Raw genomic sequence first — 72,089 nt, forward strand, 5'->3', positions numbered from 1 at the left:
GCAGAGCTCCTGGGTCGCAGGTGTCTCCGGGGGACACAGAGGTCGAAGGAATCAGCTTAGAGCAGTGGAGACGCCTCCAAGAGCAGAAGCGGCCGAAGCCGACCTTCGACCTCCGGAAGACCCAGTCAGCCCTGCCTGCCGGCGCAGTCGTGATTCACCAGTCCAACCACGGAGGAGGGAGACACGGCAAGCTGCCTGAACAGGAGCACGGCCGGCTCGGCCGTCCCAGCACGGACAGCCCGCCTCTGGGCCTCAGGAGCGTTGGCAACGGCCCTTGTGCCAGCGGGAGGGCCCGAGCGACCAAGAGGAAGAACAAGAAGCCGCGGCCATCTCTGAGGCTGTGGCGGTAGGTAGGCTCTGAGGCACATGCGTGAAGACGCCCAGGCACACTCTGAGGGCGGCACGCCCTGTGTGACCCACCAAGTGTTCCGGCGAGGAGCGAGTTCCTCTCGGCGGTGTGGCTGGTGCAGCCCCCTGGCAAAAGGCGGGGCCTGCAGTGTGCCCGGGGCCACGGTGTCCACCTGGATCGCGCTGAGCAGCCGAGCTCTCGAGGGCTGGCTCTGCTGGGAAGTTCCTGGAGAGGATGGGGTGCGTGACCGGGTCTGAGCACGATCCGAGGGCCTCACTCTTCTGCGGGGGTGGGAGAGTCCTCTCTGGACGGGACTTTGGGTGTGGGTTTGCCTTTCTTTCCCAGGCTGCATTCTCTGGCCGCACCGCTGGCCTCTGGTGAGTGATGCGGCAGGGAGACGCCTCCCAGTACGCCCACAGCCAGCGGAGCAAGGAGACGATCTCCTGAGCCCTCCGAGGGGCAGGGAGGAGCGGGTGCAGGTCCGTGAATCATCTCTTTCTGGCCGGTCAGGCTCTCGAAAAAGCCCCACACGTCGAGCAGGGTCTGGGGAGAAGATGGGCGACCAGGCTCTATGGGTGGAATGTCCTTGGGAGGCGTAGTGCTACTTGGGAAAGGGACCTCCGGCAGGAATGATGCAGGGATGTGTTCGTCACCGGCAGGACGCTCGTGCGCAGAGTTGCCTGGGCTCCATTTCCAGTGCAAGCAGTCTGCTGCAGAACCTCCAAGTGCCAAACGGGACAAGTGATTCACCGTGCCACGAGCACCAGCACCAGCACCACCGGCACCAACACGAAGGCCAAGGGGAGAAAGGCGACCCATGGAGTCCCAAAGAAACTTCTCCACCAGCATGGCACAGGGGCCCAAGTGGAGATGGGTCATGCAACCATTGCTTTCTGAAAGCAAAGGTCCTCCCCGCACTGAGGAAAGACCCAAGCCCGCCCTAGATTGTGAGAGCAAGACAACTGGACATCCGACTCTGCCCATCCTACCTGTCAGTCAGTTGTCTCGTCCAGCTTGGCCCCGGACAAAAGCGGGTGGACGCCATGAGACGCGGCCGGCCTCTGAAGTGTCTGGGGCGGTGGGGAAACTGTCCTGTCCTAGCTGCTTTCCCGCCTGCCTCGTGATCCCTTGACCTGGTGGAGGGGCGCCCGAGGACCCTTATCAATCCCCTCTTGCGGTTTCTTTCTTTCTCTTGGTTGCCGGCTTCAAACCCAAAACCCTCCATCAAACGGTGGACCTGGAATTAGCGATTTAGCATCTCGGGACTTGAGGGACACCTGTGGCTCCTGACCGCGCTAGTCGGCTTGGCAAGGAACAGAGAATGTTCCGCTGCCTTCTCCCCCCCCCCCCCCCCCCCCCCGCACGGTTACCTGCAAAGCACCGTGCTCACCACTCGCAGAGAGGAGAAAGAAAGATGAGCAGTATCTTCGCCGAAGAACATGAACAAGCGTGCCCTGGACGAGGAAGTCGAGCCACCCACAGGCCGCCCTCAGTATCACCACCAGTCTTCCTCTGCCCCATCGCCTCAAATGAACTTACTGCTTGCCCCATCTACACCCAAAGAAGGAGGAGGATGAGGAAGAGGAGCAGGAGGAGGAGGATAAAAAGAAAAGAGAAAGAAAATGACAACTAAGTTTGAAAAGGAGCTGAATTAAATGAATCTAAAGTTGAAGCGAGCTTATGCCTTTCTGAAGGAGCTCGCTTTGGCCCGTGACCGACGGCCCTGAGGGCAGAAAAGCATATGTGCCACACTCGCGGCATGTTTTGGTGCTAGGACCTTGAAGGCTTGAAAAGTGGCTAGTGAGAAACCATAGAAATTCGAGTGGAACTCAGTTGAAGAGCTACATTGACTGAAGTGTTTATGTATGATGTAATCAAATCCCTTTGGTTATACAGTATAGGAAATAAGTAAGTTCAACGCATTTAGGTGTGATAGATTGTGTGAAGTACTATAGATGAATGTTCTTAAAATTTTACAGGAGACAGTGACCAAAACTCTCCCCCCAAGAAAGTATTGATTGTCAGAGGAGGTCCTACAAAGAACTGAGAAAAGACCAGAAGTGAAAGGCAATGGAGAAAAGGAAAGATATACCCATCTGAATGCAGAGTTCCAAGAATATGAAGGAGAGATAAGAGAATCTTAACTGAACAATGTAAAGAAATAGAAGAAAGCAATAAAATGGGAAAGAGTAGTGATCTCGATGAACAAATTGGAGATATGCACAGTGTGATAGTTGCCAAGCTAAATTTTATTTTGGGCAAAATGAGGACTTCAGCCCAGCAGAGAGTACCTCAGATACCTCTGAGAGACTGCTCCAAAGAGGCAGTGGGGGAAGGTCACTATAAAAGCCTTTGGTGAAGGGGAGTAAAGTGCAATCAAGCACTTATTTTACAAAAGGTTTTCTGCTGGTCATGAGGAGTTGATGTCACCATGAAGGGATTTACTGATTTTCTAGATATGAAGAAATGTAAGAATTAAATCAAGAAATCAGTTCCTGAAAATATCTGACTCTCTAAAAGACCTGTTCCACCAGTTCCCCCGGAGCTCAGAGTGCTTTGTTCTCCACCCCGAATTTCCCTCAGCGGATGTTGAAGGCCGTCCACTTCAGCAACACAGTGTTCAATCTGCGCCGAAGCAGCTGGCAAATTCCCTGTTGTAGTCCTGCTGCTGCTGCTAAGTCGCTTCAGTCCTGTCCAACTCTGTGCGACCCCAGAGACGGCAGCCCACCAGGTTCCTCTGTCCCTGTGATTCTCCAGACAAGAATACTGAAGTCGGTTGCCATTTCTTTCTCCAATGCATGCAGGCATGCTAAGTCGCTTCAGTCGTGTCGGACTCTGTGAGATCCCAGAGACGGCAGCCCACCAGGCTCCTCTGTCCCTGTTATTCTCCGGACTAGAATACTGGAGTCGCTTGCCATTTCTTTCCCCAATGCTTGCAGGCATGCTGAGTCGCTTCAGTCTAGTCCACCTCTGTGCAACCCCATGGACAGCAGCCAGCCAGGCTCCTCTGTCCAAGGACTTCTTTAGGCAAGAATACTGGAGTGGGTTGCCATTTCCTTCTCCCCTGTTGTAGTTCAGCCTCTGGCAAATGCTCTTCACAAGTGCCAATTTGTAGTTGGCATAGATATCACGTGGAAGTAGTAGAGAAAATATTGAAAAAGTAAAGCAGAGATGCATTAAAATGCACTGTTAGGTTTGTCAACCACAAATTGGCACTTGCAATGGTCACTTGCCATCTACATCTACAAGGGTTAAATAATGTGCTGCTGCAGCTGCTGATTTTCAATATCCCCTGAAAGGAGCTCCGGGTGGAGAGCAGAAATGAAGCCCTCTGTGTTGTGGGAAAAACTGGTGGAACAAGTCTTCAGAGAGATATTTTCAGGAATCCAGTTTATAAGGCCAACTCTAGTGTCTCCTCATCTCTACAAAAGTGCTAAAATCCTTCATTTCCTAGAAGGGGAAATAAGATCCTACTTCAAGACTAAGACTGTGCCCCCAGTGCAGGGGGCCCAGGTTCCATCTCTGGTTAGGGAATTAGATCCCACTTGCCACAACTAAAATATCCCATGTGCCACAGATACGTCCTGGCACAACCAAGTCAATAAATAAATAAAAAAGGCTGCTATTCCTTCCAGAACATAAACACAGAATCCTGGCCCCAAGCAGCTGAGATGCATATCAAAGGAATGATTTCAGTGAGCCCAGATTCTTGTATCTTCCCATACATAGAAAAATGCTAAATTCATTCACCTGAGATATCTGGTTTTCTTTTAATTAACAAGAATCTTTGATGTTCTGACTACTTGCCCTTTGTTGCAAAACTTCTATATAACCTGGCTTCTCTCTCACCTCACAGCAGTTCCCTTAGGTTTTCTTGAGGTGCTGCCTCCCTGTCTTGAAGTCCTAAAAATTCCTGCTAAATAAAACATGACTCTAAACTTTTAGGTTGTGCATAATTTTTAAGCAATGACTTCACTGTCTTTAAAGGAATAAAATTATTTGTAATATATACTTCTTAGGGGGCTTCTGTGGTGGCTCAGATAGTAAAAAATCCACCTGCCAATGCAAGAGATTCAGGTTTGATCCCTGGGTCTGTTCGGGGAAGCACACTGTCTGAAACCACCCACCCTGGCCAGGCACCATAGTAACCATTTGCATGAGTTGTTTTACGACAGGAGGTCCTGGTAAGGAACACAGAACTAATAAGCCACCACCAACCGGAAGAGTTCAGGAAAGGTCAAAAGGAGACACCACGTGTCCGACCACCTCCCAGAATCCTCCTCTCTGACATCCATCTTGGCTGAGCAATGTGTGCACCACCAGGAAGGACTCTGAGTCAGATGATTGGCTAAAGACAACCCGGAAACGAATCCCATCACCATAAAACCAAGACTGAGAGCCACGAAGCAGATCAGTTCTCCTGGGTTCCCTTACCACCTGCTCTACACCCGGGCGCCCTTTCCCAATATAATCTCTTCCTTTGTCATCACATGTGTCTCCTCGGACAATTCAGTTCCGAGTGTTAGACAAGAGCCCACTTTCGGGCCCTGGAAGTGGTCCCCCTTCCTGCAACAGGTCAGGAAGATCCGCTGGAGAAGGAAATGACAACCCACTACAGGATTCTTGCCTGGGAAATCTCATGGACAGTGGATCCTGGTGGGCTACAGTCCACGGGGTCGCAAAGAGTCAGACACAACTAAGTGACTTACAACAACAACATCTGCAACAACGACATCTGCTTAGACTTGCTTATGTCTTATCTATCACATCTATCCATGGAGGATGTTTTATGTAGACCTGAGAAAATGTGTATTCTGGTTTCGTTGGATGGACTGTTCTATATATGTCTCTTAATTCAATTTGGTCTAAAGTTTGGTTTAATTCCAACATGTCATTCTTGATTTTTGTTTGGATGATCTATCCATTGCTAAGAGTGAGATGTTGAAATCATTTTTGTAATGTTGTCTATTTTTTTTTTCCATATAGATCTGTTATTATTTGCTTACAATACTTAGGTGGTCCAATGTTGTTTTATATATTTGCATATGTATACGTGTGTGTGTGTGTGTGTGCACGTGTGCATGTATGTATACTTTTTGATGTATTAATTCCTTTGTCATATAATGGCCTCCTTTGATGTTTGTTATTGTTTTTTCTTAAAGTCTATTTTGTCTGATACAAGAATTACTATACTGCCTTTCTTTCTGTTTTTATTCCTGTGAAATACCTTTATCTATTCCCTCACTTTGAACCTTTGTATCCCTAAAGCTGAAGTGAGTTTCTTGTAGATAGCATATAGTTTTTTTTTTGTTTTTTTTTTTAATCATCTATGTCTTTTTATTGGTGAACCCACTCTATTTGCATTTAGACTGGATATTGATATGTAAGAACTGACTCCTGCCATCTGAGTGATTGCTTTCTGGGTTTTTTTTTTTTTTTTTGTCTCCATTGATTCCTTTCCCCTTCGTTTCTGCCTACTTTTGTAAATTGGTGGCTTTTCAGCATTGTATTATTTCCCCTTTCTATATTTCTTGCATCTACTCTAGACTTTTACTGTGGTTACCATGAAGCTTACATTAAAATTTTATACCTAAAACAGTTTGTCTTGTGCTGATTGCAGCCTCTCTTTATTAGCCAATAAAGTTGCTCCACCATTTAACTCTTCCTCTGAATGTTATGATATCACAGTTCTCTCTTTTATGCTGTGTGCTTGTCAATAAGGTATATTAGCTGTAGTTACTTTTAATCATCTTTTCCTTGAACCTTTATACTTGAAGTTGTTAATATACCATTGTTCTAAGTAATTGGAATTAACTACATCTGACTATGTATTTTTACCTCACCTAGTGTGTTATATACTCTTGTGTGTGTTCATGTGTTACTTTGCATCTTTTTCATTCTGCTTGAACTTCTCCAGCATTCTTTGCAAGGCAGGTCTGGTGGTAATGAACTTCCTCAGCTTTTGTTTAAGAAAGCCTTTATTTTCCCATCATATTTGAAGGATAAGTTTGGTGAATAGAGTTTTCCTGGTTGGCAATTTTTATTGCTCTGCCTCCTGAATATTTCATTTTACTGTCTCCTGGCATGTAGTTTTCTTCTGAGAAATCCACTAATATCGTCTTGGGGTTTCCTGTGTCAGTTACAGTCATCCCTTTAAGTAATTCAGACATTCCTATTTTAGATAGGAAAATTTAATCAGTATTTTGTAAGAACAGTAAGGAAAATTTTCATGGTGTGGGTGCCAGTTGGAAAAGAATTTCCTGACATGAGACAGAGTGAGAGGGAAATGACATTTATTAGAGTGGGAGACACCATTGGAACTGCGGGCCAGCTCAAGGGAGAACCGTCGTTGAACGGGGGTCCTTAGTCCAATTTTATGCCCAGGGTACAGGGAGCAGGACCATTTGCTGATTGGATGAGGCACATCTCCTGGGGGGAAGGGGGAGGGTGGAGAGTAAGGCAAAGACCTTCTCCCTATGGGGTAGGAGGGGAGACAGGTTATATTGCTCAGGAGGACCTTAACTTCTCAGCAATTCCATATATCGGCACAAACTTATTTGAATGATTTTGAGGAGGTTTTTCAGTAGATAAAGCAACCCTAACCCGATTTTTCGCCTTCCACTTTATTCTCCCATTTATCATCGCAGCACTTGCTATAGTCCACTTACTCTTCCTCCACGAGACAGGGTCCAATAACCCAACAGGAATTCGATCAGATGCAGACAAAATCCCATTCCATCCTTACTATACTATCAAAGATATTCTAGGTGTCCTACTTCTAATTCTCTTCTTAATACTATTAGTATTATTCACACCAGACTTGCTCAGAGATCCAGAAAACTATACTCCAACAAACCCACTCAATATAACCCCTCATATTAAGCCCGAATGATATTTCCTGTTTGCATATGCAATTCTATGATCAATTCCCAATAAACTAGGAGGAGTCCTAGCCCTAGTCTCATCTATCTTAGTCCTAATTCTTATACCACTCCTCCATACATCCAAACAATGTAGCATGATATTCCGACCATTTAGTCAATGACTGTTCTGAATTTTAATAGCAGACCTACTAACACATGAATCGGAGGACAACCAGTTGAATACCCTTTCGTTATCATTGGACAACTAGCATCTATTTTATATTTTCTCATTATTCTAGTACTTATACCAGTTACCAGCACAATCAAAAATAATCTCCTAAAGTGAAGACAAGTCTATGTAGTATACTTAATACACTGGTCTTGTAAACCAGAAAAGGAGAATAACCAACCTCCCTAAGACTCAAGGAAGAAGCCATAGCCCCACTACCAACACCCAAAGCTGAATTTCGATTTAAACTATTCCCTGATACCATTATTAATATAGCTCCACAAAAATTAAGAACTTTATCAGTATTAAATTCCTAAAAACCTTTAATAATTTAATACAGCTTCGCACTCAACAGCCATATTTATACTTTATATGCCATTAACTACACAAACTACATAGCAATACATATAATATGACTTCATGCGCTTATAGTACATAGAATTAATGTATTAGGACATATTATGTATAATAGTACATTATATTCTATGCCCCATGCTTATAAGCATGTACATATTATTATTAATAGTACATAGTACATGTACTTATTGATCGTACATAGTACATTAAGTCAAATCTGTCCTTGTCAACATGCATATCCCATCCCCTAGATCACGAGCTTGATCACCATGCCGCGTGAAACCAACAACCCACTTAGCATTGATCCCTCTTCTCACTCTGGGCCCATATACTGTGGGGGTAGCTATTTAATGAACTTTATCAGACATCTGGTTCTTTCTTCAGGGCCATCTCACCTAAAACCGTTCACTCTTTCCTCTTAAATAAGACATCTCGATGGACTAATGACTAATCAGCCCATGCTCACACATAACTGTGATGTCATACATTTGATATTTTTAATTTTTGGGGGGATGCTTGGACTCAGCTATGGCCGTCTAAGGCCCTGACCCAGAGCATGAATTGTAGTGGGACTTAACTGCATCTTGAGCATCCCCATAATGGTAGGCACAGGCATCACAGTCAATGGTCACAGGACATAATTATTATTTCACGACTCAACTTTATAATTCTCTTTCCCCCCCATTCTTTTCCCCCCTTATATAGTTATCACTGTTTCTAACACTCTTCTCCCTAGATAATATTTTAAATTTATCACATTTCCAATATTCAAATTAGCACTCCAGGATGAGGTAAGTATTTAAGCGCATGTCTTCCCTCAATTATGCATAGTTAATGTAGCTTAAACAACAAAGCAAGGCACTGAAAATGCCTAGATGAGTGTATCAACTCCATAAACACACAGGTTTGGTCCCAGCCTTCCTATTAACTCTTAATAGGCTTACACATGCAAGCATCTGCACCCCAGGGAAAAGGCCCTTAAAGTTAATAAGACTAAGAGGAGCTGGTATCAAGCACACGCCCGTAGCTCACAACACCTTGCTTAGCCACACCCCCACGGGAGACAGCAGTGATAAAAATTAAGCCATAAACAAAAGTTTGACTAAGTCATGTTAATTAGGGTTGGTAAATTTCGTGCCAGCCACCGCGGTCATACGATTAACCCAAGTTAATAGGCACATGGCGTAAAGTGTGTCAAAGCACCACATCAAATAAAGTTAAATTCCAATTAAGCTGTAAAAAGCCATAATTGCAACAAAAATAAATAACGAAAGTAACTCTACAGCTGCTGAAACACGATAGCTAAGACCCAAACTGGGATTAGATACCCCACTATGCTTAGCCCTAAACACAAATAGTTGCATAAACAAAACTATTTGCCAGAGTACTACCCGCAATAGCTTAAAACTCAAAGGACTTGGCGGTGCTTTATACCTTTCTAGAGGAGCCTGTTCTATAATCGATAAACCCAGATAGACCTCACCATTCCTTGCTAATACAGCCTATATACCGCCGTCTTCAGCAAACCCTAAAAAGGAACAAAAGTAAGCACAATTATAATACATAAAAATGTTAGGTCAAGGTGTAACCTATGGAATGGGACGAAATGGGCTACATTTTCTAACTTAAGAAAATCCAATATGAAAGTTATTATGAAATTAATAACCAAAGGAGGATTTAGCAGTAAACTAAGAATAGAGTGCTTAGTTGAACTAGGCCATGAAGCACGCACACACCACCCGTCACCCTCCTCAAATAGGCACAATACACTTAAACTTATTTATATGTATTAATCATATGAGAGGAGACAAGTCGTAACAAGGTAAGCATACTGGAAAGTGTGCTTGGATAAATCAAGATATAGCTTAAACAAAGCACCTAGTTTACACCTAGAAGATTTCACATGTCATGAATATCTTGAACCAATTCTAGCCCACAAATTCATTTACACTAAATTACCAAAATACTATAAATAAAACATTTACCTATTATTAAAAGTATAAGAGATAGAAATTTTAAATATGGCACTATAGAGAAAGTACTGCAAGTGAACGATGAAAGAAAAAAATTAAAGTACAAAAAAGCAAAGATTATCACTTGTACCTTTTGCATAATGAGTTAACTGGTAAAAACTTAACAAAACAAATTTCAGCTAAGTACCCCGAAACCAGACGAGCTACTTATGAACAATTTACCAAGAACCAACTCATCTATGTGGCAAAATAGTGAGAAGATTTATAAGTAGAGGTGATACGCCTAACGAGCCTGATGATAGCTGGTTGTCCAGAAAATGAATATTAGTTCAGTTTTAAAAATACCAAAAATATGAGCAAATTATACTGTATTTTTAAAAGTTAGTCTAAAAAGGTACAGCCTTTTAGAAATGGATACAACCTTAACTAGAGAGTAAAACTTGACAACACCATAGTGGGCCTAAAAGCAGCCACCAATTAAGAAAGCATTAAAGCTCAACAATAAAATTACATTAATTTCAATAATAAATAATCAACTCCTAGCCTAATACTGGACTAATCTATTAAAAATAGAAGCAATAATGTTAATATGAGTAACAAGAAGTACCTTCTCCCTGCATGAGTTTAAGTCAGTGCCTGATAATATTCTGACTATTAACAGCAAAATAAGAATAGCCTAACTATAAATAGCTTATTAATCACACTGTTAATCCAACACAGGAATGCACTTAAGGAAAGATTAAAAGAAGTAAAAGGAACTCGGCAAACACTAAACCCCACCTGTTTACCAAAGACATCACCTCCAGCATAACTAGTATTGGAGGCACTGCCAGCCCAGTGACAACTGTTAAACGGCCGCGGTGTCCTGACCGTGCAAAGGTAGCATAATCACTTGTTCTCTAAATAAGGACTTGTATGAATGGCCACACGAGGGTTTTACTGTGTCTTACTTCCAATCAGTGAAATTGACCTTGCCGTGAAGAGGCGGGAATATGCGAATAAGACGAGAAGACCCTATGGAGCTTTAACTACTTAGCCCAAAGAAGCAAACTTAATTACTAAGGAAACAACAACACTCTTTATGGGCTAACAGCTTTGGTTGGGGTGACCTCGGAGAACAAAAAATCCTCTGAGGGATTTTAAAGACTAGACCCACAGGTCAAATCACACAATCGCTTATTGATCCAAAAAAATTGATCAACGGAACAAGTTACCCTAGGGATAACAGCGCAATCCTATTCAAGAGTCCATATTGACAATAGTGTTTACAACCTCGATGTTGGATCAGGACATCCTGATGGCGCAACCGCTATCAAAGTTTCCTTTGTTCAACGATTAAAGTCCCACGTGATCTGAGTTCAGACCGGAGTAATCCAGGTCGGTTTCTATCTATTATGTATTTCTCCCAGTACGAAAGGGCCAGAGAAATAAGGCCAACTTCAAACAAGCGCCTTAAATCAATTAATGACCTTATCTTAATTAATCTCACAAACAAACTTCACCCTAGAAAAGGGTTTTGTTAAGGTGGCAGAGCCCGGTAATTGCGTAAAACTTAAACCTTTATAATCAGAGATTCAAATCTTCTCCTAAACAAAATGTTTATAATTAATGTTTTAATACTAATTATTCCTATTCTCCTAGCCGTAGCATTCCTCACACTAGTAGAACAGAAAGTCCTAGGATATATGCAATTTTGGAAAGGCCCGAAAGTTGTAGGCCCCTACGGCCTACTCCAACCTATTGCAGATGCTATTCAACTTTTTATTAAAGAACCACTACGACCCACCACATCCTCAATTTCAATATTTATTTTAGCCCTAAGCCTAGCCCTAACTATATGAATCCCCCTACCCATGCCATATCCTCTCATCAACATAAACCTAGGAGTTCTATTTATACTAGCAATATCAAGCCTAGCTGTATATTCTGTCCGTTGATCAGGCTGGGCCTCCAATTCTAAATATGCACTAATTGGAGCCTGACAAGCAGTAGCACAAGCAATTTCATATGAAGTAACACTAGCAATTATCCTATTATCTGTTCTCCTAATAAATGGGTCCTTCACACTTTCCACTCTAATTATTACACAAGAACAAGTGTGACTAATTTTTCCAGCATGACCCTTAGCAATAATATGATTCATCTCAACACTAGCAGAAACAAACCGAGCCCCATTTGACCTCACCAAAAGTGAATCAGAACTAGTCTCAGGCTTTAATGTAGAATATGCAGCGGGACCATTCACCCTATTTTTCATGGCAGAATATGCCAACATTATTATAATAAATATCTTCACAACAATTCTATTCCTAGGAGCATTTCATAATCCAATTCTACCAGAACTTTACACAATCAATTTTACTATTAAATCTCTACTGCTAACAATCTCTTTCCTATGAATCCGAGCATCTTATCCTCGATTTCGCTATGACCAACTAATGCATCTATTATGAAAAAATTTTCTTACCTCTAACACTAGCCCTATGGATATGACACGTATCACTACCCATTTTCCTATCAAGCATCCCCCCACAAACATAAGAAATATGTCTGACAAAAGATTTACTTTGATAGAGTAAATAATAGAGGTTTAAGCCCTCTTATTTTTAGAACTATAGGAATTGAACCTACTCCTAAGAATCCAAAACTCTTCATGCTCCCAATTACACCAAATTCTAATAGTAAGGTCAGCTAATTAAGCTATTGGGTCCATACCCCGAAGATGTTGGTTTATATCCTTCCCGTACTAATAAGCCCAATCATCTTTATTCTTATCTTATCAACGATAATACTAGGAACTATCATTGTTATAATCAGCTCCCATTGACTACTGGTTTGAATTGGATTTGAAATAAATATACTCGCTATCATTCCTATTACAATAAAAAAAGCATAACCCATGAGCTACAGAAGCATCAACCAAATATTTTTTAACCCAATCAACAGCCTCAATACTACTAATAATAGCTGTTATTATCAACCTAATATTTTCAGGTCAATGAACTGTAATAAAACTATTTAATCCAATAGCATCAATACTCATAACAATAGCCCTCACCATAAAATTAGGAATAGCCCCATTCCACTTCTGAGTCCCAGAAGTAACACAAGGCATTCCCTTGTCATCAGGCCTAATTCTCCTAACATGACAAAAAATTGCACCCATATCTGTACTCTACCAAATCTTTCCATCCATTAATCTAAACATAATCTTAACCATTTCCATCCTGTCAATTATGATCGGAGGCTGAGGAGGACTAAACCAAACCCAACTATGAAAAATCATAGCTTACTCATCAATCGCCCACATAGGCTGAATAACAGCAGTCTTATCATAATATCCCACTATAACATTACTAAATCTGATCATTTACATGATTATAACTTCCACCATGTTTACACTATTTATAGCCAATTCAACTACCACTACTCTATCATTATCACACACACAAAATAAAATACCCATAATAACAGTCCTAATCCTCGTCACCCTCTTATCAATAGGAGGACTTCCCCCACTATCAGGATTTATGCCAAAATGAATAATTATCCAAGAAATAACAAAGAATAATAGCCTCATCTTACCCACCCTCATAGCAATTACAGCACTACTAAACCTATATTTTTATATACGACTTACATATTCCACCGCACTAACAATATTCCCCTCCACAAATAACATAAAAATAAAATGACAATTTTCTACTACAAAACAAATAACCCTCCTACCTACAATAGTTGTGCTATCTACCATACTGCTACCACTTACACCAATTCTATCAGTACTAGAATAGGAGTTTAGGTTAACCTAGACCAAGAGCCTTCAACGCCCTAAGCAAGTATAATATACTTAACTCCTGATAAGGATTGCAAGACCATATCTTACATCAATTGAATGCAAATCAACCACTTTAATTAAGCTAAATCCTCACTAGATTGGTGGGCTCCACCCACAGGAAACTTTAGTTAACAGCTAAACACCCTAGTCAACTGGCTTCAATCTACTTCTCCCGCCGTGAGGAAAAAAAGGCGGGAGAAGCCCCGGCAGAATTGAAGCCGCTTTTTTGAATTTGCAATTCAACATGTAGTTTCACCACAGGGCTTGGTAAACAGAGGAGTATAAACCTGTCTTTAGATTTACAGTCTAATGCTTCGCTCAGCCATTTTACCTACGTTCATCAACTGCTGATTATTTTCAACTAATCATAAAGACATTGGCACCCTGTATTTAATATTTGGTGCCTGAGCAGGCATCGTAGGAACAGCCCTAAGCCTATTGATTGGTGCTGACCTGGGTCAGCCTGGAACCCTGCTTGGAGACGACCAAATTTATAACATAGTTGTAACCGAACATGCATTCGTAATAATTTTCTTTATAGGAATGCCAATTATAATTGGAGGATTTGGCAATTGACTAGTTCCCCTAATAATTGGTGCCCCAGATATAGCATTTTCTCGGATAAATAATATAAGTTTCTGACTCCTCCCTCCCTCTTTTTTACTACTTCTAGCATCATCTATAGTTGAAGCCGGAGCAGGAACAGGCTGAACTGTATATCCCCCTCTAGCTGGTAATCTAGCACATGCAGGGGCTTCAGTGGATCTAACTATTTTTTCTCTACACCTGGCAGGTGTCTCTTCAATTCTAGGGGCCATTAATTTTATTACAACAATCATTAATATAAAATCCCCTGCTATATCACAATATCAAACCCCTCTGCTCGTGTGATGTGTATTAATTACTGCCATATTACTGCTTCTCTCACTCCTTGTACTAGCAGCCGGAATTACAATACTACTAACAGACCGAAATTTAAATACAACTTTCTTTGACCCAGCAGGAGACGGAGACCCTATTCTGTATCAACACTTATTCTGATTCTTTGGACACCCTGAAGTATATATTCTTATTTTACCCAGGTTTGCTATAATCTCTCACATCGTAACCTATTATTCAGGAAAAAAAGAACCATTTGGGTACATGGGAATAGTCTGGGCTATAATATCAATTGGATTTCTAGGGTTTATTGTATGAGCCCACCACATGCTCACAGTTGGAATAGACGTTGACACACGAGCCTATTTCACATCAGCTACCATAATTATTGCCATCCCAACTGGAGTGAAAGTCTTTAGTTGATTAGCAACACTTCACGGAGGTAACATTAAATGATCACCTGCTATAATATGAGCTCTAGGCTCTGTTTTCCTTTTTACAGTTGGAGGCTTAACTGGAATTGTTCTTGCCAATTGTTCTCTCAATATTGTTCTCCACGACACATACTATGTAGTTGCACATTTCCACTATGTATTATCAATAGGGGTTGTATTTGCTATTAAAGGGGGATTTGTTCACTGATTTCCACTATTCTCAGGATATACCCTTAATAATACATGAGCCAAAATCCATTTTGTAATTATATTTGTAGGTGTAAATATAACCTTTTTCCCACAGCATTTCCTAGGATTGTCTGGTATACCACGATGCTATCCTGACTACCCAGATGTATATACAATGTGAAATACCATCTCATCTATAGGCTCATTTATCTCTTTAACAGCAGTCATACTAATAATCTTTATTATCTGAGAAGCGTTCGCATCTAAACGAGAAGTCCTAACCGTAGAACTGACAACAACAAATTTAGAGTGACTAAATGGGTGCCCTCCACCATATCATACATTTGAAGAACCTACATACATCAACTTAAAATAAGAAAGGAAGGAATCGAACCCCCCATAGCTGGTTTCAAGCCAACATCATAGCCACTATGTCTTTCTCAATTGATGAGGTGTTAGTAAAACATGATATAACTTTGTCAAAGTTAAAATACAGGTGAAAACCCCGTATACCTCATATGGCTTACCCCATACAACTAGGCTTCCAAGATGCAACATCACCTATCATAGAAGAATTATTACATTTTCATGATCATACACTAATAATTGTCTTTCTAATCAGCTCGCTAGTACTCTGCATCATCTCATTAATGCTAACGACAAAACTAACTCACACCAGTACAATAGACGCCCAAGAGGTAGAGACTGTCTGAACTATCTTACCAGCCATTATCCTAATTTTAATTGCCCTCCCATCTTTGCGAATCTTATATATGATAGATGAAATTAACAACCCATCTCTCACAGTAAAAACTATAGGACATCAATGATATTGAAGCTATGAATATACTGACTATGAAGACTTAAGCTTCGATTCCTATATGATTCCAACATCACAATTAAAACCAGGAGAACTATGACTACTAGAAGTAGATAACCGAGTTGTTCTACCAACAGAAATAACAATTCGAATATTAGTTTCTTCTGAAGATGTACTACACTCTTGACCCTTACCTTCTTTAGGGCTAAAAACAGACACAATCCCAGGCCACCTAAACCAACCAACTCTTATGTCAACTCCACCAGGTCTGTACTATGGAAAATGTTCTGAAATCTGTGCATCAAATCACAGCTTCATGCCCATTGTTCTTGAACTAGTCCCACTAAAATATTTTGAAAAATGATCTGCATCAATACTATAAAATCATTAAGATGCTAAAATAGCACTAGCCTTTTAAGCTAGAGACTGAGAGCACAATACTCTCCTTAATGATATGCCACAACTAGATACATCAACATGACTTATGATAATTACATCAACATTTCTAGAACTCTTTATTATTTTTCAATTAAAAATTTCAAAACACAGTTTCCATTTTAACCCAGAACCCACATCAACCAAAATACAAAAACAAAACACCCCATGAGAAACAAAATGAATGAAAATTTATTTGCCTCTTTTATTACCCCATTAATCCTAGGCCTTGCGCTTGCTACCCTCATCGTTATGTTCCCTAGCCTACTGTTTCCAACATCAAATTGTCTAGTAAATAATCGTCTTAGTTCTCTCCAACAGTGAATACTTCAACTTGTATCAAAACAAATAATAGGAATCCATAATGCCAAAGGGCAAACATGAACATTAATACTTATGTCTTTAATTTTTTTTATTGGGTCAACAAATCTCCCAGGTCTATTACCCCACTCATTTCCACCAACCACACAACTATCAATAAACCTGGGTATGGCTCTTCCCCTATGAGCAGGAGCTGTAGTTACGGGCTTCCGCAACAAAACTAAAGCATCACTCGCCCACTTCCTTCCACAAGGAACACCAGCCCCATTGACTCCTATACTGGTCATTATTGAGACTATTAGCCTTTTTATTCAACCAATTGCCTTAGCCGTATGACTAACAGCCACTGTTACTGCAGGACATTTGCTAATTCACCTGATTGGAGGAGCCACACTTGCACTAATAAATATCAGTACCACAATAGCCCTCATTGCATTTATTATTCTAGTACTACTTAAAATTCTTGAGTTTGCAGTAGCTATAATTCAAGCCTACGTATTTACCCTCCCAGTCAGCCTTTACCTACACGACAATACATAATGACACACCAAACCCATGCCTACCATATAGTAAATCCAAGTCCCTGACCCCTAACAGGAGCTCTATCAGCCCTCCTAATAACCTCTGGTTTAATTATATGATTTCACTTCAACTCAACAATCCTACTAACACGCAGCCTAACAACAAATATACTTACAATATATCAATGATGACGAGATATTATCTGAGAAAGTACCTTCCAAGGACACCACACTCCAACTGTCCAAAAAGGTCTCCGCTGTGGAATAATCCTTTTCATTATCTCCGAGGTCTTATTTTTCACTGGATTTTTCTGGGCATTCTATCACTCAAGCCTTGCCCCAACACCCGAATTAGGCGGTTGCTGGCCCCCAACAGGCATTCACCCACATAACCCCTTAGAAGTCCCACTACTTAATACCTCCGTCTTACTAGACTCAGGAGTCTCTATTACTTGACCCCATCATGGCCTTATAGAGAGAAACCGTAACCACATATTACAAGCCCTATTTATTACCATTGCACTAGATGTCTATTTCACACTACTACAAGCCTCAGAATACTATGAAACACCTTTTACTATCTCAGACAGAGTTTATGGCTCAACTTTCTTCATAGCCACAGGCTTCCACGGCCTTCATGTTATTATTGGGTCCACTTTCTTAATTGTCTGCTTTTCTGCCAATTAAAATTCCACTTTACTTCCAGCCACCATTTTGGCTTCGAGGCTGCTGCCTGATACTGACATTTCGTAGACGTAGTATGACTATTCCTCTACGTGTCTATCTATTGATGAGGCTCATATTCTTTTAGTATTAATTAGTACAGCTGACTTCCAATCAGTTAGTTTCGGTATAACCCGAAAAAGAATAATAAACCTAATACTAGCTCTCCTAACCAATTTTACACTAGCCTCACTACTTGTTATTATTGCATTCTGACTTCCTCAATTAAATGTCTACTCAGAAGAAACAAGCCCATATGAATGTGGATTTGACCCCATAGGGTCAGCTCGCCTACCCTTCTTTATAAAATTTTTCCTATTGGCTGTCACAGTTCTTCTTTTTGACCTAGAAATTGCACTCCTTCTACCACTACCATGAGCCTCACAAACAAATAATCTAGGTACAATACTCACCATAGCCCTTTTCTTAATTTTACTATTAGCTGCAAGCCTAGCTTATGAATGAACCCAAAAGGGACTAGAATGAACCGAATATGGTACTTAGTTTAAAATAAAATAAATGATTTTGACTCATTAGACTGTGATTAAATTCATAATTACCAAGTGTCTCTAGTATATATAAATATTATAATAGCATTTATAGTATCCCTTACAAGATTATTAATATATCGATCCCACCTCATGTCCTCCCGCCTATGCCTAGAAGGAATAATATTATCCCTATTTGTAACAGTCACCCTAATGATCCTAAATTCACACTTCACCCTAGCAACCATGATGCCTATTATTTTACTAGTTTTTGCAGCCTGTGAAGCAGCACTAGGATTATCACTACTAGTAATAGTATCAAATACATATGGCACTGATTACGTTCAAAATCTTAACCTACTTCAATGCTAAAATATATTATTCCTACAGTAATACTCATACCCCTGATCTGATTATCAAAAGGCAATATGATCTGAATTATTTCTACAACTCATAGCCTATTAATTATCCTCACAAGCCTTCTCCTTATAAATCAATTTAGTGGTAATAGCCTCAACTTCTCATTAGTGTTTTTTTCTGATTCCCTGTCAACACCACTATTAATTCTAACTATATGGCTTCTTTCCCTAATACTAATAGCAAGTCAACACCACTTATCAAAAGAAAATCTAACCCCCCCAAAAGCATATATTACTATATTAATTCTGCTACAACTATTTCTAATTATGACCTTCACTGCTATAGAACTAATCTTCTTTTATATTCTATTTGAAGCAACACTAGTCCCAACACTCATTATTATTACTCGATGGGGAAATCAAACAGAACACCTAAACGCCGGCCTCTACTTCCTGTTTTATACACTAGTAGGCTCTCTTCCACTACTAGTCGCATTAGTTTATCTCCAAAATATAATTGGATCCCTAAACTTTCTAGTGCTCCAATACTGAGTACAGCCTTTATCCAACTCCTGATCAAATGTTTTCATATGACTAGCATGTATAATAGCCTTCAGAGTAAAACTACTGCTATACGGCCTCCACCTTTGATTGCCTAAAGCCCATGTAGAAGCCCGCATTGCAGGCTCCATGGTCCTTGCAGCAGTCCTACTAAAATTAGGAGGATATGGCATACTACGAATCACAACATTCCTAAATCCACTTACCGAATTTATAGCATATCCCTTTATTATACTATCCCTATGGGGCATAGTTATGACCAGCTCAATCTGTCTCCACCAAACAGATCTTAAATCGTTATTGCATGCTCCTCTGTCAGTCATATAGCACTTGTCATCGCAGCCATCCTCATCCAAACACCTTGAAGCTATGTGGGAGCCACAGCCCTAATAATTGCTCATGGCCTCACCTCATCCATGCTTTTCTGCCTAGCAAACTAACTATGAACGAATCCACAGTCGAACAATAATTCTAGCCCGAGGTCTACAAACCTTCCTTCCACTAAGAGCCACCTGATGACTCTTGGCAAGCCTAACCAACTTAGCTCTCCCCCCAACAATTAACCTGATTGGAGAGCTATTTGTAGTAATATCTACTTTTTGATGATCCAATATTACAATCATTTTAATAGGACTAAATATAATAATTACTGCCTTATATTCTCTTTACATATTAATCACAACACAATGAGGAAATATACTCACCGTATCAATAATATTTCACCCTCCTTTACACGAAAGAATGCCCTCATATCATTAAATATTTTATCCTTATTATCGCTGAACCCAAAGATTATTCTAGGACCCTTGTACTGTAAATGTAGTTTAAAAAAAAAACATTGGATTGTGAACCTAATAATAGAAGCTTATATCTTCCTATTTACTGAAAAAGTATGCAAGAACTGCTAATTCTATGCCCCCATGTATAATAACATGGCTTTTTCAAACTTTTAGAGAATGGCAGTAATCTGTTGGTCCTAGGAACCAAAAAATTGGTGCAACTACAAGTAAAAGTGATAAACCTATTCTCTTCCTTCACATTAGTTACCCTGCTTTTACTAACTATCCCCATCATAACTACACGTTCTGATAACTATAAAACCTCTAACTACATATTCTACGTAAAAACAACTATCTCAAGTGCCTTCATCACTAGTATGATTCCCACAATAATATTCATTCACACAGGTCAAGAAATAATTATCTCAAACTGACACTGACTTACGATCCAAACTGTCAAACTATCACTTAGCTTTAAAAAAGATTATTTCTCAATAATATTTGTGCCAGTAGCTTATTTGTCACATGATCCATTAGAGAGTTTTCAATATGGTATATAAACTTAGATCCCAACATTAACCAATTTTTTAAATACCTCCTCCTATTTCTCATTACCATATTATTCTCGTCACCCCAAATTATCTATTCCAATTATTTATTGGATGAGAAGACGTGGGAATTATATCATTCTTACTTATTGGGTGATGATATGGACGAGCAGATGCACATACAGCGGCCCTGCAAACAATTCTATATAACCGCATCGGTGATATCGGTTTTATCCTAGCAATAGCATGATTCCTCATTAACCTTATGAGTCCTAAAATGGACTTACTGCTTGCCCCATCCACACCCTCTGAAGAAGAAGAAGAAGAAGGAGAAGGAAAAGAATGGTGATTGGAGTGGCGTGGCAGAGGGAATGGGAAGGTCACCTGATGCTGGGGGACATCCGTGCAAAAGAGAGATGAATACTGGCTGATCCGGTTTCTCTGTGCCATGGGAAGGAGGCAAAAGGACAGCAAGGTTGTGAGCACGTGCATCATAAAGCACAAACCTGTAGGGTCCTGGGATGGCATGGGGCAGCAGCAGGTAGGAGGGGTGCAATAGGCTAAGGAAGAAAGTGGGGTCAGGACCGTCTTTTCCTAGTAAGGATCAACGGAATCAACACGTCAGCTATGGGAAACCCGTGGACTATGGAACGCCCGTAGTGCTGGAAGGCAAGCATAAAGGCCAAGACGGGAGAGCAGACAAACATACCTGTCACACACCAAGAAGGAAACCAACAGTCATCCTCTTCCAGGAGGGAAATCTCTTTATACCTTAAGTTATAGTGAGTCTTGAGCCCCTACATTAGAAAGATGACTCTAGAAGTCAACTAGTGTAATTAAAGTAGAAAAAGAGAATGAAAACAAGCAAAAAAAAAAAAATAATAAAATGAACAGAAAGTACAAAAAAAATTAAAAAATGAAAGAAAACGGAAAAAAAAAAAGTAGAAGAAGAAGAAGAAAGAAAGAACAAGACAACTAAGGTTGAAAAGGAGCTGAAGAAATGAATCCAAAGTTTCAGCGAGCCTGTGTCTTTCTGAAGGAGCTCGCATTGGACCATGACCTCCGGCCCTGAAGGGCGAAAAGCATATGTGCTAGAGTCGCGGCATGTTTTGGTGGCAGGACCCTGAACCCTAGAAGAGGAGCTGGTGAGAAACCATAGAAACTGGAGTGGACCTCAGTCAAGGGCAAAGTTGAAGCAAGGGTTTCTTGTTGTCCGGGGAGGGTTGTCCTCAGGCAGGGGACTGGGGTGGGGAGAGCCCTCAAGGGGAGAGGGTAGGTGGGCAGACATGTGTTTCCACAAGCGTGTTAGGATCTGAAGGGCGAGCCCACGGAATTCCTCCCCAGCCCGCATGTGTGTGCTGAACTTGGAAGCCCTGCAGTGACTGTCTAGCAGGCAAGTCTGGAAGGCCAAAGGCCCTTGGAATCATTTGCATCCTGAGCCCTTTGGTGCAGGGCCAGATCGGAAGTGCGTGCGGGGCTTCGTCATGGGGAATTCCCGGAGAAAAGTGTCGGTGGTGGGATGTCCAGAGTGTGAGTGAGCACGCCCTCAGCGGCTCAGCCAATGAGGAGCTTGCGCGTGCGGGGGTGGGGCTGTGGGAAAGCCAGGAAAGGCCCGAGGGGGCGGGGCCCAGGCCCTTTCTCAGAGAAGCACCCTCTGAGGGAAGGAGGCTTCGTAGTGCAGAGGCAGGTAGGAGATGGAAAGACGCGTGGGCCTTGTTTGCAGAGACCCCGGGGGCTGCTTCTGCGCACGGGGGAGGTGCATGTCCGTCTCCCTTCAACGTCTTCCCCGGAGGGCAAGGTTGTCGGCCCAGCGCCGCTGGTGCGGATGCCCTTCGGGAACCCTGTGTCCGTGAGGGGCCATCGCCGGTGGTCGGGCGGCCCCAGCGGGGTGACTTGGCTCCTGGGTCAGCAGGGCTGGCGCCTGGCCACCAAGTCGCCCTGAGTTGGAGGGGGCCGTGGGGGGTCGGGGCTGGGCTTCAGAATCTGGGGAACACCTGCTACGTGAATGCAGCACTGCAGTGTCTGAGCCACACACCGCCCCTGGCCAGCTGGATGGTGTCCCAGCAGCACGCCACCCTCTGTCCGGCCAGCACCTCCTGCACGCTCTGTGCCGTGCGAGCTCACTGGACCCGAGCCCTCCTTCACCCAGGAGAGGTGATCCGGCCCCGCAAGGACCTGCTGCCGGGCTTGCACAGACACCAGCAGGAAGATGCCCACGAGTTTCTGATATTCACTCTGAATGCCATGCAGCAAGGGTGCTTGAGTGCATCCCAGCCGTCGGGCCATCCCTGCGAGGACACCACCCTCATCCGTCAGATCTTCGGCGGGACGTGGAGGTCTCAGATCCAGTGTGTCCACCGCCTCGGAGTCTCGGACACGTTTGCCCCTTATCTGGACATCAGCCTGGATATCACGGCGGCTCAGAGTGTGGAGGAAGCTCTGAGAGAGCTGGTGAAGCCCGAGAAGCTGGACGCTGAAAACGCCTATGACTGTGGCGTTTGTCTCCGGAAGGTGCCTGCCACCAAGAGGTTGACTTTGCACAGCACGTCCCAGCTCCTGGTGCTGGTGCTGAAGCGGTTGACACAGGTGAGCGGGGCCAAAAGGGCTCAGGAAGTGCGCTATCCCCAGTGCCTCGGCCTGCAGCCCTACACGTCTGAGCGGAAGGCAGGGCCACTGGGCTACGTGCTCTATGCCGTGCTGGTGCACTCCGAGTGGAGCTGTGAGCGAGGACACTACTTTTCGTACGTGCGAGCGGGCAACAGCCAGTGGTATAAGATGGACGATGCCAAGGTGAGCGCCTGTGACGAGAGTGCTGCCCTGAGCCAGAGCGCCTACGTGCTCTTCTACTCCCGGGAGGGTGCGTGGCAAGGGGGTGCTGGGGGAGGGGCAGCGGCCCCCCTCACGGCTGACCCCACACACCCCGGGGAGCCTGACCCCGCCGGCCCCGGGGAGCCTGCGGGAGTCGCCAGCCGCAGAGCTCCTGGGTCGCAGGTGTCCACGGGGGACACAGAGGTCGAAGGAATCAGCTTAGAGCAGTGGAGACGCCTCCAAGAGCAGAAGCGGCCGAAGCCGACCTTCGACCTCCGGAAGTCCCAGTCAGCCCTGCCTGCCGGCGCAGTCGTGATTCACCAGTCCAACCACGGAGGAGGGAGACACGGCAAGCTGCCTGAACAGGAGCACGACCGGCTTGGCCGTCCCAGCACTGACAGCCCGCCTCCGGGCCTCACGAGCATTGGCAACGGCCCTTGTGCCAGCGGGAGGGCCCGAGCGACCAAGAGGAAGAACAAGAAGCCGCGGCCATCTCTGAGGCTGTGGCGGTAGGTAGGCTCTGAGGCACATGCGTGAAGACGCCCAGGCACACTCTGCGTGCGGCACGCCCTGTGTGACCCACCAAGCGTTCCCGGCGAGGAGCGAGTTCCTGTGGGCGGTGTGGCTGGTGCAGCCTCCTGGAAAAAGGCGGGGCCTGCAGTGTGCCCGGGGCCACGGTGTTCACCTGGATCGTGCTGAGCGACTGAACTCTCAAGGGCTGGCTCTGCTGGGAAGTTCCTGGAGAGCATGGGGTGCGTGACCGGGTCTGAGCACGATCCGAGGGCCTTGCACTTCTGCGGGGGTGGGAGAGTCCTCTCTGGATGGGACTTTGGGTGTGGCTTTGCCTTTCTTTCCCCGTCTGCATTCTCTGGCCGCACCGCTGGCCTCTGGTCAGTGACGCGGCAGGGAAACGCCTCCCAGAATGCCCACAGCCAGCGGAGCAAGGAGATGATCTCCTGAGCCCTGCGGGGGGCAACGAGGAGCGGGTGCTGGTCCGTGAATTGTCTCCTTCTGGACTGTCAGGCTCTTGAAAACGCCCCACACGTCGAGCAGGGTCCAGGGAGAAGATGGGCGACCAGGCTCTATGGGTGGCATGTCCTTGGGAGGCGTAGTGCTACTTGGGAAGTGGACCTCCGGCAGGAATGACGCAGGGATGTGCTTGTCACCAGTGGGACGCTCCTGCGCACAGCTACCTGGGCCTCCATTTCCAGCGCAAGGAGTCTGCTGCAGAACCTCCAAGTGCTAAACGGGAGAAGCGATTCACCGTGCCACGAGCACCACCACCTGCATCACCGGCACCAACATGATGGCCAAGGGGAGAAAGGTGACCCAATGAGTCCCAAAGAAACTTCTCCACCAGCATGGCACAGGTGCCTAAGTGGAGATGGTCATTCAACCGTTCCTTTCTGAAAGCAAAGGTCCTCCCTGCACTGAGGAAAGACCCAAGCCTGCCCTAGATTTTGATAGCAAGACAACTGGACGTCCGACTCGGCCCATGCTCTCCGTCAGTCAGTTGTCTCATCCCGCTTGGCCCCGGACAAACACCGCTAGACACGGTGAGACACGGCCGGCCTCCAAAGTGTCTGGGGCAGTGGGGAAACTGTCCTCTCCTAGCTGCTTTCCTAACTGCCTCGTGATCCTGCGACCTGGTGGAGGGGCGCCTGAGGACCCTTATCAATCACCTCTTGTGGTTTATTTCTTGCTCTTTGTTGCTGGCTTCAATCCCAAAACCCTCTATCAAACGGTGGACTGGGAATTTGCGACTTAGCATCTCAGACCTAGAGGGCCAACTGTGGCTCCTGACCCCGTTAGTCGGCTTGGCAAGAAGCAGAGAACGTTCCGTTTGCTTCTCTGCCCCACACGGTTACCTACACCGCACCGTGCCCTCCGCACATAGAGAGGAGAAAGAATGATGAGCAGTATCTTCCCCCAAGAACACGAACAAGCGAACCCTGGACGAGGAATTGGAGCCACCCACAGCCCGCCCTCATCATCACCAACCACCCACCTTGCTCCGCCCCATGGCCTCAAATGGACTTACTGCTTGCCCCATCCACACCCGAAGAAGGAGAAGGACAAGGAGAAGGAAAGAACGCTGATTGGAATGGTGTGGCAGAGGGAATGGGAAAGTCGCCTTATGCTGGGTGACATCCTTGCGAAAGAGAGAAAAATACTAGCTGAACTGGCCTTTCTGTGCCATGGGAAGGAGGCAAAAGGACAGCAAGGTTGTGAGCACATGCGTCGTAAGGCACAAAGTGGTAGGGTCCTGGGATGGGATGGGGCAGCGGGAGGTGGGAGGGGTGCTATAGGCTAAGGAAGAAAGTGGGGTCATGGCCGCCTTTTCCTAGTAAGGATCAACGGAATCAACACATCAGCTATGGGAAACCCGTGGACTGTGGAACCCCATAGTGCTGGAAGGCAAGCATAATCTCCAAGATGCCCATGAAATTCCTCCCCAGCTTGCCCGCATGTGTGTGCTGAACTTGGAAGCACTGCAGTTTCTGTCTAGTTTCTCTCTATAGTCTTGGGACAGGCAGCTGGCATCTCAGCCCCTGCACTCCTCTGCTCCACTAACACCCAGAGCCCCTGCAGGCAATCAGAACTCTGACTCTGCAGGCCTGGGATCCCTATGTCCACAGTCTCTTCCTTCACATCAGGAGCCTGTAGCAATTCACTTGGTTTGCCCATCATCCATGCCCAGAGCTGCTGGCTCTAACATACGCCTGTGTAGTCCTTCTCTCCATAAGCTTTGAGCTGATATCCCAAGGGAAGACCATTCCCCTCACAAAGCAGGGATGAACCATGGGAACAACTTCAAATTTGCACCTGGACCCATTATACAAACTCTGTGTGCACACTCAACTCCCAAAGACACTACCCTTTTCACTGTGCTCTCTGCATGGCATGGACATTGCTTACTTGAAGAATCCAGGCTCACTTATGTGGCAGGAAGAAATACGAAGTACACGCACATACGCACGCGCGCACACACACGTACAAACATACCCCAGGAGCTAATCTGTACTCCTGCTAAGGCTGGCAATGGTGGGAGCAGAAAAGAGATCATTGTTGCTATTTCTTGGGTCTTCTGAGTTGACAGACCTTGGTCGTTTTACTGATTTCACCCTGGGGGAGTGCGGGCTTGGAGCTCCCTAGTCTGTAGTTTGCTGTCCAGCGCCCTGCACTCTATTTGGTCCACTCTACCCTTTCTCCCCAATACACAGTCACCATTAAGAAGTAAGAATCTGCACATATTGCATTGAATTTTCAAATTTGAACAAAGTTTAAGAACACAGAGAGAAATTGAATTATTGTGAAGAAGATAGTGAGAAAATTTTGTTTATCTTTTTTGTAGCTTCCAAAATGTTCAAGTATAGTCTATAAAAGCTTAATATTTTTTTTTAAATTAAGAAAATTAAATAACCCCTTATTACTCCTTCTTGCCCATGAACACCTCTGTCCCAGCTTCTGTCACACTGAGCTCACCCGACAGCATGCCTGTTCCCCTGGTTTGGAGACTTCTTTCACACTCATCATTGTCATCTATGCTCACCACATACCTGAGGCCATGGTAGCCCTTCACATGGCAAATCAGGGGATTTTCCCCCAGTGAGCCTGAGGGATGCATTTTTTTTTTTTTCTTTTAATAGAAACTTCTCCCATCTGTCCTCTCAAGTCACAGCCTTTATGGATGCTGTAACAAGTGGATGTGAATGATAGAAAGAGGCTGTTTCCATAACAGTCCCTGAGCTGCCATACACCTAACAGAGTGGTAGATGGTACTGGCACTAATATTTCCTGGGTGGTGTTAGAAGATCCAGGCTGAAAGGAGAAGCTGAACAATTTGGCAAGACACAGATCAAACCAGGAATGACAGCAAGTCCCTCTCATTGTTTCAATGTCAAGACTCAGCCACCACCGTCCTCCTCAGCATCCTTATGCAGGACAGTTGAAATACTGACCAGATAAAGCTGAGGAGGCAGAAAACAGTCATGAGAGCCAAGCCTCCAGAGCCCTGCTAGATACCCCAGGCATTAGTCCCCAACCACTCACCTGGCGGGGGGAACCCTCCTTCCAAACCGCAGAAATATGGTGACCCCTCCTCTCTCTGGGGTCAAAACACTATGGGCTACTCCCCACATAAACAAGGTAGTAATGTTTCCATTTTACACAGAAAAAAATGAACGTCATGAGCTGTTATATTCTGATTAGACCTATTTGTTCAGAGTTATTTAATTAATATTCAATTTCTAGGATTTACATCAAATCCCAGGAAACCCTCAGAATGATCACTTGGGGAATCTTGACTCCACAGAACAAACACCAGTCTCAAACATTTCCATAACTAATTCTTGATCAAATGCATCCAACTTTGTTCTCCAATACCCACCGAAGTGGTTTAGAGTCCCCCGTCCTTCCTGCTGTGCCCTCCCCTGACCCTCTGGATGCAACTGCCTTCAGTCATCTTGACTCCCCCCAGTATGGGAATCCGGCAACTTTGGAACCTTAACCTTAGTTCCGTCATCCATGGCCTCAGATATGTGGCCAAGCCACTGTGAATCTTTTCACTGGCGGGTGAAACAATCTAAGGAGTCATGTCTTGGTGGAAGATCAAGCACGCTGGTGCACAGAAAAGCTCGTAAATCCCCTTGCACAGGAAAGAAGCAGAAGTATGTACATCATAAGTCCCCCACAGAGCAGACATGCTCATCAAATACAGAGGAAGTTTAATTTGGGGTGAAATTTAGTTGACACCTTCAGAGACATTGGTGAAATACTACATAGATTTCTGCCTTACTAAATATTATTGGCAGAAACAGTCTTCATTTCATAAATTTTGTACAGGAGAGTATTTGTCTTTAAGGAAAAAAATTAAACTAATTACATTCTTCTGAACAAATTTATGTGCCCACTCAAAGCATATTCTGACATTTACTTGATGCTCTCCATTTCACCCTGCTCATCTCCAGGTTTCCCGTTTTCCCAGAAGGGTGTGCTTCCTCTGAGTACAAGTGCCACCTACTCTCTTGTCTTCATAAGATAGCTCAGGCCTGAACCATAAGTTCAGCCCTTGAAATAAACACCTCAGATGATCTGATGGCCACAGGAGAATGAGAAGCTGTCGCTAATGTGGTGAGAACTTGGGTTCCCTCCCCAACTAATCTTCTGCCAAGTCTCCCCCTGGCTGAGCGTTATCATCCTAAATGATGTCTGTGGGCAGGAGCTGATGTGAAAGAAAAGAGGGTGTCCAGAGGCCCAGCACCGCCCCATCCTCTCCCCCAGCAGCTCTAATTCTGGGCCTGGCTTCTTTTTTTGTTTGTTTTACCATGAGTACTGTTTCCAGCCATCCTAGGACTTCCTTTAGAGTAGTTCTTGAAAGGTTCCCCAACCACCATTGGCCTCACTTGTCACTGCTATACTTCCCTTCTGAAACTAAATTCAGTTCTTTCAGAAAGATTGAGTCCAGGGACTTCCCTGGTGGTGCAGTGGTTAAGAATCCACCGGCCAATGCAGGGGACACAGGTTTGATCTCTGAACTGGGAAGATCCCACACGCCACAGAGCAACAAAGCCTGTGCACCCCGACTGCAAGGTCCAGCCTCAGCAGGATCCAGGGGGTACCCTCGGGATGAATGGCATGGGTGAGAGAAGACACATGAGACCAGCCTTGATAGGGCCAAGTCTGCGAGGGGGAGAGAGAGAGAGACCAGACGGGGGTTACAGCCGAGTCTGGCAGGGCCTGGCAATCTTTATTTTTTACCGTGGCTTTTATACCCTAAGTTAGTACATCTCTAAGGGGAAGGTAGTTTAACATTACATCAGCTTGTTCTTCATGAAACCAGGGTGTTTTCTGCATACTTCTTTGTTTCTGAGGGTCTTGTACATTATCTTCTGGCCTTGGGGCCCATTAACATTTTATGCAGGTCAGGTGAATGTAAACCTATTTTCCATTTCTGTGGTGACCTTAACTGAAAGGTAGCAGTCTCATAGGGCAGCAGGACAGAATAGAAGTATAACCTTGTTAACATAAAAATTAATCCTTCTGCAGAAGTTGTCAGCTGAGTTTATCTAAGAAGTTTACCCCACACTGACTCTGTGACTTTGGTGAGGCAGGCAGCCTCTGCCTAGCACTCCTGGGTGACAATTAACAACCATCTCATTGTTACCACACTAGGGCTAAGCTCTTATTTTTCTACATCTGTAACTATATTAACAATGGTTTGTATAACACAACCTTAGCACCTTAAGAGCAAAACACAGCAAGCAAATGTTAACCCAATAGCCACTTTTAGAATGATTTTTCTTGTGTTTTCTAATAGGGCTTCCTCACCCCCCGAAGGGCTCTATGTCTATTAGGGCCTTTGTATGATCAGGTTCTTTATGTTACTTTGTGATTAGGGTATTATAAGCAATCATGCAGATTAGTACCAAGGACATAAATGCATTTGCCATACAAACTGAAATGCCAGCAAAGGAGTTTAAATTAAAACACTCCTTTCACCGTGGATAATCTCATAAAATACCACCACCCAGGAAACTTATTGATTAAAGTTTTAAATCAATTCTTATTTAGGAAGAGATTGGGGAAGGCCTTCTGCCTGTGTCACAGAAATTAGGGAGTAGTCTATTGAAGCAAGCATCAGAAAGACAGATATCATCTTTAAGGTGAATGCCGGGGGCAGCTTTTCGGAATCCCTGAAAACCTGATCTGCCTTGCCTGTCAGGTTTTCTCCCTCATGGCCTTGTCATGGGTGGGATCACATGTGCCGGCTCCCGGCACCCGACTACTGAAGTGTGCACACCCTGGAGCAGGCGCTCCACACCCAGAGAAGCCACCACAGAGAGAAGCCGGGCACCGCAGTGAAGAGGCGCCTCTGCAGGCCATGAAGGCCACACTGCCGAAAGCTGGTGTGCAGCAGTGACGGCCCAGAGCACCCAAAAGAAATTAACTAGTTAAATTTTTAAAAGACTGAGTCCAGAAAAAAAAAAAAAAATTAATGACATTTCATTTCTCTTTATTTTCATTCTTCTGCTGACATTCTGTTCTTGATTCTGTTAGATATTTAGAATGCTTACAAAACTCCAGGTCACAGAAAAGGAGGAATTCCCAGTTAGAGTTCAGCGTCTCAGGGAACAGGTACACATCTCTTCTGCTGAACAGTCCAAGGAGATGTGAGGGTAGCAATGAACCAAAACCATCAGCAAACCCCAAGAGGAGAGCAGCCCATGGAGCCCAGAGCAGCTGTCTGCAGGCTCACCCCAGGGGCAGCAGAGGGCCCGCAGACTGGCTGGGCTTCCTGAGCCCCAGACAGTGGGGAAGGCTGTGGTCTTTCAGTGATGGTTCAGACTCCCCACCAGGAAAACCAGGCCTGACCTCAGCATCTCTGACTCAGTACATACCTTCAGGACCCACCCCAAGTCTGCCCTCTCCTCCTCTCTCTCAGGCAGAACGAATCGACTGCAGGCAGTGCGGGCTAGGCCACTGATCATCCTGGGTGCTAAGGCCAGGGATGGGCACATACCTCACCACTTGTGATTCTCAGGATCATAAGAACTTGCCTACTTCCTCATTCAGGGTGAGGAACAGCAGTGGCTGTGACAGGCAGGACTTCCCAGTAAGGCAGAGGGACAGGCTGAGTCAAGGAGAAATGACAGGAGGCTGTCTGTGAGGGAATCTGACCAGGGCGGCGTGGCCAGCCCCTCTATTCAGGGGCAGGCTGACGCCCTTGTCACCAGAAGCAAACACAAATCAGCCAGGGTCCCAGGGCTGTGACTCACAGCAGGTAATGACTCCAGGTTCTTCGTCCTTGTACCAGGCGGGCACTTGTGAATTGGGGATTGCCACGGAGAGCCAAGCCAGGTGGACGGTCAGTCCATGGAGCCTGCAGACCTTGACACCCACTGGGGGGAACACAGAGAGAAGGGCTGACAGGTCACCAACTCTCACTGAGGGGAGGCGGCAGGAAGCTTGGCCTGAGTCTCATTCCTAGGACCTACCTACAAGGTTAAAGACTGACCTGACCATTACTAGATTATTCTTAACAGAAGCCCAGCGTTCCTACTATACCCAGTTTCTAATGGGCCAAGGTGAAGATGGAAGAAAATGTTGGCATCATTCCTTTTTGGATTCATTGATAAATTCATCCAATATTTACTGGACATTTTTATCACTAGTGATAAAGATCAAAATCTGTCTTTGAGAAGCTCATTCTCTGCTGGTAATACAGACAGTAACCCCCATCCAGGGCAGTGGAGAGTCCACTCGCCCCGCCCAGGAGTCTGGAAGCCCTGACAGTCTCATAGTGGAGGGGAGGTTCAGGCGAGTCTTTAAAAGTGAGACTTTTTTTTACCCGGAGGCGGAGGCAGCTAGTGTGAAGAACAAGAACATTTGTGAAAATGAACCTCATTTCCCCTCTTCTCCTCTCAGGTGCTCAGACCACATGGGACCCTGTGCATTTCCTTGAAATCTCCAAGCACTCTCCAGGCACAGAGCATTTCCCTTTTCTCTGTGATTCCCCTGAAACACACTTCTCTTCCAGGGATAGATAGCTCACTCCTTCACTGGCTTCAGGCCTTTACTGAAATGCTTCCTCCTTCGGGAGAGTTTCCACACCACACATGGAAAACATCAGCTCTATCTTCCTCTGTCTACTGTCCTGCTCTCTCGCTCTCTCTCTCATTTTTTGTATCTCTGACAGCCTCTAGGGATGGGGCTGTGGGTGGAAGGAGATGTGGGGAGAGGGTAGGGTGGTATCTTCTCCCCACAGGCTTTGCTGGAAAATAAACTGTTTTTCTTCAGAGACAAGGCATGAATATAAACTGCAGGTAAATTGAAACTTAAATTGAAGATATTAATAAATTGAACAATAAATGTGAAAGCAAAAAACATGAAACCTTTTGGAGCATACATAACAGAATGCTATTATGATGTGTGGGGGATGAAGAACTTCTTTAAAAAGCCAAACAAACTGGTGAGCAAAAGATGGATAAATATGACCATGTTACAAGTAACAACTGCTGCTCATCAAAAGATATCATAAAATGAGGAAAACAAAAACCAGGGAGTGGAAAGTGACATGTGCAACAAGTGTAAAGACCTTTCACCAATAAACATTTCTAAAAAGTAGAAGTCAAAAACACATTAACAGGCATTGCATGGAAGGTGAAACATGGAAGTCCAATGAACATTTAAAATGTGATCAATTTCATTTGTGATAAATTAAATACTAATTAAAATTGCAACCAAACACCATCTCACAGCTCACAGTTGAGCAAACATTTATGAGTGACTATGAAAAAGCTGGCTCAGATGTGGAGCAGAAGAAGTTGTCATTCATTGTCAATCAGAATGTCAACTGTAGTGACATAGCATAGCTGGACAAGTGAACACCCTCAGTTTCATTAATTCCCATCCATCTCATAAAGTAGATACATGTGAACCATATTCTTAACAGCAGAGAGCTGTAAACAATTCCAATATCCAGCAACAATAGAATGGATAGATTTTGGTACATTTAAAGTATGGGCTACTATAGAGCAGTAAAAGTAATTCAATAGCTTGCATATGAATGAGTGAACCTCAGAAACCGATACCACACACAAAAGAAATATTATGTCACAAAAGGATAATCACTGTGATTCTACTTACATAAAGGGCCAAAAGAGGAAAAGCCTGTGTACTGTTTAGGAACTCATGTGCATTTGCAAATCTCAAATTAAAGGCAGGGAGTGTCATAGAATTGAGATATACAGAAAAATTAGAATCTTTTTTAATGAGAGTGGGTGTTGAGAACATGAGAATCTGCTTCACTATTATTCTGCAAATTATGTACTTTTATTACCTACAAGGCTTTCTTTGTATAATCTATTCCTCAGTAAGATTTATGCCACACATCAAAATAAATTCCAAGTGGCATTTAATATAAAATTTGATAGCATTAACCTTAAGAATAAAGTATAAATATGTATGCAATCTTGAGATGGGGAAGACCTTGATAATAAAATATAAATATATATGCAAGCTTGAGATAGGGAAGATCTTGATTAACTCTGATGGACTGGGTTTTGTCCCCCCAGGTAGATGTGTTGGAGTTCTAACCTGCAGAGACTCAGAATGTGACTGTATTTGCAGACAGAGTTTTTAAAGAGATAAATAAATTGAGGCCTTTAAGTTGTGCCCTAATCCAATATGACTCTTGTCCCTATAAGAAAAGGAAGTTGAACACAGAAAGAAACCCCAGGGATGGGTGTACACAGAGGAAGGATGAAGTGAGGACGCAGAGGAAGTGGTTGTCTGCAAGTCAAGAAGCAAGTCCTCAGGAGAATCAACCCCAACCACACTATGATCTTGGATGTCCAGCCTCTGGAGCTGTAAGAAAGCAAATGTCTGCCATTCAAGCTTCTGGGGATATGCTACTTGGTCATGGCAGCCCCAGAAAACTAACATATAAGCATTACATTGAATGCCAAACTACATAGAAAAGTCTTCATGGGTTTTACTACAACCTTGCTAAACTCTTACATGTCAAAAAATAAAAGGAAAATTACAAATTCAAAACTATAATACATTTGACAAAAGCTTGACATTACCAATACATAGCTCCTACAAGTATGTAATAAAACAAGTAATCTAGCAAAAAGTTTGGCAAGACCCATAAGCTGAAATGTTCATATAAAGAAATACAAATGTTTGTTAAAAAACAGAAAAAAAAAGTCAACTTCCTTCAACAAGTTAAGGTTGAGATATTATTTTGTATTCCATTAAGAGAAAAGAGCCTCATAAAATAATAGCATACAGATTTAACAAAGATTGTAGCTATCATCCTCAGCAGATCTAAGTATTCAATATTCCTTCTTGTTTCGTCCTTTGACATTACATATAGATCAAAGAGCTGTAAAAATGATTTATGTTTGGCATGGAAATTTTAAGCCTCACTTCTGGGGATTTATACCAAGTAATTAGGTAAATATTTTGACTATTAGAATACATACTCTAAAATGAGAAATAATCTTTATTCTCAACATAAGGATTTTGTTAAACAAAGTATAGCAACTTTCACACCATGGGAATGTTTAAATTGGAAAGGACATAAATCAAAATATGAAGCAAGATCATCTTTGATGGATTTTTCTGAGCTGTATGCAGGTAAATTTAAATGTCGTCTTTCATAATTACCAATATTTTTCAAAGTTTGCTATGATAAAATATAGATTGCTTTGATAATAATGTGGTGGTGGTTTAGTCGCTAAGTTGTGTCTGACTCTTTGTGAACCCAGGGACTGTAGCCCTCCAGGCTCCTCTGTCCATGGATATCCCAGGCAAGAACACTGGAGTGGGTTGCCATCTCCTTCTGCAGGGGATCTTCCTGACTCAGGGATGGAACCCATATCTCCTGCACTGCAGGCAGATTTATTACAGCTGAGCCTCCAGGGAAGCCCAAGAAGTCTATAAAGTCACTTCAAAAGCAACATGAAAGCAACTGCTGAGGGGTCTGAGTAGACTGGGAAGTGGACCTCCCGTGGGTCTGAGGCCAGGACAGGGCCATCTGCATCTGAACCGTGGTCACTCTCACTTGCTCTGCAATGTTGGCTGGGTTTCTGAAAGTACTGAAGTCTGAGTTTCATCAGCTGCCTCAGAACCTTGTTTCTGGAATTCAAAGGGCTCAGTGTGGGCACAGAGAAAGGCTGCTTCTCACCAACTCCTCCAACCTTGTACAGTGAGAAGTAGATTTTTAAAGTTGAGAGTAATAAGGTCTTTTTGAATCAGGGGGGATGCAAAAGGGAAACAGGCCAGAGAAATGGAAAATCCAAAGGAGGACTAGAATCCAAAGGAAGCTAAGCATGATCACCCTGTGCTCAGTATCACTAGTCATTCCCTGGGATTTGGGGGGTTGCTAGCTACCCTCACTATGCGAGGAAACCCTCACTCTGCTAGCTACCCTCACAGATGTGACAAACAGACTCATTGGAAAAGACCCCAATGCTGGGAAAGATTGAAGGCAGGAGAAGGGGATGACAGGCAATGAGGTGATTCAGTGGCATCACCGACTCCATGGACATGAGTGTGAGTAAGCTCCAGGAGTTGGTGATGGACAGGGAGACCTGGTGTCCATAGGGTCGCAGAGAGTTGGACATGACTGAGTGACTGAACGAAACTGAGCTACCCTCATATAAGTGCCAATATATGTCTTACCTCATGTAATTTCCCACACAGCTCTATGATGCAATAGGATTGTCATTTCTGCTCTAGAAGTAAAGAAACAGGTGATTAAAGACAGTAGGTGTCCTGTCCAAAATCACACAAGTAGACAGGGTAGCGATAGGATGTGGAAGTTTGTGTAATTCAGAGCCAGCTTGTGTCCATCCGCCCAGCATCCCTGTTTCTAAATGCATTCGCCCCGACTCACACAAGCACAGGCTTGGGGGCTGAAAATGACCGGCTTCTTACTTCAGCATTTGACAACATATTGCTGTCACTTTCAACTAGGTATCAGAAGGAAGAGAAAGATGGAAAACTAACTACATGGAACATGTTGTGATATCAGGTCATTTTTCTCCTGGTTAATGTTGTCTTCTTCCAGTGGCGATTCCCCCGGTTCTGCATGCTCATCTTTGTCGGACGGTGCTTGGCTGGTGGTCAAGATGGAGGTGCAAGGCCCCAGGAGCCCCCTTGGGCATCACCCTCTCAGCTCAGCTGTCTCCAGAGCATCTCCAGATCTAAGTGAGATCATTAAAACACAGCCCTGCCACTGTTTCCCTGAGGCGCCTCTGCCTGCAGTCCCTTCCTGCCCACCGGGAGGGCCTTTCCTATTTACCCACATCTTCCCTTCCCTCTCTCTCAGGAGAGTGGCTTCTGAATTGCTTTTCAGAGGATACATATTATCGATTTACCTTTCCTCATTCTAACTCCCTATACAAAGAAATTCTTCCTACCACTAGGGGGGCCATGTATCTTTTTAAAAGATACATTTTTTAAAGAAAAAGTGTTAAATTTGGAAGGAATTCTTCCTACCAGTAGGGGCCCATGTATCTTTAGAAAGATACATTTCCCTGCCTGCTCATTTCTTATTGCTGGTATAACAAACCAGCACAAGCTCCTTTTCTCATCCCTATGAAGAGGTCCAATATGGATCTCGCTGTGTGGGCATCGAGGCGTCGGCGGGGCTGCGTTCCTTCTGGAGGATCGGGGTCTGTTCTTTCTAGGCGTCACCGCACTGCTCACTTGTGGGCCCAGCAACCACTTCAGGCCCGCTGTGGCTCGTGTCCGCACGTCTCCTTCACCAGCTGTGACCCTCCTGACTCCCGCTCTGACTTCTGAGGACCCTTGGGGCCACACTGCACCCACACCAGTAACCCAGAAGGGCCTCCCCAGGTGTAGGTCCTTTCTGTAACCACACCCACACACGTCCCTTTTGCCATGTGAGCTAACACAGTCACAGGTTCTGGGGATTAGGACCCGGACACCTTTTGGGGGGAGGGAGCTGTTGATCACACTATTCTTTCTGCACAACTTGAAAGAAAATTACTTTAAATAATTACAAAGTAACTTCACAACAGCTCAGAGTATAATCAACTACTAAAATATGATATACAGATAATAAAACAATTGGGTCACAATGCGGGTCAGAATAAACCGGCCTAGAAGAATGCTTTCCTAATTTTTCACCAGCAAGAAACAATGATCAGACTGTATTTGGGTGACACCTGTCAGGGCCGTGTCCTGAAGCATGAGATCGGGGAGGGTGTGTGGGGTCCGCACAGACAGGGCTGAGCCCGGAGAGGTGCCGGTGACCGCAGGCCCAGAATCCACTGGACAGCGAGGCCTTCTGAGGGTTCAGGCAGGAGGAGCCCCAGACACTAGGGCGGGAGCTGGGTGGGCAGGATGTGGCTGCGGGTGTGGGGGTCCCTGAGATGCTGAGGCTTCTCACCACCTATTTGTGCAAGTGCCCCACCGTCTTTAACTCTCAGTTACCGCGGGATATCCTGATCTGTAGCGTCCATTCAACACAAAAGCACAACGTTTTAACAGCAGCCTGGCAGGGACTGCAGAGGGCGGTCCGGGCCGCTGAGATCAAGAAGCTCCTGAGAAACGGAGCACCGGCGCTGAGCCCGGGGTGGGGGACTCCTCCCGCCCCGCCCCTCGGTGATCCCCAGCCCCGGAGCTTCCCGCTGGGGTCCTCTGCGGGGGAGGCCCGGGCGCCCGCACGTCTGAGCCCGGAGCCCGGGGGACTCCTCCCGCCCCGCCCCTCGGTGATCCCCGGCCCCGGAGCTTCCCGCTGGGGTCCTCTGCGGGGGAGGCCCGGGCGCCCGCACGTCTGAGCCCGGAGCCCGGGGGACTCCTCCCGCCCCGCCCCTCGGTGATCCCCAGCCCCGGAGCTTCCCGCTGGGGTCCTCTGCGGGGGAGGCCCGGGCGCCCGCACGTCTGAGCCCTGGGCCCCGCGACCGAGCTCGGGGACAGGCCGCGCGCCGGTTCTCCCGGTCCTCCTCCCGCAAGTTCCAGCGGTGGCGGCCGAGGCCCCAGGTCGGGCCCGGGGAGGCGAGCGGGCGGGGGACACGCGGCCCCGTCGGTGGCCGCGTGCGGGGAGCGGGTGCAGTTTCTCCCCGCGGGGCCAAGCCCGTTCGATCGGAAGTCCTTAGCCCGGCAGAGGAGCCGCTGTGCCGCCGGCGGGGCCCCCGTGTCCTCCTTCCCGGCCCGCGGGGGATTCGGACCGTCTCCGGGGCCCGGAGGCCACCTGGCTCTCTTCTCGCCGCCTCCAGGCTGCTCGGGGCGCACTGGGCTGCCGGGTTCCCGCGCCCGCTGCGCCGGCCAGGGACCCGGAGCTCCTGCAGGGATGGCACTCCGGATCGCGCCCGGCCCCGGGCCCTCCGTGCGAGTCGCCTGCCCGGCGGCGAAAGCAGGGCTATTTCTTGCTCATGGTCCTTTGCTGGCACCTGACATGAGTTGATTCTCAGTCACTATTGAATGGATGATTGAAGGATGAGTGACAGGGGTGTGCTGGAAAGGGCCTGGCTCTGCGATGATCTGGAGATGCCACACATCTTTGGAGGATTTGGAGATTCACCTAGGTAATCTCTAACATTCATCAGCTCTGACATGTATTAATCTTTGGGCTTACCCCCAAGCCTGTTCCATTTGCTCCTGGATATTTGGTTGAACATTGGTTGTACTCAGTGACTTGAGATTCAAGATTAGGCTGTGGATAAGAAAGTTAAAAGGGACAGCAGTTTGGTTGCAGATAAGTACACACATAAAATAATCTACATAATTTCTGTGATCTTCTTTAAGTTACACAATTCAGAGAATAGCCACCACAATCACATAGTCATGCACTTGGCCAGATACTGGGTACTAAATTACCATAGCCAAAGAACCAAGTGTTATCTCTGAAGGTCTGGGAACTAGCCACATTTGGCCAATGGAGAACTTAACTTATGGCAGTTTTTATCTTTTGCTAAGTATAGACACTGGAAAGGGATAGATGACCCTCCAAGGGGACTAATCAAGCAGGTTAAAACTTGTACTCTAGAAACACAAGGGATCCTCTCCATGGGAATGTCACTTTATTCAAAGCTTTCAACATCCTCTGAAATGGGGAACATACAGGGCAAAACTCTGCCAGCTATACTTGCAATTAAAATTTGCTTCTGGCTTTTTATATGAGTGGATTCTCCTTCATATCTGTCCGTAGATTCCAAGATCCCGATTAATGTTTCCTGAGTTACAGAAGTCAGTTCTGCATCACCTAGGATTAGGGCAGATTCAAACCCACTCTTGTGGTTTAATGTAAAAACAACCTTCTGTAAAGGCCTATAGAACACATGGTCAGCTGACTCTGTGGCTAAAATCTGCGGAAAGTCTCTTAGGGAGTAGTTTTCCTGCCAGATGTTGGATACTACAAGGGAAGAGTTTCAAGTCTGGACTTGTGTTTCCAAACAGTTGCTTTAATTAATGCAGTGTTTATCAAAGGTGATGTCCATTATCACCATTGTTGGAAACAGAGTCATTACTGAATGACCACACCCTTTTCTGATATGGAGTGGAAATGCCCCAGGGCCACACACTGGGGCTGGGAGAATCTGCCCCATGACAGGCGGTGGGAGGAGATCACTTTCTTTTCTCACCGAGTTTACCTTCCACTGAATGATCATTCTCAGAGGCAGCCCCAAGACTCCACATGGAATGTCGAAAGGGTAACTGATCCAGGACCTCCTAAGACCTGCACTAGCCCTGCAGACCGACAGAAAAAGGGTGATCTAACTTACACATGGCATCTTAAAATAAATAAATAAATAAATAAAAACAGAGCACCAAGGTCATTAATACAGGACACAGATCAGTGGTTGCAAAAGGCGGGCTGTGGGGGTGTGAGGAGCGGGTAGAGGTGGTCAAGAGGAACAGACTTGCAATTATAGAAAAATAACTCATGGGATCATCATGTGTAGCATGACAACTATAGCTAATAATACTATTTTTTTTTTTTGCTTTTTTTTTTATTTGTGCACTTAAAAGTTCCTAAAAGAGTGTATTTAAAAAGTCTTCATCACACACACAAAAGTTGTAGCTTTGTAAGATGATGGATATGAGATGGACTTATGGTGATCATTTCAGAATATATACAGATAAGGAATCATTATGTTGCACACAGAAAGCTAATATAAAGATAAAAGTCAAGTATGCATCAATTAATAAAAACAAGAAAACGGTGGAAGGACGATGTGCGCTCTCACAATTGCTGAGAAAGATAAAGCATTGAGCTTTGCATCAGAGTCTGCAGTCTTCCTTCCTCTCATCAATGGGAAGGGTACGTACAGCCTTGGATACAGCAGATGGGATAGGCCTGGGGTTCTGCATTTCTCATAAGCTCCTAGGAAATGATAATTCCTGCAGATTCCTGGCTGCACTTTGACTAGCAAGGTGTTAAAGCTCCTGAGGGTGGAGATTAACTGCGCTGGTTTCTAAGGGATCCAGTTACAATTATGATGAGTACAGCACAGGGGCTTTTTTGGCCTTCATTCCTGACAGTGTGAACAGCTGCGGGGTGAGCTGAGGTGGCGATTCTGTGTGCAGAGAAGAGGAAGATGACAACTTTCATCGGTCTAGAAATGATGTGGTTTCATGTTCATATACCAACATCTGCAGACAGGTGGAGCCCACTAGCAAAACCTTCAGAAATAAAGGCTAAAATAACACTATGATTTTTTTAAATTATTATTTTGGAATGCTATCCACAATAAATAAACTAGATTAAAACAAAATGATTTTATGCCACAGCTCAAGTGGTTCAATTACCTGGGAGTTTTTTTTCAAGTTTTATCTTTTTTTTTTTTTTTGGATTGTGTCTAATCTTTTATTTATTTAATTTCAAGTTTTATCTTGAATTAATCTTGGAGGGCTCAGCAGGAACCCTTCTTAGAAGTGTCTGCAATTACATGAGGGCTTGCCTGAGTGTGTCACTGCTTGTCCAAAGCTCTGGTGGCAAATAAAACATGAATGACATAGGAAGGACCCTTTACTACACTTGTTAAAATATGGCAGGGACTTCCTTGGGAAGCTATAAGTTCTTGGTCACCGTGAGGAATAGAAAGTGAGCCTGCAGAAGACGCAGATGGGCCACAGGAGAGGAGCCAGCCGAGCTCCTCGTCCTCTCAGCTCCTCTGATAAAGGCTCTGTCTGACCCCCAAGACCCTCAGACACGCCTCCCGAGGGAAGCGGGTCCTGAGAGGCCTGGTGTGGGCCCCGGTGCTCTTCTCTGACCTGGGGGAGGAAGCGGTGCGCTCAGGAGAGACCCTGGGCGTGGAGTGAGGACCCCGGGCTCGGGCTGGGCCACTTGCCGAGGGACAGCATCCCCGCGCTCCACTGGGGTCAGCGTCCACGGGGGTAAGATGAGCAGCCCGGCCGCTCTGGGGTGTTTCTCACGGTCCCTTGATGCTTCAACAGTCCTTGGGCCCCAACAAAGCTGGCAGATGTCGGAAGTGTGTGACCTCGGGCAGGACTCAGCGGTAAAGAATCTGCCTGCCAACGCAGGAGACAGGTCCGACCCAGGAAGCCCCCACACACAGGAGCAGCTGAGGCCGCGCACCGCGACTGTCCCCGGTAGAGCGCGGAGCTGCGACTCCTGCGGCCCGTGCCTCCCGGAGCCTGTCTCTGCAGCAGGAGAAGCCGCGCGAAGAGAAGCCCGAGCCCCACCGCTGGAGAAAAGCCCCCACGGTAGTGAAGGCTCGGCACAGCCAAAGTAAATGAACAAAAAAAATTATTTAAAGAGAAGAGGTGTGTGACCTCTGGGCCCTGAGCAGCCCCCTGGAGCCCGTGGGGAAGGTTCTGGCCGAGGCCGTCTCCACAGACGAAGGTGCCGTGGGGCTCGGGGCGCAGCTGGCCAGTGACACCCCGAGAGGACTGCCCTCTTCCTGCCCACCTTCTCCGCCAGCAGGCTGGCAGGGGGGCAAGTCCTGGAGCCTGTCCTCACTCCGAAGTCTGGGCGGCCTGTACACGGGGTCTGTGTGAAGCGGCACAGGGCATTTCCGTCTGTTGGTCCCTCCTCTGTCCCTCCCCGGCTTGGAAGACCCGTGGAAGGCAGGGCTGGTGAGCTCTGCATACGGTGATCCTGGGTCCCCGAAGCCCCAGCTGCAGCAGACCCTGGGGAGTGACCGGGAGAGGGAGCCGGGCTGGGTGCACCGGAGAGCGAGGGGCTCTGCTGGGAGATGGAGAGACGGAGAGGGGGGCTTCCTAGAGCGAAAGCTGCTCCCCCACAGCATGGGCAGGGCCTGAGATGGGACCCAGATGGCCCTGCAAGCCTGACGGGGGAGCCGCAGGCCTCAGTCTCTGAGCAGGTGAGCAGTGAGCACCTCTGGGCCTGAGCGAGTCGTGGAGACTGGATTCCGGCCCTCAGGAAGCCCTGGGCCTCAGAGGGGCGTCAGGCAAGACATAAGTGCCCCAGCATGTGGCAGGTGCTCGCCGAGAAAAGCCACACAGGACCAGAGGAAAGGCAAGGAGTGACAGCACAGCCTGAGGGAGCCACAGGGAAGCAGCAGAGCGGTGGTTTCCAAGCCAAGGCCTCGGAGAAACGCAGCTCAGCAGCCAGGGACCCGGGGCCAGGGGCCAGCGGTAGGTGCAGCAGAGAGAGGAAGACCCCCTAAAACGGCAGATGTGAAGGCAGAGTGTTCATCTAAACTCCTGGATGATGTCAGAGGCGGCGTGGACTGCGAGGTGGACACAGCGGGTGAAGGCTGGCCAAGGAAGGGGGCAGGGGAGAGAGCGAAAGACGGTCAGAGCCTGGCTGTGGATGCCACTCTCCTTCCAAGGGAGATACGAGTCACTCAGATGCTGTGAGTAGAGAACCAGATAAAGCAGATGAGTTATCACAGGGAGAAAGATAACGGGAGGCAAAGAGGCTGCAGCCAGAGGGCGGTCAGGAGCCCAGCAAAACCACCGGTGAGAGGAGCCTAGACTGAACTCAGGAGGCAGAGACCTGGAGGGAGGAAGCCCTTCAGAGCAGTCCTGGAGGAGGAGAAGGAGGAGGCAGGACAGCAGGAGCATGGAGAGCAGCTCCTACAGATGCTGAGGACCCTCGTTGTTTGGGGATGAAGGGAAGCTCAGAGAAGTCAGTCCCTGCAAGAGGAAAGACTTGAGCTCTAATCTCTGTCCAGTGTTTCCCAGATGCTACTCTCCATCAGTTCCCTAACGAAGGCTGTGTTTTAAAACTAACATGAATTACATTACTGTAACCCAGTTATCATCATCACAAAAGCTTTGAAAGTGTTTAAAAGCTTGATCATTAAAAATTGAAATAAACAAGTGACCAAACTGAGCTAAAATAATGGGCAAATGACTGCACCATTATTCACAATAATCAAGTTGCCCATTGACAGATGAATGCAGAAAGATAAGGTGTATACACCCATATTCCCTGATAGCTCAGTTGGTAAAGAATCCACCTGCAATCTAGGAGACCTGGGTTCAATTCGTGCCTTGGGAAGATCCCCTGGAGAAGGAAACAGCTATCCATTCTAGTATTCTGGCCTGGAGCATTCCATGAGCTATATACTCCATGGGGTCTCAAAGAGTTGGATACGTCTGAGTGACTTTCACTTCATTTCACTTCATACGCACATATACTGAAATATTATTCAGGTTTCAAAAGAAGTCAATCCTGCTCTTTGCAGGGACATGTATGAACCAGGAAGGACATTATGCTAAGTGAACAAAGCCAGAGGCAGAAAGAGAAATCCTGTGTAATGTCACCTATACAATGAATAAAATAGTCAAACTCATCAATGCAGAGAGTAGAATTGTGGTTGCTTGGAGAAGGAGAAGGAAAATGGGGAGCTGCTGCTCACCAGGTAAGACATTTCAGTTCTGCAAGATACACACCTTCTGGAGATGTGCTGTATATACTTTGTCTATAACTAATGAGATTATGTTGTTGTGTAGTCACTCAGTCATGTCCGACTGTGACCCCGTGGACCATAGCCCACCAGGATCCTCTGTTATGGGATTTCCCAGGCAAAAGTACTGGGTTGGGTTGCCACTTCCTTCTCCAGGGTGTCTTCCCAATCCAGGGACTGAACTGAAGTCTCCTGTACCGGCAGGCAGATTCTTCACCTCTGAGCACCAGGGAAGCCCCAATGACACTATGTTCTACACTTAGAAATTTGTTCAGAGTGTAGATCTCACTAGACTACTGTTGAATGTTCTCACTACAACTTAAATATAATATCCACAGAAGATCTGAAAGGACTTACTTCAACAGACATTTCTCTAAGGAGATATACAAATGGCCAACAAGCACAGAGAAGAATGCTCAATGCAAATAAAACTCACAGTGAGATACCACTTCTTACCCATTAGGATAGCAATTATCAAAAGTCAGAAATAAGATGTGTTGGTGAGAATGTAGGTGAAAATTGAATCTTGTGCAGAGTTGTTGACAATATAGTGTAGTACAGCCATTGTGGAAAACACCATGGCCAGTCCTTAAAAAATTGGAACTAAACTTACCACATGATCCAGGAATTCCACCTCTGGGTGTATATTCAAAAGAACTGAAAGCAGAAGTTTGAACAGATGTTTGTGCAGCAAGGTTCATAGCTGCATGATGCACAATAGCCCACAGGTGGAAGGAACCCAAGTGTCCAGTAACAGATGACTGGGTAAACAGAATGTGGAGTATGCATAACCTGGAATATTGTTCAGACTGAAAACATAAAGGGAACCTTGTCCCAGGCTACAGCGTGGATGAACTTTGAGGACATCATGCTAAATGAAATAAGCCAGACACAAAAGGGCAAACACTTCACGTTCATTTATAAAAGGTACCCAGGGAGTGAAACTCTCTCAGTCGTGTCTGACTCGGAGACCCCATGGCCTGAATTCTCCAGGCCAGAATACTGGAGTGGGTAGCCTTTCCCTTTTCCAGGCGAGCTTCCTAACCCAGGCTCGAACCCACGTCAGCCGCATTGCAGGGGGATTCTTTACTAGCTGAGCCACAAGGGAAGCCCATGAGGTACCTAGAGTACTTAATGACTCAAAGTAGTCAAATTCATAGACACAGAAAGTGGAATAGTGGTGGGCAGAGGCTGGGAATAGGGAAATGGGGACTGGTTCAGTGGGTGCAGAGTTTGAGTTTTGTAAGAAGAGTTCTGGAGCTGGGTTACACAATAATGTGAATGCACAGGTCACTGCTGAACTGGCCACTTAAAGTGGCTAAGAGGCTAAATTTTAGGTTATGTGTATTTTATCTCAATTTTAATATATAAATAATTATTTATTTATCTTGTTCCATGTCCAGTTCTAACTGTTGTTTCCTGACCTGCATACAGGTTTCTCAAGAGACAGGTCAGATGGTTCGGTATTCCCATCTCTTTAAGAATTTTCCAGTTTACTGTGATCCACACAGTCAAAGGCTTTGGCGTAGTCAATAAAGCAGAAACATGTTTTTCTGGAACTCTCTTGCTTTTTTGATAATCGTGGATGTTGGCAACTTGATCTTTGGTTCCTCTGCCTTTTCTGAATCCAGCTTGAATATCCGGAAGTTCATGGTTCCTGTTCTATTGAAACCTGGCTTGGAGAATTTTGAGCATTACTTTGCTAGTGAGCGAGATGAGTGCAATTGTGTGGTAGTTTGAGCATTCTTTGGCATTGCCATTTTTGGGATTGGAATGAAAATGGACCTTTTCCAGTCCTGTGGTCACTGCTGAATTTTCCAAATTTGCTGGCATGTTGAGTGCAGCACTTTCACAGCATCATCTTTTAGGATTTGAAATAGCTCAACTGGAATTCCATCACCTCCACTAGTTTTGTTCATGGTGATGCTTCCTAAGGCCCACTTGACTTCACATTTCAGAATATATGGCTCTAGGTGAGTGATCACACCATCGTGATTATCTGTGTCGTGAAGATCTTTTTTGTACAGTTCTTTGTACTCTTGCCACCTCTTCTTAGTATCTTCTGCTTCTGTTAGGTCCATATCATTTCTGTCCTTTATTGAGCCCATCTTTGCATGAAATGTTCCCTTGGTATCTCTAATTTTCTTGAAGAGATCTCTAGTCTTTCCCATTCCATTGCACCAAGGGCAACTCATACTTAAATATTTCTAAACACATTCATCATATCTTTTAAAATCTTTTGGATAGCTTTAATCTTTGACATTTTCCAGCTTTACTGTTGGGAATCAGTGTGACTTTTCCTTTCAGAGAGCATTGTTTGATATGCTTGGTCTTTTCCCACAGATGTTTTCCCCAGGGTTAATTAGTAGAATCAGATAGTGAGTCACCTTTTTCATCAGATGAAATGTGGATAAGAAAGAAATTTGTTTTACAATTAATATTTGTACACAGAGTGTAGAGTCCTAGTCACCAAGCTTCTCACTTCTTTCCAACTCAGCATGCAATAGACTCTTGTTCTAGCCATCCAGCTCCCAGGGACAGCCATGCCCGTGAGTTCTGGCCAAGCTAAATTGAGTAGAAGTTCCATTGGCTCTGAACAGGCCTGGTCTGAAAATGTCCCACAAAGCATCCTTTTCCCTTTCTAACTGAGCAGAATAGACCCACTGCCAGGGCCAGCTTTAAAACCACAGGTTGTTGATGATAAACCTATAACTCAAAGGTACCATGGCCCCTGAATCCTTTTGTTGAAAGAAAATCAACAAGCAGAGTCACTTGATATTTGAAAGCCTCTGTTCAAGTAAAGGTAAGATTTTATGATGTTCATGCAACTGATATTTTCTTGTTTATATGCTACAGTGAGTAACTTTAACTTACAGATTATGGAATAAAAAACTAAAAATTCTTTCAAATTCTGAAATAGAAAATAGTTTTTGAATATTTGAAAAGATAAAAAATACACTTGTTTATTTAAAAAACATTCAGCATGCTCTCTCAAGCATTGCTTTGGAATTTCAAGATGTACATTTGTGCCCACATGCTAAGTCACTTCAGTCATGTCCGATTATGTGTGACCCTATGGACTGTAGCCTGCCAGGTTCCTCTGTCCATGGGATTCTCCAGGCAAGAATACTGGAGTGGGTTACTGTGCCCTCCTCCAGGGGATCTTCCTGACCTAGGAATCAAACCCGTATATCTTACAACTCCTGCATTGGCAGGTGGGTTTTTTTTTTTTTTTTTTTTAACCAGTAGAGTCACCAAGATGTACATACACCAAGATGTATATACATCAAATATAATCCCATAATTTTGCTTTCAGACATTTTATAGTCAGTATAAAAATACAAAAGTGGCCACCACTCCTGCTTTGGATAATTGAAGTTGACGTGCGGTGGATATGGGTGGAGAGGCAGGAGGTGTGGCTCATCTTTGTTTCTGGGAACACTCTTAGTTCTGGCTTTTGACAACAGGATCTTTATAAGCAGCAGCTTTTGAAACATACTGGAAGATTGACCATATGGCTGGGTAGGTGGGAGATTTGTTTCTTTTGTTTGGTTGCTAAGTCATGTTCAAATCTCTGCGACCCTGTTGGCTGTAGCCTGCTAGGCTCCTCTGTCCATGGGATTTCCCAGGCAAGAATACTGGAGTGGGTTGCCAATTTCTTGTCCAGGGGGTCTTCCTGACCCAGGGATCGAACCTGCCTCTCCTGCACTGGCAGATCGATTCTTTACCACTGAGACACCAGGGAAACCCAGTAATTTTATCTTTGTAACTGTGTTGCTTGCAGTTATTTTTAGTTATTAGGTCATTAAAAACTCTGAATAATATTTCTCAATCCCAAGAGTATCTGATTGAAGACCAAGAAGAAACAGCTTCTATATACAGAATTTTCTAAATCCACCTGGAGCCAAGGAACTTCTCAGCCCAATCTGTGAAGCCTTAATCCACAATCTGTAGCAACCAACCCAGAAAGCCTGGTCACAACCCCTGCAGGGTTAAACCTCAATAGTCAGACTTTAATCACTGACTGACAGCTTCCTTATTTTTAATCATCCTTCCTATTTAGAACCAAAAGGGGGAAACCAAATATGTTCCTCAAACACACATAGAGGAGGCCCATCCTTTATCCAGTCCTCCCCCAGCTTTCCTGCATCACAATCTCTGATCACAATATGCTTCCTTTTTTCCTACCAGAAAACCAACCCATGCCTATGCCTGACTCTGGGAGATAGCAAAGGATAGAAAGGCCTGGTGACCTGCAGTCCATGGGATCGCAAAGAGTTGGACCCAACTTAGTGACTGAACAACAGCAACCACAATGCCTGAGTCTCTGCCGAACAAAAGGGGTGGTAACTGAGTCCTTCTCATTATGGAGCAAGAGTGCAATAAACAGTGCTCATTCTCTTTAGGTAATTTTTGTTTGCCTACAGATGTTAGAAGAGAGAACCAAATAAAAGTCAGGACAATATGTGCTGCTTCTGTTAAATCTTAAAAAAAAAAAAAAAAAAAAAGGAATCCTTTATCTATCACAATTTTTAAGTTGAAATCTAATTCACATAAAATTTATCCTGTAAAATACAACTGAATGATCTATCATCTGTTTACAAAGTGGTGCAACTATCACCACTACCTAAATCAGAGCATTTCATCTCCTCACAAGGAAAACCACTATCCATTCAACAGTCACTTCCCCTTCCACCTTCCCCCAACTTCTGACAATTTGTGTGCTTTTTGTCCCTAATGACTTGCCTGTTCTGCATATTTAAAGTGCATGGGTTTGTACAACAGTGGCTATGTATGCAGAATTCTTACACTTGGTGTTATGTCTTTGAGACTCATGTATGGTTTAGCACGATTCATTTCTCTGTTTGACTTGAGAATTTTCCTTTCTAGGCCATTATAATACATACACACACACACACACACACACACAACCAAGTTCTTTTCTTTTTAATTGCGAAAAACTCACAGGATATAAAATTACCATTATGGCAATGTTACGTGCTCAGTCCACGTCACTAAGAACTGTCTTTGTGCAGGGACCCTCTTTGCTGCACCGGCCCTGAGCCACCAGCTAGCACAGCACACCAGCCCAGCCATGACACCCCATCTCGGGACCCTCCGTACCACCCACCCTACCAGGACTCCACACAGGCCTCCCCACGGCGGCCTAAAGAGAGAACTCCATGGTGGGGTGGGCAGTGGTGGCAAAGGAGAGAGAGACCCAGGAGAAGGACAGGAGAGGCGGGTGGAAGAGCCTCCCATGCTGAGCTCCCAAGGCTCAGTCGCATGCTCGCCAGACCAGCCCTACTTAACTGCTGGGGTCAGCACCGGTCAGACTGGTGGGGAGGTGTGACCCTGGACGCCAGCAGCTTCAGCCAGACACCCGACAGTCTACACTGCAAACCTGCCAGGCCAGCTTCAGTCCCCGGGCCCGTTGCAGAGCCCCAGAGCCCCAGCCTCATGTGGGGGCTATGCCAGCCAGACCCTCCAGAGCTCCACATCCCCAGCTCTCAGGAGAGTCCCCTGAGCTCCCAGGAGATCGTGTCCACTCAGGATGTATGACAAGCGGCGTTAGGCTGGGACCAGTTGGACATGGCCACAGTGAGACCAAGTTTCTCTGTATCTCTTCTGCTCCTGAAGGGCCCACTCTCTGACTCGCTCATACCTTGCTTTGTCCAGGCGTCCCCCCAAATACAGCCAGGCTGCAGGGAGGGGTTTCAGGGCAGAGCAAGAGCTGCAGTGTCTCATGGTGAGCAGGGCTGGCCACAACTCACCCTCGACTCTGAGAGAGCATCACTGCGGGTCAGAAACTGACCCTCTGAAGGCACAGGTGACTGCTCCTGGATCACACAGGGGCCTTAGAACTTAGGTTTGTCTTGTGACCTCTACAGCTGTCTCTAAAGGATGGACCATCTAGCAAGGAGACAAACTGACCCCTCGTAATCACAGTCAGATTGGTTAAGGACCAAGTGGGTGTGGTGGGGCTGTGGGAATGGGGATGGGACCTGCCTGCTTCCATTGGTTTCCCACCCCCCACTCCCCTGACCTTCTCCTCCTCAATATCATAACTTGTATTGGGCTTTCTTGGCCCAGACACAGCAGAAGTGATCATTCAGTTACTCAGTATTCAGTGGAATAGTCATGAAGTGACATCAAGTGTAAAAAGAAATAAAACTGAAAATAAAATCCATCCAGAGAGGTAATATTTTAGATGAGGTTAGTGTCAGAGAAGACCCTTGGGCTCTGGGTAAAGTCTCCCTGAAACTCTGGCCCTGAACAGGGAGGGAGAAGAAGATGACACCTTTGGTGAATGTGACCTAAGCCTGGTTTGTGTTTAACCAGGTCATTGATTGGATCATTCCTCATCGTCACATTTTCTGAGCCCCATTCTGCATGTGTTCGAGGTCCTCACAGGGCTCACAAGCTGGAGAGCTCATTAAAGTGTGGTTAAAGACTTGAGGGGCCCTGGGTGAGGCAGAAAATGGTGCGGGCAGAGCAGGGGATGGAGAAAGGCATCGTGGACCAGGTGAGGTCTGAGCTGGGTCTCCAAGGGTGAGTGATCAGTTAGCTAGGGCCTGGCTCTGAGCAGGACTCAAACACACAATGAATGACTAAATGAATGAAAGTGGAAATCTTCCCAGGAGAGCAAGAGTGCCAGCTCTCTGTAACTGAGTCCAAGCTTGTACTGCTCACCTCACGACAGGCCAATTAATTGAGAGATGAGTCGTTGGGGCGAGGACAGCGGCTTTATTCAGAAACCCAGGACTCTTGTCCCAAGGACCCATCTTACCTGAATTAGAATTCAGGCTTCTTTTATATTTATATTAAAATGTGGCTGCTGGGGCGGGGGGAGGGGGGAAATCAAATATTTCTTCATTCCAATCATCCTCCAGAGGGGATGTGTTCATTTCTGCCTCCCTGCTTTGACTCACAGGAGAGTCTGCTCAGGAGGTTTCCTGTGAGCTGAACAAAGTTATTTTAGCTTGGTGCTCATTACCTGTCATGCAGGGTTCCCAGAGATGGAACTTTATGTATAAGCTTATAGGCAACATTCCTTTAGCTGTTACCTCATAATAGGTAGACTAGGAAGGGTCCTTGTCTATAACGCATTCAGGCCAAAGCTCGGAACTGCAGGGCACACGGGGGCAGTGGGGAGATGCTCCGCGGGGTGCCCACTCCACCCCCTCATAGTCATCTTGCTGAGGAAGCAGCCTGTGTCTTGACTCCCCGGGGGCACCTGTCTGCGCTCTTCTCTCGGACAGGGCTGTCAGAAGCAACAGTCAGCTGGGCTCCTCCCTGATCAGGCCCGAGGACACCAGCTGCCTCACCTGAAAGGGGTCAGTCTCTCAGTCATGTTTGAAGCTTTGCGACCCCATGGAATATAGCCCGCCAGGCTCCTCTATCCAAGGGATTCTCCAGGCAAGGATACTGGAGTGGGTTGTCATTTCCTTCTCCAGGGGATCTTCTCCACTCAGAGATCAAACCCAGGAGGTCTCCTACATTACAGGCATATTCTTTACCATCTGAGCTACCAGAGACATGCATAAGAAACTGCTACTCCCAAAACTGGGGTCACAAGCCTGGGTGTGTGGTTCAGGCTCTATGAGGCATTTCACATCCTCCTAGTATCTCCTCTCATCTCCCTAAGAAACTCTCATGTCTCAGGACACCTCTAACCAATACTCTGCTTTTGGTGGGATCTAGTGCTCAGAGGTTAATATTTTCAGCCCAGAGAGACACAGCCTGTGCTTTAGACTTGAGAAACCCTCCCATCTAGCTCCAATCCATCCAAATCTCTCCCGTTCCCCAGATCCCACGGCCAGCAGACAGTCCCTGAGTCTGTTCAGCAGACAAGCTCCCACAGTGTCTGGCGCTGAGGCTCCTCCCGCCCCCGTGTCCCCTCGGCCCTGCACGATGAGCTCACAGTCCTGGGAATGGAGGGGCCCCTCTGCACTTCTTCTGTGGCTGCTGCTGGGCCTTCTTCCTCTTTCAACCAGAGCAGGGAGCTGGGCTCGTCCACGCCCGGGAGTGGGGGTGGGTAGGAGGGGACGAGCGGTCAGTCCCTCTGTCTCCCGCGGCCCTGGGGGAGGAGGCGCTGGGGCGCAGGGCGGACAGGGCTTGGCCTGCTCAGCGGTCAGGACTCAGGGTGCATTTGGGGAAGGCTGAACCTACTGGGGAATGTTGATGGTGACAAACTCTTTCCATCTCTGTAGGAGCTGCTCCAGCTCACCAAGCTCTCTCAAAACTAGCACCCATATATAAACAGCTTTCATCTGGCAACAGGAGGTGGGCTGAATATTTTCTAGGAAACTCCTCTCTAACCTCTGGGAAACATTCTGACAGGGTCTCTGATGATGCAACAGAGGTCCGGTTTGGTTAAGAATCAAGGACTCACTGTTTGGCACATGGATCTCCTTGCTATGTAGCAGCCCTGATGGGACGGGAGTTTGGGAGAGAAAGGACACATGGATGTGTATGGCTGAATTGTTCCCTTTGGTGTTCACTTGAAATTATCACAGCACTGTTTGCTAAGTGGCTATACCTCAAATAAAAAACAAAAGTTAAAAAGACAACAACACAAGACCAAAAACTCAGAAAAAGAAGACTGGATGATCTGGACATTGGCTTCAAAAGTACATTTTGGTAACACAGAAAACTACAGTGTTTCAAAATCCTAGTTTATGATTTAGAATCTATGATATTTAGATGACTGATCAATTGTGTAATACAGGCACCAATAAAAATACAAGCTAAAGGCTAACCGGTTTTAATATCATTTTCTGTTTTCATAAAATTTTCACTATAGACTGAGGCCAGGGCACATGATATCTGTTTGTGTGTCTCCCTCCCTCCACCTCCCTCTTGCTCTAGTTTTAAATTTATGTCACTAGAGAGTTCACTCCAGCTCTCCTGCAACACACACCTTCATTCTGTAGGAGAAGTGATAACACTCGCTTACACTCGTGTAAGTGAGGAGGTGACGCATGGTGACAGAATGAAGGAGACTGGTGGGAGACCCGGCCTGGCCTCAGCCTGGGGGCTTTGCCCCGACACTCGCTACCCGGTTCACTGCTGACCCGTAACAGGGGCCTGGAAAAGCCTGTGAGGAGCCCTGGCTAAGAACCTTCATGCTCGTCTCGCCATTTACATCGTGAGCACGAAGTTCTCAAAGATCTTCAGATTTCTGATTTTTTCTGATTTCTTTAGTCTTCATTAGTCTTCTCACCAGGGGTGTCGTTAACTAAATCAGCCTATATGTTATTAATATTAACATATATTATTGGTTTATAGATATTATTATAATAAAATAATAATAATACATCACATTTAATATTTACTTGCATTATATATACATATGTTTATATAGCATTATATTAAAATAAGTTAAATTAATAAATATAAATAAACTAGCACAACAATATGAGTATATATTACTCCTCAGAGGCAGGCCTTTTTCTTTTGTATGGTCAGCTCTTCCTACTGACCATATTGTGTTTGCCAGAAAACAATGAAGACTGAGGCCAGAGTGAAAGTGAGGGGAAGGCAGGCAGAGAAGACCCAGCCTGAAATTACAGGGGAGACACAATGAGTCACTCAAGTGAGAGAAGTGTGCTCCCGAGACCAACCTGAACTGCAGTCTTAGTGAGGGGAGCAGATGTGACCCCTCACCCGGCCCATCGGCCCCTTCTGGGGAGGCTGAGCAGGAGGAAGCCTCCTCCAGGTCTCTCCTCCGGCTCCTCCCGGGGACCCTCTCATCCTCCCCAGTCTCTGCTGCGACCTTTGTCCTTTGCTGCCAGCAGGCCGTTCACTGCCCTCCGCTGTTCTCCTACCGGCTCTCTTTCCTTCCCTTCCTGATTCTCTGGGCTGCTACCGGCCAGGCTGGAGACGCAGGCATCACAAGACCTCCCTCCAGCCAGTGAGCTATCCTCGCCCCGCCCTCCTCCTTGAGAGCTGGGTTAATGGGGTGCCTGGGGTTTATTACTGAGGCTTTCCTTGCTCTCAGATTCCTCCCTTCCAGATGCTGAGATGTGCAGGGCAACTAAAGACATTTCTGCATTTCCCTGAATGTGGATGCTAGATGAACCTAGTTTCCTTAGAGCAGAATCATATTGTTCTAAACAAAGATTTTTATATTCCCCCAAACAGGAAATGGTGACACCTCAAAGTCATACTGTTACATGACAAAAGCAAGTTGTAAAACAACACACATTATTTGTCTAACTGAACTAAATAATGATACTATATTATCTGTGTAAATATATATATATATATTTGCAATATATATATTTGAAAATGTTTTTTTAAAAGCTGGAGGAATATATACAAATGAACTACAGACACCTGATGGGGATGAAAGAGAAATTTTACTTTTACTCTAAATTATCCAGTGTTTTTGTGTGTACTTTTAATTCAGGATGAACTTGAACGAGAGTGTATATTGCTTGTATGAAATAAACACTTTACATATGATTGTACAGAACTAGCTTATCATAAAAACTGAACCAATGTATTTCAGAGTGAAACAAGTGATAAGCTATGTGGAAGAGAATGAATATTTGATGGAGAGTTAAAGACAGAATGAGCACACGAGCAGCCCAATCAATGAAATGCGGGCTGCACACTGCTGTCTCCTCCAGTCACTAGAACATCCCTTGAACACTTGCTGGGTTTAAGTCAGCCTGGAAATCAGTTACCTGTCCAAGGCAAGTCAGAATTTATGCCAGGCCCATAGTAAAGACATGTTTTAACTAATTTGGCTGCCAATATCTCTGAGGGGAAGAATATGTACACTTTATTCTCAAAACTTATTTTGGCCTGTCCTATAATGGATTATTTCATTAAAAACAAAACACTCAAACTAACATTGAAAACCACCGTTTTGGTGTACCTTAAAGCTTTTGCCATTTTACAGCTTTCTCCTTTTCTGTCATCTCTTAAACACATGCAAAACAAATACAGTGGAGTTCCCTGCAGGATCATCTACTCAGGGAGCTCTGGGCATCAGTCCTTACTAGGAGTTAAAGTGGCAAAGAGCATTTTTGCTGCAGAATTCTAAAGGTATTTTGGTGTTGGATAATCTGGACCTGTGGAAATCATATGATAGCCTGATACTGTTTCTTACAACTGCTGCAGTTCAATGATTTTCAATATCTTACTTTCTGTAAGCAAATATTGAGAATGCTCAGGAGAGAGCCTAAATATAATGACATAACTCGTTATAAATAGCATGTAAGTAGAAAGTGTAGTTAGATGTGAGCCTAACTTACCTTAATATCCTGGTTCCTGTGGCTCCCAGTCCATAAGACTCAGACTACATTCCTTGGGCATTTCTACGGAGTGGACAGTAGGTGGCACTTTCAGACTGTTTAAAAAACAGTTCACTGGCTTTGGCTTGTTTGCTTGCTTTTTAACAGTTTTACCACCATTGCACAGAAAAGAAAGTAATTTCGTACATATGTGTATGAAGTCCAGATCAATGTCTTGGGAGCAATTTCAGAACACAAAGCTATTTAACTGAATCTGTAGGAAGCATTTACAAATAACCACACACAAAAAAGACGCTACCTTTCTGTAGATCCAAACTGCAAAAAGAAAGTGAAAGTCACTCAGTCATGTCCAACTCTTTGTGACCCCTTGGACTGTAATCCCGCCAGGCTCCTCTGCCCATGGAATTCTCCAGGCAAGAATGCTGGAGTGAGTTGCCATTCCCTTCTCTAGGTGTTGGGAGCCACCGGGGTGTGCCCAAACCGAACCAAGGTCGCGGGACGAGAGAGGAACCTGCAAGGCAGCTCTTTCTCGCACGGGGCTGCCCCGGGGGCCCAATATGTCCCCTCTGGAGCCGCCAGGATGAGAAAGGAATCTGCAAGCAGCTCTTCCCCTTGAGATTGTCCCGGGGGCCCAGTATGTCCCTTTCTTCCTTCTGTCTTACTGTTGTTGGGCTTTCTATTAATTTTTGGAAATATAATATATAGTAATAAGGCCTCCCTGGAAAAGTCCAAGCCTTTTTTGGAAATGCTCATGATTGCTCTGGCTCAGGACATGACCATAAACATCAAGTCAGCAAAGAAAAGGTCAGAGGTATAGTCTGGCTGCTTGCTTAAAAGATTATAATGTTCTAGAATAGAAAAGAGTAGAGGCATTTAGATTTAGAAGTAGATGCACTACATCAGTTTACTTGCTCCTTGGTTGAGAGGGTTTTCTTTATTGCTATTTCCTTGCTGCTATTTGTTTATTGTTTCCCTTTCTTTAAACAACATGAGATTATGGATATTTTTGTAGAGTTAGCAAATGGGGTGCATAGATTTCAATAGAAGATTTATATTAACCAGCTTCACTGCCATTATCTCACTATTAATAGAGGTGTTTTGCTGCTTTAGAGGTGTTTTTGCTGTTTGATAGTTAATCATTGTAAATTGAGATTTTGTGGTTTCAGGTAAAGAAAAATATCAGGTTTTTCTCATGGTACTATTCTCAGAAATGTCAAACATGTTACTGTGACCCTTCCCATGTATTGTTTTATTGTCCAAAGAATTTACACTGTACCTGAGGTTTGTAGGACATTGTTTTTGTTAGAGTGAAAATGTTAGGCCATTGAGGCAAGAAGATTATATACAGGAATTTAAAAATAAACCCTGTAAATCGGAAACATTCTAGATGAATGCATAGGGGAAAAACATGGGAAAGAAAAATATTGACAGATGCATGAAACGATATCGGATATAATATGTGGTGACTTAAGGGGGAGGAAACGTTCATTCTATACAAACTGAGCTATCCTAAAAATAAAAAAAAGCTACCTCTTCTACCCAACCTTCTGTGTGTGTCTGTCTTCTTCCTTGCCAATGCCACTCATCCCTTGGGTACTCCTGGTCCTGCCGGGGCTGGACCTCGACATCTAGGGAATCTTTCCAACAAAAATTATCCAGTAATAAAATGCTTTTGGTGTTTGTGTCACAAATACTCTTTGCTACTTTAATTTTTGATAATGACAGAATCTCAGGTGGACCTAGGCCCTGTCCTAAACTAATTTGTGTCCTGTAACCCTGGTCAGACACATAGATTATAAGTTTGGTTTTTCTTGTTTGGAAACAATTTGACCCAGCTCACAAGTGAAAAGCAAACTACTAGACCTTAAAATGTTCCAGTAGAGTACAACCAAATGCTGTTGATTCTAGGTACTTCATAGGATGTTTTTAAGCCTTGTCAGCCACCAGATTCTCTTGATTCTGAAAGCTGGGTTTACTAGGGCCTGGTAGCAATGGAAGTGTGATGAAATCACTGCAGCAGTGTTCTGCTCCAATGCACAGGATCTGGACAGACTAGGAACAATGATAAAATATTCTGAAGGGGTGAATCCAGGGCATTTAATCTTATCTGAACAAAAGCTTGTGCACAGACGCATTTTATGCATCACTTCAGGGCGGCCACAGGCTCCCTGGGCTCTCCAAATCCCTCAGCTTAAGAGCTCCTGGCCCGGGAGTGAAAGAAAACAAAGGCAGCCCTTCCATCTTGCCCATTCCGACCTCTGGTCCCATCACAGCCTCACCCCTGAGAGGGACGGTGGACGCTCAGCTCGCTGTCCCAGCCGCACGGCTGCCAGACGAGTTACAGGCGCAGCCCTGACCAACGGCCTGCTGCTTCCTGCCTGCTGCCTGGCGTTGTGAGAAGGCCCCAAGGAGATCTAGGAAAAGCAAAGGGGAGTCCAACTCAGCAGAGCGGCCTGGAAAAGCGAGGGAGCTAAAGAGACAGGAAGCACGAGTCAGGTCAAGGGACGACCCACTTCCGGCTGTGCGGATAACGGACGTGGCCGAAGCGTCCTGCTCCCTGCGCGCGCGTCTCTGCGTCTGCAGGCACTTCCGGTTTGCCTCACCGTGAGAGGCGACTGCTTGTCAGAAGGCAGATCTTTTCTGTCATCAATAAACTGTTTTCCTTGCTGTCAGCCCTGTAATCTGGCACTATATGCTCCTTGTTCTATTGGCTGCTAACATTTCTGTAAAAGGAGATCTCACTGTCAAGAGTTCAAGATTCCAGTGGTCTGTGAAGTCCCACCACCAATACACTCTCCAGAGTTGTGTTTGAATCAGGTAAAAATGCTCATTACAGACTTAGGATTGAACATACTAATGTGAGAACATGAATTAATTTAGAACTTTTAGAAAGTCTAATTTTAAAGGTATTTGTTTATCTTTAAAGCCCAATGAGAAAATTTTACTCTTGCTTATCTTGTCTGAGGAATAACCATGGACAGATACTGAAAAAAAGCTACAAAATTTGAGGCTTTGAAGAATGGAATTAAAAGAGAATGGGTCTCATGTAGAGTAACTCCTTTGGGATGGAGATGTTGAGAGGAGAAACAAATTGATTCAAGGAAAGATCTTATTATTAGAGCTGAGGTCATCTGTCATTTAGTCAAATTTACTTTTCTGCATGCCAGATCACCTTATACAGACTTGTACAGACACACAATACAACTACCATCTCCACTGATACACAGAGAGGTGCCCTCGCCACCGCTTCAGACCACCTTGTGGGGCACTCAAGATGCTCAGGACTCCATCCCATGTGTTCTGGGAAAGTGACTCCTATGAGGTCCAACCGCTGAGCCTAGTTTTACTCTGTTTTCAAACAGCCCTTTAAATCCCCGAGGGCAGTGCTCCTCTCTCTCACCGCATAAAATGTCCCCCCATGTGTCACTGCTCCTCATCAACATGGCTGCTGGTTTTATAATCAGTCTTAAGATATGGTCACCTGATTCTAATATTCTTTATTGTGCTGAAGTCAGTCAAGTGTTTTATACCTTACTAGCATATTAATATGTCAGATTCAGAGAAATAATTCAAGTATGAAGTCAAATGATTATCCTATCCATATGAAGTATATAAATATAGTCTCTGGGAGATGGTGAAGGACAGGGAAGCCTGGTGTGCTGCAGTCCATGGGGTCAGGAAGAGTTGGACATGACTGAGTGAGTGAGCAATGATAAAATATTATCTCAGTTCATAATGAATGTACAGTGCATAGGGGAAAGTGGGAGAAAAGTATTTTAAAAATTGGATCGAGCTTAGCTAGTAAAATTAGCAGTGGTAGATGTTGATTGAGGAAAGAACATAATGAATTATGTATTATGGAATTTTCCTCTTTTGTGAAAAGAAAAAATCAACGGTCACAGAACATTCTCAAGAGTAGACATATTTATTTATTTATAAACAGTTTATTTTCTGTCATCCTACTTCCATTTTACGAGTTTGTGGGGTTTCCATGATGGCTCATGGTAAAGATTCCTGCCAATGCAGGAGACATGAGTTCAATCCCTGGTCCAGGAGGATCCCACGTGCCTCAGAGGAACTAAGCCCTTGCACCACAATTATTGAGCCTGTGCTCTAGAGCCTGGGGTCCTCACCTGCTGAGCCCACGCTCTGCCACTACTGCAGCCCATGACAGGAGAAGCCGCTGCGAGGAGAAGGCCGTGCCCCGCAACCAGAGAGTGCGCCCCGCTCACCGCAACCAGAGCAAAGCCCGTGCAGCAGCAAGGACCCAGCACAGCCCCACCCAAGGAAAGAGCCTGTGCAAGACCAGCCGAAGCCCACTCCGTCTTGTCCCTCCCCACCCCGTGGCCTGAGCAGTGGGCGCTGCAGGCCAGCCCTCGGGGGCACTGCGGAGTGGGCATCGAGCTCGCCTGCCCGCCTGTGGACTAGGCCACCACCTCAGATGGAGCAGCGTTGCACTCAGGTGCTGACGTCACCCATTCACCGTGACGTCCTCCTTGGTCAGAGCCTGCTCACTGCCACCTGCCTTTCCCTTTTAATCTCTTCAGAATGTGCAGACGTGGTGATCAGACATGACCTCCTGAGTGTTCACAGGAAACGGTGCCGCGCACGGGCAGAACTGCCCGGGTGAGCACCCGCCATCAGACCCACCGACTGAGCTCCGTTTGTGCCGGGAATGGGTCGTCTCCAGAATGCAGAGGAGAGTCTGTGTCACGCAGACCGATGGTGAGAAGTTCACAGGAGTCTTGGCTCCTGGACGCTGCCTGGGTCTGGTTAGTGGAGGCTCCAGGAGTGAAGCGGCCGACCACAGGAGCGGCGGCAGCAAACTGCCGCACAGCTCGCTGCCGAGGGTTCCTGGAGGACGCAACGGTGACAGAGCTGGGTTTTCAGTGGCAACAATGGCATGAGCTGCCGACAGAAGTTTCTCCCATGTTCTCTTCGGATTCCTAATGTAGACGCCCTCACTTTTCCTTCTGTAGATGTACTGCTCCACTGGGAAGTAAAGGTTGGTGCCACCTAAGGGCTCCTGCTGCAAGGAACGTGATGATGTCCCCCTGCATTTGCCGGACATCAAGGACCCAGAATAGTGTAAAAGATTCACTTCAAGGTATGACGAGAATCCAGACAGTGCCGTATGGACCACTGTCTGGGTAGTGTGGAAAAAGCCTGAGAAGATGTTTTAGAGAAGCCAGGTAATCTTTCTGATAAAACAAACTTGACTTTCATTCAGTTGGTAGAAATAACACTATGAGCTTTACTCTTTAGAGCTTTAACATTTTTTATAATGTTTTGACATTTATGAGAAATTTATAATACATGTACAAGGTTCAAGAACCTAAAAATATAAAATATTTTATATTACATTGTTCCTCCTACCCCCTCCCTTCTTGTGAAAGCTCTGCTGCTTTCACAGTCAGTCATGGTGTTTCATTCCCCAGGAATCTTTCCAGAGATTTGAATTTTTTACAAATTATTTATTTGGCTGTGCCAGGTCTTAGTTGTCGCCTGTGGGACCTTTTCCATGGGAACTCTTAGCTGTGGCATGTGGGGTCTAGTTTCCTGACAAGAGATTGAACTGAGGCCCCTACAATGAGAGTGCAGAGTCTTAGCCACTGGACCAGGAGAGATGTCCCAGAATGTCATTTATGCAGACACAAGCAACTATGAATATCATTTCTTCTTCATTCTACATGGTGGTGCTAGTGGTAAAGAACCCATCTGCCAATGCAGGAGACAGAAGAGACTCGGGTTCAATCCCTGGGTCTGGAAGATCCTCTGGTGAAGGAAATGGCAATCCACTCTAGTATTCTTGCCAGGAGAATCTCCATGGGGCAGAGGATCCTGTGGGCCTACAGTCCACAGAGTCACAAACTGTCAGACATGACTGAGTGTCTTAGCACACAACCACATTTAAAGACATAAATGGTAGTATACTGTGCACAATGTTTTATTATATCGTGCTTATATTCAGCTGACAATATCTTGGGGAAAACTCTCTCTTGAGACACTATTTCCTGCAATTCAGTCCACTGAATGGATGAGGTACTATAACATACTTTACTGGTCCACATTGGAATAAACATTAATATTCAATTACATCTTGACATCACAAAAAACAAAGTAATGCATAATCTTAGCCTATGATATTCCACTGCAGGAAAATGTATAAATTTCTAATGCATTGAATAATGTCTAACGTTCATGTGGGACTGAGAATCCTCACCAGCCAGAGTGAAGAAACCTCCTTGAATATGTGGGGCATTCAACCAAGACACAAAAAATGCATATATTAGAGCTGAAACTAAAAAAAAAAAAAAAAAAGAAAGAGGGGGAGAGAGAGAGATATGAAACTAATCACAAGCCTTAAAATAAAGGGAACATAGACTTGTACTAACAAACCTTAGCAATAATCCTGAAAAGTGTGTGCTATGCAAGTAACCATTGCCTACCAGGAAAAAAATAAATTAACACTTTCAGAAAACATATAAATAAAAGAAAACAAAAGCATTTCTACCACCCAGGAAACTTTAAGACATTTAGGAGTTCTGTGTCAGACAGCAGGTCTGATGTATATTTCATATTCTCTTATACCCACCTATAAAAAATGAATGTAAACCCCTTTATATACACTTCAAATATTTTAGAATATTCAAGAAATTGACTACTTTTCGGAAAAATATGAACTGTCAAGACCATTAATTAAAGCAACTAAAGCAAAAGAAAAATAAGCAAGGAAGGCTATCAAATAAAAATTTTCCAGAATTACTTCTGAAAATCATGTAAAAGCTATGCAAGCAAAGAACAACTGGCTACAAAAGTACCACATAGTTTTAGAGAATCAAGAATAGAAGAACAGAAGACATCTGTATTTTGTGACTATAATTTAACCCTGCTGTCAGAACTTGACGTAAGTGACCTAAAACAAAAGCACACACCAATTTCACCTACTATTCTTGGCCTGAAAATCCTAATCTATTAAATACTAATAAATGCTATATGAACATTTGCAGAGAAATTCTCCATCTCTAAAAAACTTAGGTTTACTCACAGTTTTTGTTCTTTGAAAGTAAGTCAAGTTGTATATTCTAAGAAGTGCTTGCTCCAGAAGACGTGGAATATATGTACAGTGGAAAACTACTCAGCCATAAAAGTGAATGAAATAATGCCATTTGAAGCAACATGGATGAACATGGTGATTTCATATTAAGTGAAGTACGTCAGATAGAAAAAGACAAACATCGTATGATATCACATATGTGGAATATTGAAAAATGATACAAATGAACTTATTTACAAGACAGAAGTAGAGTCACAGACATAGAAAACAAGCTTATGGATACCAAAGAGGATCACGGGGGATGCGGGGAGAGGTAAATTAGGAGTTTGGGATCAATATGCACACACTACTGTATATAAACTAGGTGGACAACAAAGACCTACTGTATAGTGCAGGGAGCTAGACTCAGCATCTTTCAGTGATCTATAATGGGAAAGAACCTGAAAGAATATATAGTCTCTCAAAGAGTCATATCCAACTCTTTGGGACCCCAGCGTCTGTAGCCTGCCAGGCTTCTCTCAAAGGAAGGGTCACAAAGAGCTGGACACAGCAGAGGGACTAACATTACATCCCTACTACTATGCTCGTTCTTAGCCAACTTGGAGAAAGACATGAACTCCTTATCAGTGCTGCATTAAGTTTTGCTCTAAGATGCCTGCCATATAGGGAACAATTTGAACATATTCTGAATTTCAGTTGTGCTTGCAAGTAACTTTGTGAGGACAAACAGCTGGTGGATGAAAGCACAGCTGATCCAGAGGATCCTAACCAGGCAGGAAAACGCAAAACACACTTAACACACAATCAAATAGTAAACTGACCGAGGACATGGCATCAAGTCATACTCCTTCGTTCTCCACCTGTCCACACGTAATTGTCTACAGTCTGCTGTGATTCTTGGCTACTTTAAAATAGAGTGTATTAATAGGAAATTTGAGACATAATAAGGCAAACAGATCAGGAGACAACTGTCATTGAAAAGAGAGTTAATGGCTTACAGCTCCCAAGTAGACGGACAGGCCACGCCATTGGGCCACACGGGAAAGGACAGGACTTGTCCAGAGAGAGAGGGAGGGATATTCATACAGGGTCATTTACTGTGACTCCTCAGGAGGCAACAGTGAGCTGGGTGTTCAGGTTCAGGACTGACTAGTGCATGTGGTCCTAGAGGCCATCATAGCTGCCTGGCTCTGATGACATGGGAAGGGTGAAAGATGTCCGGAGCCCAGCTTTAAATGTCAACTCTTCAGAGACAGGCCACAGTGCTGGAAGGCAAGCATAATGTCCAAGACGGGAGAGCAAACAAACTTACCTATCACACACCAAGAAGGAAACCAACAGACATCCTCCTCCAGGAGGGAAATCTGATTATATCTTAAGTTATAGTGCGTCTTGAGCCCCTAAATTGGAAAGTAGACTCTAGAAGTCAACTAGTGTAATTAAAGTAGCAAAAGAGAATGAAAACAACCAAAAAAAAAAAAAAAAAGAACAGAAAATACAAAAAAAAAATTAAAATATGAATGAAATGCAAAAAAAAAAAAAAAAAAAAAAAAAAAAACCCAGAAGAAGAAGAAGAAAGAAAGAAAAAGACATCTAAGATTGAATCCAAAGTTGCAGCAAGCCTATGGCTTTCTGAAGGAGTTTGCTTTGGACCATTACCAACGACCCTCGCTGTTCACCTGGAGCATGCTGAGCGGCCGAGCTCTCAAGTGCTCGATCTGCTGGGAAGTTACTGGAGAGGATGGGGTGCGTCACTGGGTCTGAGCACGGTCCGAGGTCCTCGCACTTCTGCGGGGGTGGGAGAGTCCTCTCTGGACGGGACTTTGGGTGTGGGTTTGCCTTTCTTCCCCCGTCTGCATTCTCTGGCCGCACCGCTGGCCTCTGGTGAGTGACGCTGAAGGAAGACGCCTCGCAGTACGCCCACAGCCAGCGGAGCAAGGAGACGATCTCCTGAGCCCTCCGGGGGGCAGGGAGGAGCGGGTGCAGGTCCGTGAATCTTCTCCTTCTGGCCGGTGAGGCTCTCGAAAACGCCCCACATGTCGAGCAGGGTCCGGGGAGAAGATGGGCGACCAGGCTCTATGGGTGGCATGTCCTTGGGAGGCATAGTGCTACTTGGGAAAGGGACCTCCGGCAGGAATGAGGCGGGGATGTGTTCGTCACCGGCAGGACGCTCTTGCACAGAGTTGCCTGGGCTCCATTTCCAGTGCAAGGAGTCTGCTGCAGAACCTCCAAGTGCCAAACGGGACAAGTGATTCACCGTGCCACGAGCACCAGCACCAGCACCACCGGCACCAACACGAAGGCCAAGGGGAGAAAGGCGACCCATGGAGTCCCAAAGAAACTTCTCCACCAGCATGGCACAGGGGCCCAAGTGGAGATGGGTCATGCAACCATTGCTTTCTGAAAGCAAAGGTCCTCCCCGCACTGAGGAAAGACCCAAGCCCGCCCTAGATTGTGAGAGCAAGACAACTAGACATCCGACTCTGCCCATCCTACCTGTCAGTCAGTTGTCTCGTCCAGCTTGGCCTCGGACAAAAGCGGGTGGACGCCATGAGACGCGGCCGGCCTCTGAAGTGTCTGGGGCGGTGGGGAAACTGGCCTCTCCTAGCTGCTTTCCCGCCTGCCTCGTGATCCCGTGACCTGGTGGAGGGGCGCCCGAGGACCCTTATCAATCCCCTCTTGCGGTTTCTTTCTTTCTCTTGGTTGCCGGCTTCAAACCCAAAACCCTCCATCAAACGGTGGACCTGGAACTAGCGATTTAGCATCTCGGACCTTGAGGGACAACTGTGGCTCCTGACCGCGCTAGTCGGCTTGGCAAGCAACAGAGAATGTTCCGCTGGCTTTTTCCCCCCGCACGGTTACCTACAAAGCACCGTGCCCACCACACGCAGAGAGGAGAAAGAAAGATGAGCAGTACCTTCGCCCAAGAACACAAACAAGCGTGCCCTGGACGAGGAAGTCGAGCCACCCACAGGCCGCCCTCATCATCACGACCCATCTTGCTCCGCCCCATGGCCTCAAATGGACTTACTGCTTGCCCCATCCTCACCCGAAGAAGGAGAAGGACAAGGAGAAGGAAAGAACAGTGATTGGAATGGCGTGGCAGAGGGAATGGGAAAGTCGCCTTATGCTTAGTGACATCCTTGCAAAAGAGAAAAATACTAGCTCATCTGGCCTTTCTGTGCCATGGGAAGGAGGCAAAAGGACAGCAAGGTTGTGAGCACGTGCGTCGTAAGGCACAAAGTGGTAGGGTCCTGGGATGGGATGGGGCAACGGGAGGTGGGAGGGGTGCTATAGGCTAAGGAAGAAAGTGGGGTCATGGCCGCCTTTTCCTAGTAAGGATCAACGGAATCATCACGTCAGCTATGGGAAACCCGTGGACTGTGGAACCCCCATAGTGCTGGAAGGCAAGCATAATCTCCAAGATGGGAGAGCAAACAAACATACATGTCACACAGCAGGAAGGAAACCAACAGTCATCCACCTCCAGGAGGGAAATCTGTTTATACCTTAAGTTATAATGCGTTTTGAGCCCCTGAATTAGAAAGATGACTCTGGAAGTCAACTAGTGTCATTAAAATAGATAAAGAGAAGGAAAACAAACAAACAAAAATAATAATAACATTAACAGAAAATACAAGAGAAACAAATTATAAAATGAATGAAAAAGCAAAAAGAAAAAAAAAAAAGAAGAAAAAAGAAAGAAAAAGACAACTAAGATTGAAAAGGAGCTGAAGAAATGAATCCAAAGTTGCAGCGAGCCTATGGCTTTCTGAAGGTGCTCACTTTTTATCATGACCAACGGCCCTGAAGGGAGAAAATCATATGTGCCACACTCGCGGCATCTTTTGGTGCTAGGACCCTGAAAGCTAGCAGAGTGTCTAGTGAGAAAGCACAGAAATTGGAGTGGACCTCAGTCGAGAGCAAAGTTGAGGCAAGGGTTTATTGTCTGGGGAGGGGTTGTCCTCAGGCAGGGGTCTGGGGTGAGGAGACCCCTCAAGATGAGAGGGTAGGTGGACAGACATATGTTTCCACAAGTGTCTTAGGATCTGAGGGACAAGCCCACGAAATTCCTCCCCAGCCCGCCTGCATGTGTGTGCTGAACTTGGAAGCCGTGCAGTTTCTCTCTAGCAGGCAAGGCTGGAAGGCCAAAGGCCTCCCGAATCATTTGCATAGTGAGCCCTTTAGTCCAGGGCAAATGGGAAGTAAGTTTGTGGCTCTGTCAAGGGGAATTCCCCGAGAAAATTGTCGGTGGTGGGATGTCGGGAGTGGGAGTGAGCACACCCTCGGACGCCTCAGCCAATGAGGAGCTTGCACGTGCAGGGTGGGGCTGTGGGAAAGCCATCATAGGACCGAGGGGACTGGGCCTAGGACCTTTTTCAGAGACGGACGGTCTGAGGGAAGGAGGTGTCGTCGTGTATCTGCAAGTAGGAGATGGAAACACTCTTGGACCTTGTGTGCAGAGACCCGGAGGCTGCTTTTGTCACCCGGGGGCGGTGCGTGTCCTCTCCCTTCAAAGTCTTACCCAGAGGGCAAGTTTGTCGGCCCAGCGCCGCTGGTGCGGATGCCCTTCAGGGACCCTCTGTCCCTGAGGGGCCATTCCCGGCAGTTGGGTGGCCCCAGCATGGTGACTTGGCTCCTGGGTCAGCAGGGCTGGCGCCTGGCCACCAAGACACCCTGAATTGGAGGGGGCCCCTATTTTTTCTAGTGGTGAAAAAAGCCATCTTATTGTGTCTCCTGATATTTCATTTTACCATTTTCATGAGCGAAACAAAGAATATGAAATAATAGTAACCTTCAAGCATATGTGTTAGGTGATTTTTAATTATTTTTTCAAAGGTATATTTTCTCTTAATGAAATATGATTTCTGCTTGTAAAGTGCAAGAAGGTGTTTCTGGACTTCCTCACCTACTACTGGTCATAGAAAGCTGAACAAAGTGCATGAAATGACCCTTGAGTCAGATTGTTTGGCCAGAGACAACCTGGAAACTAACCCCATCACCATAAAACCCAGACTGCAAGTCACGTTGCAGAGACATCCCCTTGGGTTTCCTTACTCTGCTTCTGTCCTCCTGAGTACCTCTTCCCAACCAAGTCTCTTGCTTTGTCAGCATGTGTGAGCCCAGTGTAGGGCCCTGGAAAGGGTTCCCCTTCCTGCAAGCTGAGAGGAACACTGTCTAGACTTTCATCTACCATTGGGAATGAGAAAGCTGAACAAAATACATGAAACAACTTTTCTCAGACCCTGAACAGCAGGCAGATAGGGTTCCAGGACTAGGTTCCTCGACTGAAAGTGAACACACATATCAACCTGATGACTCCGCAGCCTCCTGCCTTCAGGCGGTTTTCACGCTGCAGCTGCAGGTAGTAGGCTCCATAAACAATCTGGCAACAATCTGAATTGAGAACACTGGTGAGTTGGGATGCCAGGGAGGCTATAATCTGTGTGGCAGCACAGCAGAAAAGAGAAAGCAACTCAGAAACTTCCACAGCTGCCTGATGATTCTTTTAGCCTTTATTGAATATCAGTCTAAGGACACACATGTGATTCCATAGTGAACAAAAACACAAAAACAAAACACTGGTCTCACAAGCAAGAAATAAACCAATTCCTTCTACCTTAATTTTTTTTTCAAAATGTGGCAATTAAATTGAGGCTAATGAGCATGACACACATACATTGGGTACATTTCTAGAGAGCAATTTTTAAAAGATATCAATAACCCCATTCTTGTCATTATAATTCTACTAAGAAAGTGAGAAAAGTAATACTGAACTATATCTTTGTGAAAAAAGTAATGTGAAAATATGTCTTTGCATACAAAAGGTATTCAAATAGCTTTAGTATTCTTTCTTAAACAATTTTTTTTTAAATTCGTGGCAAATTGTTTTACCATTGGTGGGAAATTGTTTTACCATTTTGTGTTGGTTTCTGCCCTACAACAGAGCAAATTAGCCATATTTATTTATGTGATATTTGTATATATCACTTTCTTCTTGAGCCTCTTCCCCCTCCTTGAATAGCTTCAGTTTTAGGATGGAAAAGTTATAAGGAGCCCTGTATTTATTGTCTAAATAGTAAGGAAATCCGTTAACAATGTCACATATTCCTGACTCAATATTATGCTTCTATTATCATGTCTAGGAAGATTTTAAAATACAGATCAGTAAGTGCATTTAGTAGCTACTCTTTGCATTGCAAGGGGTCAGCCAGCACCACTTGCATCAGGCTGAGACTAAGGGTACACATAGGAGTGATAGCAAAATAGGAAGGGCATGTCCTTCTCAGGGCTTGTGATGTAGGGAAGCTGGAGGCAGGCTGAGGGGAAGAGGGGCATCCATGGGATTGCTGAGAGGAACGTATTTCTCCTCCCCGCCCCTGCCCCCTTCTAATTGGGAAGGATACAGGAGGAAACAGTCCCCCACCGACACCTGGCCTTGGGGCCTATTGCTGCAGAGTTTGGGGGTCTGGAGTTCCACAATGGTTGCTGCCGGGCATGGGGCAGGGCCTTGTGGGTTGTAGAGAGAGTTTTCTTTGCGTTTAAAAAATAAACACACCAAAACTCCTCTTTCGTCATTTCAACAAATCAGCTCGCTATTCTGTGGGTAAACGTTATCATTAATTACAGACAATGGTAATAAGTAACGCTGAGTAATAATAGTAATGTTAATAATTATACTTTCAATATCTTTGAACAACCACAATTCTTCATACAGCAAATTTCAAAGCCACAAGCTATCTGGTCGACCTTTCAGCGCTGATGGCCTGGTTACAGCCAAATAGCTTAAATGCCACCAGGATAAAGCCAAGGCAAGGATGCAAAGACACAGTACACCCGCTCCTCACTCATTTCCTCGGAGTCCCCTGCAGATTGCGTTGTTTCCCGCGTCCTCCCGTCAACGCGAGTTCAGAAGTTCTTCAAGCACTAAAGACTCCGCCAGGCTCGCGTCTCTTTGGTACCTCAGCGGACGGCACAGGTCGCTTTCTGGGCCTCAGATATTTGGCGCCTCTGACCACCGCGACCGGGCAGGACTGGAGCCGTGCTTTGGGCGATCGCCCTATTCACCCGTTGTTGACATTCCGTGTTGTCACCTGGAGTGAGAAAACCGTGTGTGTTCACACAACTTCCGGGCCGTCAAGGGGAACGGAAGGGGCCACAGGCTCCCCGGGAAAGCGCAGCCCGGCCTAGGACTATCACAGAGCTCGGTAACACGATAGTGGCCGACGTGGAGCAGCTTCCCCGCCGCCCGGCCCTGGGACGAACCTGGGACCCCAGGGGGCGAGGACGCGCAGCTTGGAGAAGCGAGCCCAGGGACCGCGGTGCTGGCCGAGCACACAGCCCAGCGCCGCTTTGTTCCGCGCATCTGGCTTTACCAAACTCCGGGGTAGGACGCCCGGAATCCAGGAACGGGTGGCGGAACCCAGCCCCGTCCGCAGATAGAGACACATGGCTACTTCTAACCGAGACGGGAAAACTGGAAAATGTGACAAACTCCACACTGGGCACGATCACTCACTCCTGGCCACAAGCAGTAGCCCAGGCGGCCCCCGCGGGCGGAGGTAACACCCGGACCGCCTTCCCGCTGTGAGGGTCACGGCCCGTCCTCGCCATGCAAATCTGCGCGTTCAAAGCCAGCGGGAGTAGGACGCGTCCAGGCCGCGGAGACGAAGCCCCAGCGCACCCGCTAACGAGCTCTCCGAGCACGGACCCGGCCGTGCTTGCCCAGTGCCGGAGCCTGGAGCGGGGTGATCGCCGAGGCGAAATGAACGCGCCTAACAGCGACACAGGTGGCCGGCCGCCCAGCCACAGGAGCTCCGGCGTGAAGACCCTCTCCCAGTCCTCTCCTGAGCCCCAACGGACGAAATAGCGCGGAGAAATACTGGTCGACCAGAGCAACTGCCATCCCGCCCCCTAAGCCCGTAGCGGCACGGCACCTCACACAGACCTGCAGATGCAATCTTCAGCAGGAGCAGATCTACTCAGGCCTCTGCGTCACCGGGGTTACCGCCGCCAGTGCTGACGGCATCTGGAGCTCTGCTCCCTATCTGCCAGCTGAATAGCAGCCCTTGTGAAGGTCGCCGAAGGGAAGGGACAATCTGAAAGCCGCCACCAGGGGCGCCCGACAAACGGTTCGAGCGTCCACGAGACGAGTCGCGTCGCCGGCAGGCCGCAGCGGCATCGGCCGCCCGAACACCCGAGCTCACCCAGGGCCTCTGCCTCGGAGGGGGCGCCCGGCTCGAACAGCGCAATGCGGCGACGCGCAGCTGCCCCGGCAACAGACGAGGGCGGGCGAGAGCGGGAGACTGCGGTGGAGAGGCCCTCCCCGCGAGGTTGCAGGGCCGCAGGCCAACCTGAACAAGGGAGATTCTGCAGGGGATTGGGCTGTGGGAACTGTAAGCTGAAACAGTGAAAGTAAAACAGAAAGAAAGCAAGCACCGAAGACATTTGACTGTAATTTCAGAGTTCAGATGTTACTGAAGTATAAAAAAAAGCAAGGCTCAAAAACCATAAGGTAAACCATTGAAAATCCGACCACGTAATTGGTCTTTACATAATTGGTCTTTACCAAGCAAAACCAGATGACAAGAAAGGTGCTTGCGGGAACATTTGTGCTACTACGTGTATAATAAGAATGTTGATATCAGCATTTCTTTATAACAGATTATTTAGTAAACATAGAAAAGAAGCAGTTAAATTTTCCTTGCACTTACATAGCACAAGACAATCAATTTGCTTTTTGGTTTATTGCTTTTTTTTTAAAAAATATATATAATGAGTTACATCTATAGGTATTGACTTGAAAAGATGCCGATGGCAAACTGTTAAGTGAAAATAGAAAGTTTTAGCGCTTCCAGTGGTGCAGATATATGCACTTGTGTTTTTAAAAAATGAAGTGGAAAAGTAAAGAGAACAGCTAAAGCAATTTTAAAAAGCAAGAATCAAGGCTTCCGTATAGACTAGAGTCTAGACAGAAAGATAAGTGTGCTAGAAACAAAGATGGGCCACACTATGTGCTTTTCTGCTCCCTCTTACTATTGTCTTGGGACAGGCAGTTGGCATCTCAGCCCCTCCACCTCTCTGCTCCACTAACACCCAGAGCCACTGCCGGCAATCAGAACTCTGACTCTGCAGGCCTGGGATCCCTATGTCCACAGTCTCTTCCTTCATATCAGGAGCCTGTAGCAATTCACTTGGTTTGCCCATCATCCAGGCTCAGAGATGCTGGTTCTAACATACACCGTGTAGTCCTTCCCTCCATAAGCTTTGAGCTGATATCCGAAGGGAAAACCATTCCCCTCACAAAACAGGTATGAACCATGGGGACAAATGGGAAGTTTGCACCTGGACTCATTATACTAACTGTGTGCACTCAACTCCCAAAGACACGAGAGCAACAGAGTCCACGGTGCTGCTTGCATGACACGGCCGTTGCTTACTTGAAGTATCCAGGCTCACTTCTGTGGCAGGAAGAATATGAAGTACACACACATACAAACATAGAGGCGCACACATACCCAGGAGCTAATCTGTACTCCTGCTAGGGCTGGCAATGGTGGGAGCAGAAAAGAGATCACTGTTGCTACTTCTCGGGTCCTCTGCACTGACAGAGCCTGTTTTACCGATTTCACTGTGGAGAGTGCGGGCTTGGAGCTCCCTAGTCTGTGGTTTGCTGTCCAGCGCCCCGTGCTTTATTCATTCCACTCTACCCTTTCTCCTCAATACACAGTCACCATTAAGAAATAAGAATCTGCACACCTTGCATTCAATTTTCAAATCTGAACAAAGTTAAAGAACACAGAATGAAACTGAGTTATTGTGGAAAAGTTAGTGAGGAAAATTTATTTATCTTTTCCTGTAGCTACCGATATGTTCAAATATAGTATAAAAGCTTACTATTTTTAAAAAT

General features: G+C 45.6%; 3 long non-coding RNA genes across 3 annotated transcripts; 1 reads left to right on the forward strand and 2 right to left on the reverse strand.

The window, feature by feature from the left end:
• The first annotated feature begins 10,037 nt into the window (after window positions 1-10,037).
• Window positions 10,038-35,215, forward strand: LOC122674859. The gene is made up of 4 exons (XR_006335067.1): window positions 10,038-10,103; window positions 28,325-28,329; window positions 30,380-30,384; window positions 35,202-35,215. It is a non-coding gene; the product is annotated as an uncharacterized LOC122674859 (long non-coding RNA).
• On the reverse strand, window positions 14,822-27,186 carry LOC122674857. Its single transcript, XR_006335065.1, has 3 exons — window positions 27,176-27,186; window positions 16,108-16,111; window positions 14,822-15,213 (listed from the first exon to the last, which is right to left on the reverse strand). It is a non-coding gene; the product is annotated as an uncharacterized LOC122674857 (long non-coding RNA).
• A 32,462-nt stretch (window positions 35,216-67,677) lies between the features above and the next one.
• Window positions 67,678-70,606, reverse strand: LOC122674856. Its single transcript, XR_006335064.1, has 2 exons — window positions 70,128-70,606; window positions 67,678-69,273 (listed from the first exon to the last, which is right to left on the reverse strand). It is a non-coding gene; the product is annotated as an uncharacterized LOC122674856 (long non-coding RNA).
• Between the last annotated feature and the right edge of the window lie 1,483 nt (window positions 70,607-72,089).

Source organism: Cervus elaphus, chromosome 18 (genome assembly GCF_910594005.1).
Source record: "Cervus elaphus chromosome 18, mCerEla1.1, whole genome shotgun sequence".
Taxonomy (NCBI): Eukaryota; Metazoa; Chordata; class Mammalia; order Artiodactyla; family Cervidae; genus Cervus; species Cervus elaphus.